At 35.1% G+C, this 72089-nt stretch overlaps 6 protein-coding genes and 1 non-coding gene across 12 annotated transcripts in view; 4 read left to right on the top strand and 3 right to left on the bottom strand.

Moving 5' to 3' along the window:
- Positions 1-554, top strand: part of LOC137810940 (protein MID1-COMPLEMENTING ACTIVITY 1) — a 6162-nt gene extending 5608 nt beyond the window's left edge. For all 5 annotated transcript variants that reach the window (XM_068612446.1, XM_068612445.1, XM_068612448.1 and 2 more), the window contains exon 9: positions 212-554. In XM_068612446.1, the coding sequence (XP_068468547.1) occupies positions 212-264 (53 nt within the window). In that variant the 3' untranslated portion in view covers positions 265-554. The remainder of the gene's footprint in view (positions 1-211) is intronic.
- A 33929-nt stretch (positions 555-34483) lies between these two features.
- Positions 34484-35917, bottom strand: LOC137809204 (uncharacterized). Its single transcript, XM_068610340.2, has 2 exons — positions 35654-35917; positions 34484-35560 (listed from the first exon to the last, which is right to left on the bottom strand). Exons 1-2 carry the CDS (start codon positions 35915-35917, stop codon positions 34484-34486), a joined length of 1341 nt encoding a protein of 446 aa, XP_068466441.2.
- Positions 35918-40729: 4812 nt separating this feature from the next.
- LOC137810939 (SKP1-like protein 1B) lies at positions 40730-43505 on the top strand. 2 transcript variants are annotated; one of them, XM_068612444.2, is made up of 3 exons: positions 40751-41243; positions 42952-43135; positions 43252-43505. In XM_068612444.2, exons 1-2 carry the CDS (start codon positions 40950-40952, stop codon positions 43123-43125), a joined length of 468 nt encoding a protein of 155 aa, XP_068468545.1. In that variant the 5' UTR covers positions 40751-40949; the 3' UTR covers positions 43126-43135; positions 43252-43505. The 2 variants fall into 2 exon arrangements, with proteins under 2 accessions (XP_068468544.1, XP_068468545.1); XM_068612443.2 differs by having other exon boundaries at positions 40730-41243; positions 42952-43505.
- Positions 43506-44950: 1445 nt separating this feature from the next.
- LOC137810938 (Pentatricopeptide repeat (PPR) superfamily protein) lies at positions 44951-47210 on the bottom strand. The gene has a single exon (XM_068612442.2). It carries the CDS (start codon positions 46994-46996, stop codon positions 45248-45250), a length of 1749 nt encoding a protein of 582 aa, XP_068468543.2. The 5' UTR covers positions 46997-47210; the 3' UTR covers positions 44951-45247.
- A 3281-nt stretch (positions 47211-50491) lies between these two features.
- Positions 50492-51489, top strand: LOC137810937 (Trm112p-like protein). The gene is made up of 3 exons (XM_068612441.1): positions 50492-50725; positions 50806-50860; positions 51207-51489. The coding sequence occupies exons 1-3, from the start codon at positions 50637-50639 to the stop codon at positions 51294-51296; spliced, it is 234 nt and encodes a 77-aa protein (XP_068468542.1). The 5' UTR covers positions 50492-50636; the 3' UTR covers positions 51297-51489.
- A 5385-nt stretch (positions 51490-56874) lies between these two features.
- Positions 56875-57584, top strand: LOC137809651 (uncharacterized). The gene has a single exon (XM_068610750.2). It carries the CDS (start codon positions 57013-57015, stop codon positions 57415-57417), a length of 405 nt encoding a protein of 134 aa, XP_068466851.1. The 5' UTR covers positions 56875-57012; the 3' UTR covers positions 57418-57584.
- Positions 57585-59922: 2338 nt separating this feature from the next.
- TRNAE-UUC (transfer RNA glutamic acid (anticodon UUC)) lies at positions 59923-59994 on the bottom strand. Its single transcript has one exon. It is a non-coding gene; the product is annotated as a tRNA-Glu (tRNA).
- Between the last annotated feature and the right edge of the window lie 12095 nt (positions 59995-72089).

The following is a 72089-nucleotide window of genomic DNA, read 5'->3' as shown; positions in this document are numbered from 1 at the left end:
TTAATATAATATTGGGAACTTCATCTTGTTCGAAGTGCTAATTCACTTTGTAGGTGTCATGATCGTCTTTCATTTTCTCAGCAAAACCTGTTGAATTTGGATGTAGCTTATTATCAATTTCTCTTTTCTCTCTCATTTTCTTTTTAGCTCCATATTATTCTTGCTGACCACTGCATGCATGTGAAATGTTTGATGTTAAACCATTTTGCAGCTCCTGAGAAGACCAAAACAAGCCCTCCACCATCTCAGTACATGGAATCTTAACTAAGAAATGAAATCATCATTTGGTTGTTAGGAATTCAAGGTTACTTGAAGACCATAGTAAAGTAGAGGCTATCTCTGTCTAATAGAATTCTCACAGGAAGGCAGGAATTATGTATTTTTATTCTCACCGTACCTGGCCTCGTTTTAACTATGTATAGTGACTTTATTTCATTGTTCTTGAAAAAAAGTTGCTTTTAGATATAGTTGATGCTGTATCATAAACCTACCTACCCCCCCCTGGTTTAATATAGTCTGAGTTAATTTCTTGGCATGTTTTGTCATGCACACAACTGAAATCTTTCATTTATTTATGTCATAACTCATTGATTAGCTAACCCTTGATATCGATTATTATTTACTTGATACATTAACAAAAGTTAAAGTTAAAGCAGGGGAGCTAGAATCACAGGCATTGCCCACAATCAACCTGCAGAATCACATATTTATTTGTTTGGTTCTGTTTTAACCAAGTCATTTTTGTTTAGTTCGGTTCCATATTCCGGCAAATGCTTTTTGTACTCCGATAAATTTTTTCTGTATCTATCTGGATTTGTTTATGATGGCTAATCCAAAAGTTACTAATTTTTATTTGGTCAATATGAAAAGTTTTACATTCTGGTCAATCCTTAAGGTAGAAGGGTGTAGGAGGAGATTAGTGACGTGGAGGAACTACTTGCCCTCGTACATCTCAAATATCGAACTCGTCGAAACCAAACTGACCAAAACGCCCACCCAGAAACTGTTAGTTAGTATACGACAGTGGTAACTGACCCAAGAAAACGAAACAGTACAGCATCATGGTACTTTAACTCAAGTCTTAGACTAGTATTGAAATTCAACAGCTTTCAATGAACTCTCACCACTCAAGCCATTTTTTCCACACTTTCCATTTTGCGCTTTTGTGACCCCTTTTCAGTGACTCGCATTTTTTTTATTTCTTCAGATTTTTTAATGTTTCTTATTTCCCCATATTTTGTTATTGTTTTGTTGTGTGACCTAACTGATATTCAGTTGGCCTAGTCATGGTTGTCCATCCAAAAAATATGAATCAACCCAATCCAAACACACTGAATGTTTTACTGGTTGTTTGTATACATATTCCTGGGCACCAAACTTGGATTTGCTAATTCCAATGCACTAATTGGAAAAAAACAGCAAAGACTAGTGAATTTTTGAAGAATGTGGGTTAGGTTGATTTGAATGGTAATCCAAAAACACATCTCTAATTGGTTTGACTTTTCAACATTCTAAACCCTAAATATTATTATTAGGCTTTCTAAAATTAGATTTTTCAAAATATAATTTGACACCGAGAAAGTGTAGAAAAAAAATTATTTTGAATAAATAAGTTGTAGAAAAAATAACCATCGTATCGAGGTATAGGAAAAATAAAATTGCACCAGTAGGTGTTTTATTGACTTATTAGATTATATTTTTCTGAATTTAAGAGACTATACATCGTGTAACTAAAGAAATCACATAATTAAGGAAATAAAAGAGAAATAGGGAATGACAAAACTCGTGATGATAAACCTCTAATTGCAAACCCTACAGAGGAAACTTAACTATATATAAAGAAGAAGAAAATCCTAGAAATTCAAGACACAAATACTGAATACTCTATCTAAATTAAAGTGTCTATTAATCTCTTGATTAGGACAAAAACCAATAGGAAGAAGAATAAGAAGTCTCAATACATTCCAACAGCAAAAATTCCTAACAACAACCAATATAAAAATAACCAAAACTTCATCAGATCATCATCCTTCTACACATAATTTCTTAACTTCTCCTAGTACTTATTGTTATTATCATGTCTCAATCTTGTTTGTTGTATCTCTAAACTCGATCACAATTAGTTTAATTATTAATATTACTATAATTTGCAAAACCAATCACCCGTATCAAATGATGATAATTCTCAATTCCAAAATTATACACATCCACCACTTTAATGTCTCCACCACCATATATGTTATGTAGTTAAAAGGGCTTTAAAACGAACAAAAATAGTTTCCCGAGGCGTGAGTAATCACTGTCCGTAAGGACTTATCCGCGGTGTATTCCGCAAGTCCCCCAGGATACAACAGGAACTTCCCGGTAATTTTCGAGGATCAGAACTAGCAAGCAACTCTTTAAAAGGAGTATGAACCCAATATCTCAGAAAAATGAATAAAATATTATAATAAATGAAGAAAGAGAAAAATCAAAAGGTGGGAGGAAGAAGAAGTGATTCACGGTGGGTGAAGGAGATGAAGAGAATGGGTGAGAGATGTGTTTTCTGAAGAGGGGAAAGCGGTATTTATAGATGGAGAACCCCCAAGGGTGCCGCCTCTTCAAACCCTAGTGGGTTCAAGGTGGTCGCCGCAGAAGAGGGAAGACCAACATGAAGGAAGGAGTCAACCTCCCACTCCTCTCGTAACGATCTACAACGTTCAAAAATCCAGCAGTGCGGAGGCGCCCAACTTCCGATTCGTGCGGCCACGATCCAAGGTTGAAAGGGCAACGTTTGATTTTCAACTTGGAAACTGTCTCCACTTCACCCATGCTTCCGAGATTTCCTCCAACGACACTATGAATAAGTTAGGGTTTTTCTGCGCATCCTCTATTTCTGTTTCTGCACTTTGTTTTGCAGAAATTCAAGACACAAATACTGAATACTCTATCTAAATTAAAGGGTCTATTAATCTCTTGATTAGGACAAAAACCAATAGGAAGAAGAATAAGAAGTCTCAATACATTCCAACAGCAAAAATTCCTAACAACAACCAATATAAAAATAACCAAAACTTCATCAGATCATCATCCTTCTACACATAATTTCTTAACTTCTCCTAGTACTTATTGTTATTATCATGTCTCAATCTTGTTTGTTGTATCTCTAAACTCGATCACAATTAGTTTAATTATTAATATTACTATAATTTGCAAAACCAATCACCCGTATCAAATGATGATAATTCTCAATTCCAAAATTATACACATCCACCACTTTAATGTCTCCACCACCATATATGTTATGTAGTTAAAAGGGCTTTAAAACGAACAAAAATAGTTTCCCGAGGCGTGAGTAATCACTGTCCGTAAGGACTTATCCGCGGTGTATTCCGCAAGTCCCCCAGGATACAACAGGAACTTCCCGGTAATTTTCGAGGATCAGAACTAGCAAGCAACTCTTTAAAAGGAGTATGAACCCAATATCTCAGAAAAATGAATAAAATATTATAATAAATGAAGAAAGAGAAAAATCAAAAGGTGGGAGGAAGAAGAAGTGATTCACGGTGGGTGAAGGAGATGAAGAGAATGGGTGAGAGATGTGTTTTCTGAAGAGGGGAAAGCGGTATTTATAGATGGAGAACCCCCAAGGGTGCCGCCTCTTCAAACCCTAGTGGGTTCAAGGTGGTCGCCGCAGAAGAGGGAAGACCAACATGAAGGAAGGAGTCAACCTCCCACTCCTCTCGTAACGATCTACAACGTTCAAAAATCCAGCAGTGCGGAGGCGCCCAACTTCCGATTCGTGCGGCCACGATCCAAGGTTGAAAGGGCAACGTTTGATTTTCAACTTGGAAACTGTCTCCACTTCACCCATGCTTCCGAGATTTCCTCCAACGACACTATGAATAAGTTAGGGTTTTTCTGCGCATCCTCTATTTCTGTTTTTGCACTTTGTTTTGCAGAAATTCAAGACACAAATACTGAATACTCTATCTAAATTAAAGGGTCTATTAATCTCTTGATTAGGACAAAAACCAATAGGAAGAAGAATAAGAAGTCTCAATACATTCCAACAGCAAAAATTCCTAACAACAACCAATATAAAAATAACCAAAACTTCATCAGATCATCATCCTTCTACACATAATTTCTTAACTTCTCCTAGTACTTATTGTTATTATCATGTCTCAATCTTGTTTGTTGTATCTCTAAACTCGATCACAATTAGTTTAATTATTAATATTACTATAATTTGCAAAACCAATCACCCGTATCAAATGATGATAATTCTCAATTCCAAAATTATACACATCCACCACTTTAATGTCTCCACCACCATATATGTTATGTAGTTAAAAGGGCTTTAAAACGAACAAAAATAGTTTCCCGAGGCGTGAGTAATCACTGTCCGTAAGGACTTATCCGCGGTGTATTCCGCAAGTCCCCCAGGATACAACAGGAACTTCCCGGTAATTTTCGAGGATCAGAACTAGCAAGCAACTCTTTAAAAGGAGTATGAACCCAATATCTCAGAAAAATGAATAAAATATTATAATAAATGAAGAAAGAGAAAAATCAAAAGGTGGGAGGAAGAAGAAGTGATTCACGGTGGGTGAAGGAGATGAAGAGAATGGGTGAGAGATGTGTTTTCTGAAGAGGGGAAAGCGGTATTTATAGATGGAGAACCCCCAAGGGTGCCGCCTCTTCAAACCCTAGTGGGTTCAAGGTGGTCGCCGCAGAAGAGGGAAGACCAACATGAAGGAAGGAGTCAACCTCCCACTCCTCTCGTAACGATCTACAACGTTCAAAAATCCAGCAGTGCGGAGGCGCCCAACTTCCGATTCGTGCGGCCACGATCCAAGGTTGAAAGGGCAACGTTTGATTTTCAACTTGGAAACTGTCTCCACTTCACCCATGCTTCCGAGATTTCCTCCAACGACACTATGAATAAGTTAGGGTTTTTCTGCGCATCCTCTATTTCTGTTTCTGCACTTTGTTTTGCAGAAATTCAAGACACAAATACTGAATACTCTATCTAAATTAAAGGGTCTATTAATCTCTTGATTAGGACAAAAACCAATAGGAAGAAGAATAAGAAGTCTCAATACATTCCAACAGCAAAAATTCCTAACAACAACCAATATAAAAATAACCAAAACTTCATCAGATCATCATCCTTCTACACATAATTTCTTAACTTCTCCTAGTACTTATTGTTATTATCATGTCTCAATCTTGTTTGTTGTATCTCTAAACTCGATCACAATTAGTTTAATTATTAATATTACTATAATTTGCAAAACCAATCACCCGTATCAAATGATGATAATTCTCAATTCCAAAATTATACACATCCACCACTTTAATGTCTCCACCACCATATATGTTATGTAGTTAAAAGGGCTTTAAAACGAACAAAAATAGTTTCCCGAGGCGTGAGTAATCACTGTCCGTAAGGACTTATCCGCGGTGTATTCCGCAAGTCCCCCAGGATACAACAGGAACTTCCCGGTAATTTTCGAGGATCAGAACTAGCAAGCAACTCTTTAAAAGGAGTATGAACCCAATATCTCAGAAAAATGAATAAAATATTATAATAAATGAAGAAAGAGAAAAATCAAAAGGTGGGAGGAAGAAGAAGTGATTCACGGTGGGTGAAGGAGATGAAGAGAATGGGTGAGAGATGTGTTTTCTGAAGAGGGGAAAGCGGTATTTATAGATGGAGAACCCCCAAGGGTGCCGCCTCTTCAAACCCTAGTGGGTTCAAGGTGGTCGCCGCAGAAGAGGGAAGACCAACATGAAGGAAGGAGTCAACCTCCCACTCCTCTCGTAACGATCTACAACGTTCAAAAATCCAGCAGTGCGGAGGCGCCCAACTTCCGATTCGTGCGGCCACGATCCAAGGTTGAAAGGGCAACGTTTGATTTTCAACTTGGAAACTGTCTCCACTTCACCCATGCTTCCGAGATTTCCTCCAACGACACTATGAATAAGTTAGGGTTTTTCTGCGCATCCTCTATTTCTGTTTCTGCACTTTGTTTTGCAGAAATTCAAGACACAAATACTGAATACTCTATCTAAATTAAAGGGTCTATTAATCTCTTGATTAGGACAAAAACCAATAGGAAGAAGAATAAGAAGTCTCAATACATTCCAACAGCAAAAATTCCTAACAACAACCAATATAAAAATAACCAAAACTTCATCAGATCATCATCCTTCTACACATAATTTCTTAACTTCTCCTAGTACTTATTGTTATTATCATGTCTCAATCTTGTTTGTTGTATCTCTAAACTCGATCACAATTAGTTTAATTATTAATATTACTATAATTTGCAAAACCAATCACCCGTATCAAATGATGATAATTCTCAATTCCAAAATTATACACATCCACCACTTTAATGTCTCCACCACCATATATGTTATGTAGTTAAAAGGGCTTTAAAACGAACAAAAATAGTTTTCCGAGGCGTGAGTAATCACTGTCCGTAAGGACTTATCCGCGGTGTATTCCGCAAGTCCCCCAGGATACAACAGGAACTTCCCGGTAATTTTCGAGGATCAGAACTAGCAAGCAACTCTTTAAAAGGAGTATGAACCCAATATCTCAGAAAAATGAATAAAATATTATAATAAATGAAGAAAGAGAAAAATCAAAAGGTGGGAGGAAGAAGAAGTGATTCACGGTGGGTGAAGGAGATGAAGAGAATGGGTGAGAGATGTGTTTTCTGAAGAGGGGAAAGCGGTATTTATAGATGGAGAACCCCCAAGGGTGCCGCCTCTTCAAACCCTAGTGGGTTCAAGGTGGTCGCCGCAGAAGAGGGAAGACCAACATGAAGGAAGGAGTCAACCTCCCACTCCTCTCGTAACGATCTACAACGTTCAAAAATCCAGCAGTGCGGAGGCGCCCAACTTCCGATTCGTGCGGCCACGATCCAAGGTTGAAAGGGCAACGTTTGATTTTCAACTTGGAAACTGTCTCCACTTCACCCATGCTTCCGAGATTTCCTCCAACGACACTATGAATAAGTTAGGGTTTTTCTGCGCATCCTCTATTTCTGTTTCTGCACTTTGTTTTGCAGAAATTCAAGACACAAATACTGAATACTCTATCTAAATTAAAGGGTCTATTAATCTCTTGATTAGGACAAAAACCAATAGGAAGAAGAATAAGAAGTCTCAATACATTCCAACAGCAAAAATTCCTAACAACAACCAATATAAAAATAACCAAAACTTCATCAGATCATCATCCTTCTACACATAATTTCTTAACTTCTCCTAGTACTTATTGTTATTATCATGTCTCAATCTTGTTTGTTGTATCTCTAAACTCGATCACAATTAGTTTAATTATTAATATTACTATAATTTGCAAAACCAATCACCCGTATCAAATGATGATAATTCTCAATTCCAAAATTATACACATCCACCACTTTAATGTCTCCACCACCATATATGTTATGTAGTTAAAAGGGCTTTAAAACGAACAAAAATAGTTTCCCGAGGCGTGAGTAATCACTGTCCGTAAGGACTTATCCGCGGTGTATTCCGCAAGTCCCCCAGGATACAACAGGAACTTCCCGGTAATTTTCGAGGATCAGAACTAGCAAGCAACTCTTTAAAAGGAGTATGAACCCAATATCTCAGAAAAATGAATAAAATATTATAATAAATGAAGAAAGAGAAAAATCAAAAGGTGGGAGGAAGAAGAAGTGATTCACGGTGGGTGAAGGAGATGAAGAGAATGGGTGAGAGATGTGTTTTCTGAAGAGGGGAAAGCGGTATTTATAGATGGAGAACCCCCAAGGGTGCCGCCTCTTCAAACCCTAGTGGGTTCAAGGTGGTCGCCGCAGAAGAGGGAAGACCAACATGAAGGAAGGAGTCAACCTCCCACTCCTCTCGTAACGATCTACAACGTTCAAAAATCCAGCAGTGCGGAGGCGCCCAACTTCCGATTCGTGCGGCCACGATCCAAGGTTGAAAGGGCAACGTTTGATTTTCAACTTGGAAACTGTCTCCACTTCACCCATGCTTCCGAGATTTCCTCCAACGACACTATGAATAAGTTAGGGTTTTTCTGCGCATCCTCTATTTCTGTTTCTGCACTTTGTTTTGCAGAAATTCAAGACACAAATACTGAATACTCTATCTAAATTAAAGGGTCTATTAATCTCTTGATTAGGACAAAAACCAATAGGAAGAAGAATAAGAAGTCTCAATACATTCCAACAGCAAAAATTCCTAACAACAACCAATATAAAAATAACCAAAACTTCATCAGATCATCATCCTTCTACACATAATTTCTTAACTTCTCCTAGTACTTATTGTTATTATCATGTCTCAATCTTGTTTGTTGTATCTCTAAACTCGATCACAATTAGTTTAATTATTAATATTACTATAATTTGCAAAACCAATCACCCGTATCAAATGATGATAATTCTCAATTCCAAAATTATACACATCCACCACTTTAATGTCTCCACCACCATATATGTTATGTAGTTAAAAGGGCTTTAAAACGAACAAAAATAGTTTCCCGAGGCGTGAGTAATCACTGTCCGTAAGGACTTATCCGCGGTGTATTCCGCAAGTCCCCCAGGATACAACAGGAACTTCCCGGTAATTTTCGAGGATCAGAACTAGCAAGCAACTCTTTAAAAGGAGTATGAACCCAATATCTCAGAAAAATGAATAAAATATTATAATAAATGAAGAAAGAGAAAAATCAAAAGGTGGGAGGAAGAAGAAGTGATTCACGGTGGGTGAAGGAGATGAAGAGAATGGGTGAGAGATGTGTTTTCTGAAGAGGGGAAAGCGGTATTTATAGATGGAGAACCCCCAAGGGTGCCGCCTCTTCAAACCCTAGTGGGTTCAAGGTGGTCGCCGCAGAAGAGGGAAGACCAACATGAAGGAAGGAGTCAACCTCCCACTCCTCTCGTAACGATCTACAACGTTCAAAAATCCAGCAGTGCGGAGGCGCCCAACTTCCGATTCGTGCGGCCACGATCCAAGGTTGAAAGGGCAACGTTTGATTTTCAACTTGGAAACTGTCTCCACTTCACCCATGCTTCCGAGATTTCCTCCAACGACACTATGAATAAGTTAGGGTTTTTCTGCGCATCCTCTATTTCTGTTTCTGCACTTTGTTTTGCAGAAATTCAAGACACAAATACTGAATACTCTATCTAAATTAAAGGGTCTATTAATCTCTTGATTAGGACAAAAACCAATAGGAAGAAGAATAAGAAGTCTCAATACATTCCAACAGCAAAAATTCCTAACAACAACCAATATAAAAATAACCAAAACTTCATCAGATCATCATCCTTCTACACATAATTTCTTAACTTCTCCTAGTACTTATTGTTATTATCATGTCTCAATCTTGTTTGTTGTATCTCTAAACTCGATCACAATTAGTTTAATTATTAATATTACTATAATTTGCAAAACCAATCACCCGTATCAAATGATGATAATTCTCAATTCCAAAATTATACACATCCACCACTTTAATGTCTCCACCACCATATATGTTATAGGTTTTCTTTACCCAATGTAGAGCCTCCAACTATAAACATGAATTATCAATTGGTATAGAAAGTATTCAACTAGGTTAAAAACTAAAAAATTGTTGTAAATTCTTTCCAATGTAATAAGAGGACAAAATTCTCATTCCATTTTGGTTCAATGTGACAAAGGATATCATATAAAAGTTGATAAATCATTAACTTAATATTTGATAATAGTCAAAGAGGCGTATAACTACAACAAAGAGTACAGACAATTTGAAAAAAATAATGTCTTCAAAATCTTGATAGAATATAATTCACTCAGAAGCTTTTATAGGTGGCAACACCAAACAGCTAATCAAACTAAAAAGTGGAAGATAAGAAAAAAAATGTTGTGGATTATACACATAAGATTTACAAACAAATTTCACTAATGTCTTATTTGATGGGAAAAAACATAAAAAAAAAGAGAAAAACAAAACAAACCAATTTCTAACCATCTTGATTTTTCAAAAAGATAAAAGTTATAATCATGAAAATAATATGAAAATAATATGTTGTTTCTTATGAATTATAGGAGACTATGAACGTACACACAAATAAAATTACAAGTGAATTTTGTTATTGAAGATGATTTTAGAAAATATTTTATGAAAATAATGTTATAAGTAAATCAGAAAAAAAGTTAAAACTTACCATGTTCAAAACTTTTTTTATTATCACTATCTAATTTAATTAGAAATTACTTTTCACACATATTAATTCTAAATTATATTATATTCTTGAATTGTATAATTTAATATTGATTAATTATTAAACAGAAATTATTTTATAAACAAAGTTAAATTATTTTTTATAATTAAATTTTAATGTATCCCACAATTTCACAAATTTATACTTGCAAAAGCGTTGTTGGAGTCATTAATGTTTTTTTCTCCAACTACTGTAAATTTTTTTTATATTCCCATGGGCAAATTATTTTTAAATTCCCAGATTTAGATAGAATAAAATCGTTAATCGGATTTTGAAAAAAATTGAAAATCGTACATATAATTTACGATTTCTAACTAAAATGGTATTCCACATATATGATTTTAATATTAAAATATATTTTAACATATTATTTAAAAAAGAAAAATCTATATATGAAATACGATTTCAACATACACGTTTATATATAATAATATATAAAATTAAAAAGAATTGTATAATAAATATGTTTTTAAATATTTTAATATATAATAATTTTAATATATGTTTTTAATATTTAAAATAGAAATAAAAAAATATAAAATTAGATAAATTTAATTTATTATTATAACTTTATTTCATATATAATTAAAGAAAACTAAATTTTAGTATTTAAAATAATAATAATAATAGAAAATTAGATAAATTTAATTTACTATTATAACTTTTTTTATATATAATAAAAGAAAATTATATTTTTATAAAAAAATAACTAAATAAGTTTTCAGAAAATATTTTTTTATTATATATAATTAAAAAATAACTGAACTTTTATTATATTTAATTAAAAAAATAAATATAACTTTTTGGATTTTAATATGTTAAAATTATTTTGAATTTCTAATAAATTAAAAAAAAAATCGGAAAGCTAAAATGAATCGAAAATGAATAAGTTTAAGAAGATCATTAAAGTTTGACATTAAGTGAAAACACACAAGCATGACAATTTAATTTAAAGATTACATAATTTAGCAACCTAAATTGAACAAACTATCTATGAGATCCTGTTCCACATGGGGTCTTCTTCGTTGTCTCGGTGGACATCCAAGCGGAGGTGGACTTTCATCATCATTGTTTTTTTCTTCCTTGTCGTAAGATGAATCTCAGACCTCATTGAAGGCATTGTGGGTCTATAGCAATGCATGATAGGAGTTGGATGAAATGCGGAAGGTGATGTCATTATTGAAGTACCAAACATTTGCGATTGACTCGGAGAAAAAATATTTCCTTGCAAGGGACCCGGAGAAAAAATATTTCCCTGCGATGGAAAATTGATGTAAGTTGATGACACTTACTGGTAGGGAAATTGGGCAAACATGTTGTTGTGGTGGTCCATAAAACTAATATTTGTGGTGCTTGATTTGGGGTGGAGGGGGGATTGAAATTGGACTTGTTGTCCAAATTGTGCAATATTTGATGAAGACCCAACATGATGAGAAGTATATTGCATATGCCACATTGCATCTAACTTCAATAAGAAGTTCAAGAATGCCGATGCGAAGAGACAACTAATAAACATGGGTATTTATCTTAATTTAATTCACTTATATTGATTATTCTTATTGCAACACAATGACTTTAAATCATTTAATTTTTTACATTTCACAGGTTATGAAATGAAACAACCAATTGTTAAGACAAAGTTGTTGGCTCTAAGATCATAATTTCAGCAAGCTTTTGCCTGGATAGATCAAATACCTTTGGAAAAATGGACACAAGCATATGACGGATGAAGGAGGTATGGTCACATGACAACAAATTTAGATGAGTGCATGAACTCTGTATTAAAGGGAGCAGATTGTTACCCATATGTGCTATTGTGAAGACAACTTTTGAAAGAACCAAATCTTGGTTTGTTGAATGAGGGACAAAGATAGAGAGCATGTTATGAGCTGACCATCAATATCCAGAATATATTATTGCTTTGTTACGGAAAATGAACAACAATCGACTATGTGTCATGTCCAAAGCTACAATAGACAAAATTCAGAGTTTGATGTTCAAGAGCTATCCACTGCCCAACTGCGACGCCTACCTATGTCATATACAGTAAAACTTAATGACTGGTGGTGTGATTGTGGAGAGTTTCAAGCTCTCTGACTTCCTTGTGCTCATGTTATCGTTGTTTGTTCAGCATGTCATTTACAACTAACAACATTCGTTGATCCTATCTATAGTTTGCAATATATTTTGAAGGCTTACGAAGTTGAATTTCATCCAGTGCGAAATGAAGATTATTGGTCTACTTATATGGGACCGAATTTCATTCCGGACCCCCACATGCGTTGTAAGGAATCAGGCAGACCAACGACTAATCGTATACATAATGAAATGGATGAACCACTTTCAAATAAGCCAAAAAATGCTCTTATTGTAGGAATGAAAGCCACAATATAGCAAAATTGTCCATATAGACAACTCTTTGATCAATCTCTTTGTCTAAGCAATCTCAACTTTTATTCTTAAGCAAAATCAGTGACAAACTCAAATCTGTTTTTCTGTATATATTCAAAGATGTTGTTTGTTATCAAATCTTAACAAACTATTAATTGCATTTAAAGATTGGTCAAAGCATTAAAAACTGGAGCGTAAACAGTTAGAAAATCATTTAAAGCTTAGTCAAAGCACAAACCATTTTTCTGTTATGGTACCAAAACAAACAATCGGTTGTTTCCACGAATCAATCGGTTGTTTTGGTTTTGACAACAACTCAACCATAAAAACAGTTTTCAACCTTTTCTAAAAACACCTAAGTATAAAACAATCGGTTGTTTCGACAAAACATCAGGTTGTTTTTCACTTAGTTTGAAAAACACTTTTCTTTTAAAAGGATTGAGAATGCCTATGCTTTGGATTAAATCAATAGTGAATTACAAACATAATCTACCCCAGATCCTATCTAAGACAACTTAGCAAAAGCAAGCACAACCTAGCCTTCAACATCCTTCAAAGGGTTTTGGATTCTTCAAAGCTTGAACACCACTTGGTTCAACAATGTTAAGTGGCATGGATTGATAAGCTACAATCGCAAAGGCTCCATCGCCCCACAGTCGAAACAGGATTTTGAAGATACTTCCTTAGAAGCTGCAATCCCAAAGGCTCCATCTCTCAACCATGTTGCAAATCCACCCGTTGAACTTCATAGAAAGAGCAATTGCTAGAATGAAAAATTGAGAGCATTCATTATTGCCATCAGCTTGTCTTAGAAATTTATGCAATTGAGTACGGTGGAAAGTGGTAGCTTTGAGGGAACCTCGAAACCCATAACTCATCAGAGTTTGTTTTCCTGGGAGGATGCCAAATAGAGATGTAGGGTAAAGTTCCATAAACACCACTTCCATTAACAGATTATGACAAACAATAACAACAACATAGAAAACAAAAAACACATAGAAAGAAGATGCATGCCAAAACAGACTCTAAGGTAACAAGCCTCGCCACGTCCTCCCCCACGCGCTCCCCTCCTCGTTGCACTCTCTACTACGTCCAAATTCCTTTCAGGGACTCCCACGACGACGAGAAGATCGTCGCGACATCGTTTCATTCCACCCCTTTCCTAAGTCTCGTTGCCTCCCTTCCCCACTCGCGCCACTCCTCCTCCACGTGCTTCTCCAAGAAGGACCACATCCACAATCTCAAGCCCTAAAAGCAAATTGATATCATTGATGACAGATTTGATGAGGGGAAGTGGAAGAAAGTGCATATCGAAGTTGCAATTCAAAAAACCCTAATCCCAATTTATTTTTCACTAAACTAATCTCTTAATCCACACCACTTGAAACCTCACATCTCTCATTCCCGCCTCTCTATCACATAAGCAACATTTGACGTTGTAAGGTGCGACTTAAAAGAAAAGACCAATTTGTATACATTTTAAAAAACATAGGGACCAAATTGATTTTTTGTAAAACCATTGTACTAAATTGAATATTGACCTTAAATGTATGGACGAATAAGGTAATTATACCTAAATATAAAGATGATATTCATGATGTCTTTCTATGTATTATTCAAAAGAAATTAAATTGTTTGTTAACAAATATCTTCAATAATTAAATTATAACAATAATCAAACTGTATAAAACATATCATTCATATTTTTTTTTAATTTTAAAAATTTAATTTTTTTATTTATTATTTTCTTATTTGGCGTATTCTTATCGTGATTAAAAAAAAGTAGATTAAGTATTATGATTTATTTGATTCTCATAAGAAAATTAAAAATTGAATTACAACGTCAAATAAAAAAAGTAACAAAAAGGCATAATGAAAGTGGGAGAAGATAAAACAAAAAGAAGAAAGTTGCTTGGTTAAGCAGTTTTTAAAACAAAACTATAATATCATTCATAAAGAGGAATATAATAATGAAAAAAAATAAGATGATGAGAAAAGAATAACTTTGTATTTGTGCAAAAATCTAAATGTCTTGTATTCAAGTAACTGTTTGATATATTTTGCTTCTCTATCTTCTTCCTCTTTTGCCTCTACTTGCTGTACGAAAATGAAAAGCAAAGCAAAATAAATAGAAATGAGGAACATTAACAATTAAACAATCAGAATTTATACAACCTGTAAACGATAATGACATTGGTTCAATAAGAAATACCTTTAGATTGACGATAATGAAAAAACAAAGGTATAATTACCTTTTTTGTCCCTACATTTAGGGTTAATATTCAATTTACTACAATGGTTTTTAAAAAAATCAATTTGATCCCAAGTTTTTTTAAAATTATGCAATTTGGTCCTTTCTGTTAAATTTTCAGTAATGTTGTTTACTTCTAATGATGTGGCATACACACTCTCACTAGTATGCACAGGTGGACTATGCACTTAGGGAATAGATTTTTAATATATGTCATTATCTTACATGAAAATTCTATGGTTGATGTTTTAATCTTAAAAAAAACAAATTTGGAAATGAAGATTAATGATTCAATTTATATTTGGAGAATGGGGATTAATGGTTCAATTAATTTTAGTGATTGGGAGATTTTGAATTTAGTGGCTTCAAAATGAACCAGCCCCTCAAGTTTAATATTCCATCATTTCAACTTCAATGGACTTATCGTTTTCCCCAATGACCTAAACGACCAAGAATTTGATTCCCACCAAGAACTTGATCGTTGGATCGTGTTAATTACATACGAATAAATACGGTGAAGCATGTGTCCATCACTCTATCAATGGCACCGAAGATGAAATATGAACGTTTTCCTTTACGCTTTACCGCACTACCCATTCCAACATTGTCTCGTTACTACTGATACTTCACCGGAATCTTTCATCAATGCTTTTATTATTTTTGTCCTCAACCCTCCCTCTCCATCTTTGGCGACCACAATTCGTCGCCCATCAACCCGTCATCATTCTTCGGCTTGGGAACCCACAAAAACCGGTTCCGACGACACTTCGACCACCATTCCCAAAACAAACCTAAGGAGCGATAGAAACCTCAAAACTCCAAAAGAAAATGTGGATTCCCTCGAGAAATGCGATTCAAAACTAAAGAAACTTCCTCTCTCTACATCTCCAAGCATTGCCACCGAAGAGGGTGGCGAGGAACCATTGGCGCCGCTGAGGAATCTCCCTCCCTGTGTTTTTTTTTGGACTCTTTCGGAGTAATTAGAAAGGTAAAGTGTATGTTGGTGGATATTTTGGGTAGAGTGTTTGTGGCTGCAATCAGTAATTACAATTGAACCATTCATCTCCTTTTCCCCAATTTCACATTAAACACAAATTTTCCATGTTAGATATTGACATATTAAAAGTTTGTCTCAGGTGTCCCTAAGAGCATAGTCTACCTATGCATATGATTGATTTACCTGCCCCACGATGGACGCCAAAATGTTTCAACCAAGGAATATATATCCCAAATTAGAGCATTCAGTTTAGTCAGAAAGAGTGGTTTCTAACTAAAGTGTTTTATCTTCTTGACCAGTCTTCTTTTTCTCTTATAACGAGTGTCCCCTCCCTTCTTTTTCTGCATCTGGTCTTGTTTCCAGTTCCATTCCACAGTTCATCTCTATCCCGCATATCTAACACATCTCTATAAATAACATTTTCCCCTCTTTATAAGAAGTAAATGAGATTTTTCTCATTAATTCTAGAGATAACACTACAAGAAAATCATTAAATAGTAACCAAAGTTAGAGACAAAAAATAATTAGTCACTATATTAACTAAATTATATATTATTTTAGACACTAAAAAAAATATTTGTATCTAAAGTGGCTTTTATTATTAATAAAAATTTATAAAATGGTTCCTAAATTGGTATCTAAATTACCTACCAAGGTTTTAGCTACTAATATTTTAGATTCTAAATTAGTCTCTATTGGAGACTAATTTAGAATACAAAGTAGTAAATAGCTAAAACTTTGGTAACTAATAGTTAGATACCAATTTAAAAACTATTTTATAAATTTTTATTAATAATAGAAACTACTTTAGATACCAATAATTTTGTAGTTTATAAAATGGTCTTTAATTTAGTTAAATAGTAAGTAATTAATTTTGTCTCTAAAACTAGTTTCATTTAATGATTTTCTTGTGGTATAGGCATTAAGACCGTTTAGCCACATAAATGCTTGACCCATCACCTCACACCAATATTTTTCATATTCAATTATTTTCTTAAATGATTTATGAATTATTAAAGATAATTACTGTTCCCGCCGGTTGACCTAACGTCTTTGTGCGTTTCTGTTGACTTCGCTTCTAAGAACCCTTCGCTCCCACGTTCCCTTCCTCGATGGAATCACTTGAAAACAGAGAAACAAAGGGCGCCCTCGCGGCCGTTTGCACTCTGACGGTCAAGTCAGTATCTTGGGCAATGAACACCAAACTCTAACTCTGAGATCACTTTGTGTTCTCTCTCACTCTTTTTCTCTCTCAGAAATGCGTAACTTGCACTAATGAAAACGTAGAGTGTTCTGTAGAAATGTCAAAACGTACCTGGTTATGTCTGTTGTCAACCTTATATACCTTTGGCGTCATTGCCCTTCTGTTTAGCTGTGACTTAAGCATTATGTAGGCGCGTCTTAGCGACACTAACACCCAAACTTAGGGTCATCCAGTGTGTAAGACGGCCCTGCCAAAGTGCAACTATCACGGGATGACTGCTTGGATGCCAACACATGCACCCAATCTCTGAGTCATCCGCCCTGAAAGTTCCCTGCCCTACTCACGTGCCATGCATGCAGATCACCCTCTGGGACGTGATCCTTGTGGGTCGTCTCTGTCCCAGTGGCTCTCTAACGATGGTGCGTACTGCTGCATCCCTACACCCCATGCACAGGTCCTTCGTGATCTGGGCCTCTCCCTACTGGTAATTGGGGTGTGGCTTTCTTTGTCCATTTTCACTGTTGAGGTGCCGAGGCTGGAGGCCTCCACGACCTGCCTCGGTTTCGCCCCCTCCACGACCGCCCTTACCCGTGAGCCTAAAGAGACTCCTTCCTTTCCTGTTGTACTTTCCAGGGGTCCCACTTTCGGGGTCCCATCATGTTGACTTTGGTGAACGCTCGAGGTCAGTCAACGCCCGAGGACCGGACAGTACACAAGCCCCCCAGTCTCGAGTTGTCAACTTGTTCAGCGAAGAGACTATGGCCTCGCCCTACCAACCTACGTGGCTTCCTGTGATATGACGTGCATGTTGAACCAAGTGGTGTTCAATGTTTTGAAGAATCCAAATCCTTTGAAGGATGTTGAAGCCTCTGCTTTGCTTGATGTTGTTGTGCTGGTTTAAGCTTTATTCTGGGGTAGTTTATATGTTGTAATCCACCCTTGTATTAAATCTCGAGCAATTAGCATCTCAATCCTTATCAAAGTAAAATGTTTTTCAAACTAAGTTGAAACAACCGATTGTTTATACTTAGGTGTTTTGAGAAAGATTGAAAACTGTTTTTGAAAGGTTGAAACTGTTAAGTACCAAAACAACCGATTGATTTGAGGAGACAACCGATTGTTTGTTTTGGAACCATAACAGAAAAACTGTTTTGTGTTTGACTGAGTTTTAAATGCTTTAACTGAATACGCTTCAGTCATTAAATGCTTTGACCAATCTTTTAAAGCAATTTAAGAGTTTGTTAAGATTTGATAACAAACTATATCTTTGTATAAATTCAGAAAAACAGATTTGAGAAAGAGGAATCTTTTGAAAAAGTTTTTCTAAAGAGTTTTTCAAAGTGTTGAGATTGCTTAAGAGTTTGTGATTGATCAAGGTGCTGGAATAGGATTCTACTTGTATTGATTTCAGATATTCATCTGTAACAAGTGTAATCTTTGTAATCTATTGAACAATTCGTTTCTGTGTTTTGCTGAGATTGGCTGTGTGTTCTTGAGGTGTTCAAGATCAACAATCTTAGTCTTGGCCAAGGAGAGTGTGTTTCTTGAGGTGTTCAAGGTCATTCTCTTGGTTGTTGTGTAAGTGATCAAGTGGTGGTTGCTTAGTGGATATCCTCAGGGTTTCTGAGAAGACTGGATGTAGCTCTGGTTTGGAGTGAACCAGTAGAAAAAATTGTGTACAATCTCTCTATCTCTAACTCTTTAAATTCAGTTTATTTGTTGTTTGCTGGTATAAACAACCGATTGTTTTTCTGGTATTACAGCTTTTGCTTGCTGTTTTGGCTAACTGAATTGCTGAATCAATTGGTTTCTAAGATAAATTCATTCTAGCTTTGAAAATTTTGCGAAAACTCTTTTAAACAATTCACCCCCCTCTAGTTTAAAGCCATATTTTCTAACAGTGCACAGTGCATTGAAGTGACGCCTTCCTGTTCATGCTGTAATCAACGCACACGTGGCTTAATCATGCGGCTGTGACTTAACGTTGCTTGCGCTTCTTAAGTTTACGTTAAGCCTTTAAAAAATGTGTGCTTCATGCACTGTTCCATCACTTGAAACCTTTCTTACACTCTTCATCTTCTTCCTCGAGCTCTCTGATTTCTTCCTCCACAAAAAAAACCGAAACTTTCGCTCATCAATCATCAAAAGTATGATTTTTCACCATTGACTACTCTTCATTTCTGATTTTGCGCATTAATAACTGCATGTGTCTGCTTATATTTCCATGTTTCGAATCTTCTTCTCCATCTTCTTCGTTCCCTTGTTTCTGGGTTTTTCACGAGAATAGCGGTTTCTGAGCTTTTTAGTTTCACACCATAGTTTTCCCCTTGCTGAACCTTTTTTTCTTCCTTTCCCTGTTTTTCTTAGCTTTCTTTCATCATGGCGCGAACAAAAGTCACTGCCAACTCTCCTCCTCCTAGCATCAACTATACGCCCATGTACCCTTGGGCTTCTGACGACCTCCTCGCTGAAACCTCCTCCCTCACATCTCTTGTTGACTGGAGGGCACACTTGGATAGTAAACCCGACTTCAAAGGTAGAGCGTTCGGGAGGGAGTGTGACGCTTACATCTCCGTTCGCCCTTGTGTAGAGGCTGAACCTGTTTTCGTAGATGATCGTGCCAACGACGGGGAGCCATTCTTTTTCTTCTACCAAACAGTCTTCAAGCACATTAGGCAGCGCCTCCCTTTCAACAACTTTGAGAGGGAGCTTTTAACCGAGATAAATGTTGCCCCAGCCCAGCTGCACCCCAGCAGCTGGGATTTCATCATGCCTTTCTCCATCCTTTGCAACTTCTTTGGCCATGCCCCCTCTTTAGACGTCTTCCTACACTTCTTCGAAGCCAAAAACCCTGGGAAGAACCTCTGGGTTAGCTTCAGCGGGATGACTGGGAGAGTCATCCTTACCCTATTCCAGCAATCCTATAAAGGATTCAAAGGGTAATTCCTCAGGGTGTGCTATTCTGAGCACGACTGCACTGCCCTTGATGGATTCCCACTATACTGGGTGGGAAAGTTCAAGCTCAAGAAGGCCAAGACCTTGGATGAGCTCTCCTCAGCTGATCGTGGGGTATGCCAAGTTCTGGCCAACCTGGGGGTGATATTCAACACCGCAGAACTTATCAAAAGCGAATATAACCCAATTAGGCTTGCTAGTTACATTGGTATAGGAGTCCTCTCTTGGTCTTCCTCATATACCACTCTGTTTATTGCTCTTCTATATCTATTAACCTACACTTGTACTGATTTTCTGATTCTTATTGTTTACTTGGTTCTTATCTTTTCTTCTTTGGTGCAGGCATGGTGCTGAACACAGAGAAGCGGGCTAGGCTGGCTGAGGTTTTGTCTACTCGTGATGACGCAACTACTAAGGCAGGTGCCTCGGCACATCCTGCCTCCCAGACTGCTCCTTTCCCACCTTCTGCTCAAACCATCCCCACTCCTACTTCTCCACAAGCTACTCCTGCTCCCACTTCTCCAGTCCCTATTGTTGTAGTTCCTCTAGCAACGGTCAGGGCTTCTCCACCTCCAGCCCCCCTAGAGAAAAACAAAGGGGTGGTGTTCATCGCTTCAGACGATGATGATGACACCATGGAGGGTCCTGCCTTAAAAAGGGGCAAAACCACAACGGTAGCCACCACCCACTCTTCTTTTGCCAGGCGCCCTGCCTTACTCAGGGACAACCCTCCTAGCGCCTCCTCTCCTCCAAACCTTCTTGCACTCGATGATAGGGCCGAGAGTGTACCTGAGCCAACTTCTGCCCCTGCCCCTGAGCTTCCCTAGGTCCTTCAGCAGATCCTGAAAGGTTACCAAAAAGGGGCCATGGGGAGCTCTACTAACGAGGCATTACAGGAGAACATAGGTCTCAGCCTTGGGGAATTCTTTGCTCGTGCCAACTCCTCTTCCCACAAGGCTAAGATGAAGACCAAGGAGCAACAAGCCCTGACAGATGAACTGACGCGGGTGAAAGAGCAACTGGCCAACCAAGCTCAACGCTTCCTCATTCGGGAAACCGCATTGACCGAGGAGTTGGGCGTTCTTCAAAAGGCTGAGTTGGAGGCCAACAAGAGGTTTCACGACGAAGGCCAGAAGTACACCACCTTGCTTAACAAAGTGGTGCCACTATGTGCTGAGGTGGTAGGACTCAAAGAAGAAGTTGTGGCCAACAAAGCCAAAATGGCCAACCTCGAGGAGCGCTCTGTTGATCGGGAGGTGCATCTGAGTAAGGTGGAGGCTGAGCTCACTGAGAAAACTGAGGCCATCGAGAAAACCAAGAGGGAAATTACTAAGAAAGCTGAAACCCTCGAGAAGACCAAGGAGAAACTTACTGAGAAGGCTGAAGCCCTCGTGAAATCCAAAGAGGAGATGACTACACAAGTTGAGGACTTCGAGAAGGCCAAGGCAGAACTCCTCGATGATGTTGTTGACGCCTATGCTGCCAGGTTTGAAGATGCCTTTGCTCAGGTTGTTTGCAAACATCCTGAGATGGACACTTCGCCTTTTGCAACGGCAAACCACATCGTCGATGGACAAATTGTGCCAAGGCGTCCTCAGAAGGACACTGCTTAGACCTTAGGCTTCACAATTGTAATCTTAAGAACATTTATACTCCTGAATGTAATTTGCACCTTAATTTATATGCTTTATTCATCTTTGCTTGCCGCTTTTACTAACAACGCTCTGATGCTAACTTCATACGCCATCCTTGAGATACTTTAAGACTTTGAACTTTAGATAGCACGACTCCTCGCCCTCTTCCTTTAACTTGCTTAACGACTTGCGAAGGAAGTGAGCATGCGTGAACCTTCGATTGCCCTTGCCTCCACTTCTTGCTTTGGACAAGGAACTTCTTTGCTGGACACTTACTTGTACTTTGTGGTCTTGAGGGGTCTACCTTCAAGGCGCGTCTCTGACCTCATATTCGTCCAGAGGCGAAGGAGGACTTAACTGGCTAAAGCCTACTGTTCGTACTTGGTGTACACGCTTAAGGAGGAGGCGTCCCGAAGGAGGCTACCACTCCCCCTCGAGGTGTCTAAACACCTAGACGACCGGTGCACTTGGTGCCCACACTCGAGGAAGAGGCGTCCCAAAGGGAGCTGCCACCCCCCACGAGGTGTCTAAACACCAAGACGACGAGTGCTCTTGGTGCCCACACTCTAGGAGGAGGCGTTTCGAAGGATATTGCCACTCCCTCTCGAGGTGTCTAAACACCAAGGCGACCAGTTCATCACCAGTTGAATTTTGCTAGTCACGCTTGATGCACACACTCGAGGAGAGGCGTACCATAAGGCACTACCGTTCTTCCTCGAGGTGTCTAAACATCAAGGCAACGAGTTCGTTTCTTACTGAACCGTATTGTCCGTGCTTGGCGTCCACGCTCGAGGAGGAGGCGCCCCGAAGGAGGTTGCCACTCCCTCTCGAGGTGTCTAAACACCAGAGCGACGACGTTCTCCCCTACATTGTACAAAAAACTCGAGAATACTTGAAAATGTAATTTTTATTGGGTGACCTCGTTAAAAAACCCTTGTAAGGAAAAAAAAAAAGTGTCCCCTTAAACTGTATACAATGCAAGAGTTTTTAAGTGAAATAAAACTTGAGATTGGTTCATTTCCAAGTGCGAGGAATGGGGCCTCCCTCCAAGGTTTCAAGCCTGTACGCCCCGTTTCCCAGGACTTCGTCACCCTAAGGCCCCGTTTGAATCCAGGGGTGGTACTGTTGTCGACGACGGAAGTCACAACACCACCCCGTTTGGATCCATGCATTGTTGCGGGTGAGGGTGGAAGGAAAGAGAAAGGTGAGTGAATTGTGCTTCTCCTGAAAGATGAAGAGAAAGTTGCACTGTGGAGTGCGAGTGCCAAGTCATCCACACGAACTTACAATGTTGCCCTTGCTTTAGTGCTGGAATCAAGAAGAACAGTGGCCCTGCATGCATGCCACATGAAAGCATGAGATTCCTGACTTGGCTCAGGAATCGTTTGACCATGTGAAAGTTTGAAAGGTCATCAATGAAGTGGGTGAGGTAGGTGTGGAACCTGGTTTCTTTATAAAACGATGAAGTTGCTTCCTCCATTCACAGATAAGCAAAGAAAGCGAAGCATAGAGTGTGTAGTTGGAGAGATTCGTAAGTCATAGTGTGTGGTAGGGGTTTGAGTTACGTATAGGTTGTTTATCTCAAAGTGTTGTGTTCATCTCTGGCTTCATCTGGGTTCATCTCTAGGTTGATCTGAGGTGAATGTATGTGTTTGATTGTTGCTTAATCGATTATGGCTTAAATAGCACAGGTAAAATAATCGATTATGGTGCAGATAATCGATTAAGTTAAGCCAGTAACCGATTATCTGTAAAATTTTCGACCCATAATCGATTATCTGAAGTGTGTAAAAGGGGTCTTAATCGATTATTTATTGTGATAATCGATTATGCTTGTTTTTTGCCTACTAACATAATCGATTATGCGTTGATAATCGATTATCCTGTGTATATAAGTGATGCGATAATCGATTATGTTGTAAAATTTGTGAAATATAAATGTTTCTTAATTTGTTTTATGTTGTTTTCAGGTGTGTTCTTCATCCTATAAGCCATCCCTATTGCTTTTCTTGAGTGCTTATCTTCAGGTTTTTAAATTTTTATGTAAAGTTATTTTTTTTAATTTCTGTTTTATATTTATGTTTGAATGATTATGGTTTTGTAATATAATTTATTTTAAATTAATGTTGGTTGTAATATAATTTGTTTAGAGTGTAGTTTAGTTAATTATGTTAAGGAGTTAGTAGATAGTTAATTAAATATGTTAAGGAGTTTAGTTAATTAAATTAATTCTTTCAGTTGATTTATTGTTTTAATTTTCGTAGATAGTTATTAATTTTTTAACATTTAAGAAAAATATTTATTTGTATGAAATGGATAATTTACATAATGGAAACATAAATTTGTAAAGTTTAGGTTTTTTATTATATTAAACATAAATTATTAATGTTATAATTAAATCAAATAAAAAAATATTGTTGTGATTAAAGAAAACTGAAAAAGTTTAGATAAATATTGTTTATATTTATAATAATAAATATACAAAGCTAATTTTTTTTTAACATTTAATTGTTTATAAGAGAATAGATTTTTTTTTAAATGAATATTTGTATTCTGTATGGTTAATATTTTTTTAGATTGGACAAAAATTATTAAAGTTATTACTTTAAAAGATTAAAAAAAATGTTTTTGTAATTTTTGTTATAACATTTAATTGTTTATAAGAAAAAAATAAATGTATTTAAAATGAATATTTTTACAAGTGGAAATAGAAATTTGTAATTTGTAAGTTTTTTAAAAAGTAATTGATATTTTAGAAGTGCTATTTTTAATTGATATTTTAATTATAAATGTAGAAAGTAATTATTTATTTAAAAATGAATTGTTTATAAAACAGATTTAAAATTTTTTATTTTGACAGAATGGAAATCAAAATTTTAAAAATATTTTTATAGGGTTTTCATTTTTGTAGATTAAACATAATTTATTAATGTTATAATTAAAAACATTATAAAAATGTTGTAGTAATTAAAAAAAAAAGTAAAAGTTTAAAGTAGAAATATGATTTTGACTTAACTTTTTTTAATTTGTATTTCACATAAATTATTGGTGTTAGAATTAAATGTTAAAAAAAAAGTTATAGTAATTTAAAAAGTCAGAAAAAAGTTTACAGAAGAAATTTGAATTTGTAATAATAATGGTAGATAGTTATTAGTGTTTAAAAATTAAATTGTTTATAAGATATAATATTTTATTTGTAAATAATATTTTTACAGAATCCAAATAAAAATTGATAATCTGTAGTTAATATTATTTTAGATTGTACATTAATTATTACAAAGAAAAAAATTATGTATTTAAAATGAATATTTTTAGAAGTAGAAGTAGAAATTTTAGGTTTTTTTATTTATTTATATTTATTTGTTGTTTGATTAAATTATGTTATTGAATGATATAGTAATTTTTATTAATTTTTTTATTAAAATTAATTAAAAGTACGTTTTAGGGTAACTGTATTGGTGTACTTTTACACCGATATGTTAACCGCGTTCGGTATGAATTCGGAAAGAAATTATGACGAGCAGAGATGGTACACTTTGAGGGAACAGTTGCAATTTATGACGATCTTGTTGCGGCGAACATGAATTTAATTTCACAAATCGAAGAACAAATAAATCATGGAGTACTTGATTCACACTGAACAATCTCGTCACATTATTAGCTTTCATTAAATTATGTGAACGAATACGGGAAACTGGACTTGTTAAAGATGCATATCGATCAACCGTGGAAGAACAAGTAGCGAAATTTCTCCACATTATTGGGCATAATGTGAAGAATTGAAGTGTGTCATTCTTTTTCCATCGGTCTGGAGAAACAGTTTCCCGTCACTTTCATAATGTTTTGAGTGCAATTTTAAGGTTGGAGGGGGAATTCTTAATTCAACCAAATGGAACGGTTGTAGAACCACACATCCTTAACAACAGTCGATTTTTCCCCTACTTTAAGGTTTGTTGATAATAACATTACTTGAAATTATGTGTAATGTCTTCTTTAGTTTGTGTTAAATTAAAGTTATGAATTTTTATTTACATTAGGACTGTTTACGGGCCATAGATGGGAGTCATGTACGTGTTAAGGTTGCACGTGCTGATGCGCATCGTTTTCGAGGGAGAAAAGATTGGCCAACCCAAAACATATTTGCAGCCTGTGACTTTGACATGAAGTTCACATATGTCTTAGCCGGTTGGGAAGGAACTGCCTCCGATTCAAGGATATTGAAAGATGCTTTGGTACGAGACGATCCTTTGGTTATTCCAGAAGGTTAGTTATAGGGGATTGGGTGTGCAGAACAATTAAAAGGTTGTAGTAGTATATACTAACCCAGTTTTCCACAATCTTTGTAGCAAAATACTATCTTGGTGATGCAGGTTTTATGTTAAAACGAAATATAATAACACCTTATCGCGGGGTGAGATACCATTTGAAAGAATATTCGCGAAGAGGGCCACAAAATGCAAAAGAGTTGTTTAATCATCGACATTCATCACTTAGGAACGTAATTGAGAGAACCTTTGGGGTGCTTAAAAAACGTTTTCCAATTATAGCTAGTGGGACTGAGCCACATTATGATGTGGATACTATGACAAAAATTGTTTTAGCTTGTTGTATTGTGGATAACTTTCTACGCGGGATCGAGAATGATGAGTCTCTGCTTGAAGAAGTAGATAATGAATTGTTAGAACAAAATGTCCAACCAAGCACCACCCATGCTCGTGAACATGATTACAAGATAGGGTGTGATATTAGGGACACTATAGCAAACCAAATGTGGCAAGATTATGTAAACAATTAATTTCATGAAATAATATATTTTCTACCATTTTTCAATGTTTGTCATCCTAACTTTATTTAAGTTAATTAGATGGATCGCGGAAAAAATGTGGCTTCAAATTCATCAGGTTCTTATAGAGAGTTCACCAAGTGGACGGCGGAGATGGACCTAATTTTGCTCAATGCAATGATTGACGAGGTACGAAAAGGGTGTAGAATTGATGGTAGCTGGACCACTCAAGGATACACTAACATAGTTATGGCTTTAAATGAGGCTGGTTTATCGGGTATTAAGAAAAATAATATGAAGAACCGGCAGAAAAGCCTAAAGGACAGGTGGAGGGAAATCCATGATTTGTTTGGTGGATTGAGTGGTTTCGCATGGAACTAGACCACCAAACTTTTTGAAGCCGAGGACGAAGTTTGGAGTGTGCTGATTAAGGTACAATGATAAGTACTTTTTTACGTAACAATTACATTTAACTTCACATTTCGCATGATATACTAATATGTGAAATGTATGTAGGCCAAACCATCTGCGGCAAAATGGCGTTTCAATCCCATTCGCCATTATGACCTCATGGAGGAGTTGTGCTCTAATGATAGAGCCACGGGAAGTCGGGTCAGGACAGCCCGTGACATGAATTCACCTCCTGACATGACCAATTTCAGTGTCAACCTTGGGGAGAATAATATGGATTATATCCCCGAACAACCAACTTTGAGGAGGCAGATGACTACATCCCACGATCACCTGCTTCGCAATTCCAATCTAGTGACACTCCTTCAGACACACCATCAAACACTCCTTCTATGCCGTTTGCTGGCTCTGCGGGCACATCCTCATCCCGAGGATCAAAGAGAAAAGGCCCCACTATGGACGACATTGATGAACAATTTGCAATGTTGAATACTAATCTTCAACAATGCGTGTCATCAATGAAGGATGGAAATGAAAATGCCTCTCAGTTGGTGAATATTGCTCGTGCACAGGCAACGGCAGCTCAAGATATAGCTGCCGAAATTAGACGAAGAAACGACCTATATGCTGAGCATGTACACCACCATCGACGCCATGCCTCATACCAGTACTCAGAGTCTGATATTTGGGCAATGCTCGTGGAGCTAAACATTCAAGATGAACAACTCATGGATCAATGCTATGAGTTTTTATGTGACCATCCCGGAAGAGTTAAGCAACTATTTGGGATGCCATATGAGCGTCGAATGACGAAATTGTTTGGATTTATGACTAGGCATTGATTTCATATCTCTGCGTGGGGGTTACCTTTAATTATTATTAATCTAATATTCGATTGTCTTTGTTAGTAGTTGGACATGTAATATTTGACTGTCTTTGTTAGTTATTGGACATGTAATATATTGCTTTGTGAACAATGTAATATTTTGCTTTCTGAACTTGCACTATTGCTTTATGATATCATGTTAACTTCTGATATTATGTTAACTTCTGTTTAGTTATTTATTGTAGTAATTGCATTATAGATGGCATCATCATCCCACAAACGTAAGAGAACCCGTAAGGGTAAATCTCCAGCAGAAGATGTTGACGTTCCTCCTCCACCAACGAGGATTCCAGAAGTTCTTGATTATTCAAGATACTTCAGTACCAGACGTCAAATGGTGGTTTTTGAAAAGAACTTTCACGTAAGAGCAGTATTACCACCAAAAGTGATGCATACTCCATTTTTTGCTGGTCCAGGATTTGAATTCCAAAATCTTCTGAATTGGCAAGGTTTACAACCTTTCCTTGGAATTAATCTTCCGTATTATGAGGATTTGGTAAGAGTATTTTATACAAATGCAAAATTCACACCTGTTGGTCACCTTGCCATTAAGATTTGCGGAAAAATGATACACATTAAAGAAATAGATTGGATGACCATTGCTCATCTATAGTATGACGGTCTTAAGTTAACCCCTGGGACGATCCCTGAGGAACTGAATTTTGATCGAGGTCTAGCATTATCGTCCATGATTCGTGAAGATGTTGAAAGTGAAAATCTCAAAAATGTCGGTAGTCTGAAAATGAATGACCGACTGTTGCATTACACATGGGTGCATATCTTGTGCCCTCGAGGAAGCAACTATGCACAACTACTGAATGAAGATATTTTCATGATGTGGTTAATCAAGAATAATGTACGCATTAATTGGCCTCATTACATAATGCAACACATCATCAAATGTCGGGATAACAAGATGCCTCTCCCATACGCAAATTTGATAACGAGGATCTTGCAGGTGTATGGCTTCGACTTGTCGAATGAACAAGCAATAATGCTAGGCTGGAATCATTACTTTGGCAAAAAAAGTATGACAAAATTAAATATATTCCAGGTCAATGGCATATGGCAACTTGGTAGACCTCACCATGCACACGAAGAAGATGATAAAGAGGATGAATTGCCAGCACAAGATGTTGAAGGTGGTCAACCTGAGGAGGCAAACCCTACTCAAAGGGAATTGTTAACTCAAATTTTGTCCAGCATACAAAACATGAATACCCGAATTGACAGGGTTGATCAAAGGATGGACAGAATTGAGGATACTCTGAGTGACATTCAACGTCATCAAGGCCATTGAGTGTTTTATCATTATGTTATTGTCATTGTTTTTTTTTCTTTCTAATTTTCATGTTGAACATTAATGAATTGTTATTGTTATTTTTTACGTTCACATTGTTATTGTTAATGTTATTGTTAAGGTTTTATGCTACTTTTCATGCTACTCATTTACATAATCATATTGTTTTTAATGCAACTTTTTTACCATCTTATTACTTCGACAACATTGGTTAAGTGTCATTAATGTCTGCTTATCACAACACGTCATCATCTAGTTGTACTGGTTGTAGTGTGCAAAAACGTGGTACTTTTACTGATGTGAATGTAACAACAACAATACATGATTCTTTGACATTCTTAGGAGCAACTTGAGCTGGTCATAAATGGCACTTTACTTAGAATTGGAACAATGTTCTAATTCAAGAACTCACAAAGACTTTGCACCAACCAAAACTCATATGGAAGTCCATATATTGTCAAATGGAATCAAACAACAAAGAATGGAAGAACACAAATTGAAAACTGGACAGAATTGAAATACTAAGCTACTGAACCGAACAGAATCAAAGAAACAAAGCTGGAAACACAAAATTAAACGGTAGAAAATGAAGGAAAACACTAGGAATTAAAACTGCCGAATGGAAATTGAAGAAAAGGAAGAAGAAACACTTATAGAAGGAGTGTGCTGGATTTTGAGACTTGGAAGAACACTTCACGCCACTTGGTTCCTTGATCCAAGATAAGTGATGGAGTGCCGCCACTTGAAGCTCACCATTACTCACAAGATAAGGCAAAGGAAGAAGAAGACTCAAGACTCACAATTTCTCTCCAAATTTGAGTATAGTCTCTCTACTATAAAATTCCAATCTCCAAAAATACAAAGAGAAGCACCTTATTTATAGCCTATGAGGTGCTGAAAATGCAAGCTAAATGAAACACAAATGCTGATGGAATTCGACGCCAACTACACAATGAAGGAAGTGTGACTTTCCTTCCTAGTTTGGCACCTCCTAACTCCTATCTACACTCCCCCTAACCTCCCTTACTACTTACACCTATTTATTACATCCGCACCCCTATTCTATAAAAGAAATAAGAAGAGCCATCTTATTATACTCTTGTCCCAAAGCTCTTGCCATGCTCCTAGTAATTCTTTGGGCTTGGACCTCTTGTTGGGCTTGGGCCCCTTGTTGGGCTTGGGCTTCATGGGCTTGAGCATCCTCTACTTGGTTTCCATCATACTCCCTGGGTTGGAGAGAATTCGTCCACGAATTTGGGAAACCTGCAGCAAAAGGAGTGAGATCAGTAATATTGAAAGAATTACTACCAAGATAAGTAGAGGGCATATCTAACTCAGGCATTATTATTAATCCTCTTGATGACTTGGAAAGGGCCATCACCACGAGGCATAAGTTTGGACTTCCTTAGAGAAGGAAATCTATCCTTTCTCAAGTGAAGCCAAACCCAATCACCGGGCTCAAAGATTAATGTCTTTCTCCTTTGGTTGGCAGTGTCAGCATACTTACCAACTTTCTTCTCAATTTGTAACTTGACACCTACTTAATATTTATGTTATATTCTAAATTTCTATTTTCTTTTTAAAATATATTCATTTTGCTATTCATAATGATGAAAATTATTATTAAAATTAATTTTATATATATTTGTGTATATATAACATAACATAATTTATAAAATCATTTATAATATTAAAATTATGTAAATAAATTAACTTAAATAAAAAGTAATTCTTAATTAATAAATGTTAAATAATATAATTATACTTTAATTTTAAATTATAATTAACTAAAATATGAAATAGGATTAATCATTATTTATTCTTTTTTTATATACAAGGGTAAAATTGTAATCTCACAAACTTTACTATTCAAAATAATTTATAATATTCTTACAACTATCACATCACTCACAATTTTCAATAAACTTTCCTCACACATCCACTATAACATACCCCAATCCAAACAACCTCAACTTTCGTCACACTTCTACTCCCACTCACCCTCAACTTTCCACTCCCCCACACCCTCTAATCCAAACACACCCTAAAGGGGCCAGTCCACTTGGGGGACAACTTGTTCTCCAACTGGTATGGGTGAGCCTTCCGCATTACCAGGTCAACGACTTGGAACTGTCGGGGCTTTAACTTGGAACTGTGTTTATGCTCCACCCTTCTTTTTACTGCCTTAGCTTTGATCATCGTCTCCTCTCTTACCTCATCCAGTAGATCCAGGTTCACCATTCTCTATTCATTAGAGTCTTCGGCCACAAAACTTTGAAACTGTGGTGAACTCTCCTGAATCTCTATTGGGATCATCGCATCTAACCCGTACACCAAGCTGAAAGGTGTCTCTCCAGTGGTGGACTGAGGTGTGGTGTGGTAAGCCCACACTATTCTAGGAACCTCTTCCGCCCAGGTCCCTTTAGCTTTCTCGAGCCTTCTCTTCAGACCCCTAAGCGGGACTCTGTTGGCGAACTCTACCTGCCCATTCGTCTGGGGGTGCTCAACTAACGCAAACACCTGCTTTATCCCGACCTCTGTATACAGCTTGCCCAGCTGCTGGCTTGCAAACTGTGTACCGTTGTCAGAGACCAGGCGCCTCGGCACGCCAAAACGACATATTATATTCTTCCATACGAAGTGTTGCACCTTGTGGGCTGTAATCTGCACCACCGGCTCAACCTCGATCCATTTCATGAAGTATTCGATGGCCACTACCAGATACTTCATCTGCCTTATCGCTAAAGGGAAGGGCCCCAGAATGTTGATTCCCCATGTGTGAAAAGGCCACGGGCTGTAAATCGACCTCAGCTCTTTTGGAGGCGCCTTATGCCAATCGGCGTGCTGTTGACACTAGTTGCACCGTTGGGTGTGCCTTACGCAAATCCCCACGGACTATCTTCTCTCATTATGGGCCAATAATAACCCGCACATACTACCTTTGATGCCAAAGAGCGTCCTCCCACATGGCTATCGCAAATCCCCTCATGGAGCTCTACCATTATACGTGTACACTGCTCTCCACTCACGCACACCAGGAATGGGTGAGTGAAACCGTGCCTGAACAGCTCCCCATCTAGAAGGGTGTACTTCGCATAATTTATTTTTATCTTCTTGCCCTCCTCAGGCTCCAATGGGAGTATCCCATCAGCCCGGTAACGCCTGTAGGGCGTCATCCATGTGTCCATTTTTTGAACTACACATACCTGCATAGGATCCCCCTCTCCCACCGAGACCGGATAGGCACTTACATTGGGCATCCTTAGCGTTTCCTGAGTCAACGACCGGTGACTCCTCGCCTTTTCCCTATCCGTATTGATCTGATGGACGCCCACCATATTATCAGCGACAAACGTTCGTGGTGTTTTGAGGGTATCCTGTATCACCGTCCTCTGCCTTCCCCCTTGCCCGAACTGGCCAACTTGGCGAGTAGGTCAGCACGGGCATTCTGCTCCCTTGGGACATGCACCAGCTCAAACACCGTGAACGCCTTTCTCAAGACTTGGACGTACCCCAGGTACGCGACCATTTGTGGGTCCTTAGCCTAGTACTCCCCGGTGACTTGACCCGTAACTAGTTGGGAATCACTCTTTACCAGCAGACTGCGTGCCCCCATCTCCTTGGCTAAGAGCATTCCAGCTATGAAGGTTTCATACTTCGCCTGGTTGTTGCTTGCCTTGAAAGCAAACCTCAGGGCCTGCTCAATCAACAGCCCGTTCGGCCCTTCCAAGATTACACCAGCTCCACTCCCCTACTGATTGGATGACCCATCTACTGAGAGTACCCATCTAAAGGTGACCTCCTCTTCCGGTCATGCATCTCCTGAGGAGAGTTCTACGACAAAATCCGCGTACACATGGCCTTTGATGGGGCCTCGGGGCTCATACTGAACGTCGAACTCTAAGAGCTCCACCGCCCAACACACCATTCTTCCTGCCACGTCTGGCTTCTGCAGCACCTTCTGGATAGGTAAGTCCACCATTACCACCACCGTAAAGCTCTGAAAGTAATGACAAAGCCTCCTGGCCGCGAACACCACGACCAAGGCTGCCTTCTCTAGGGCCTGGTACCTCACCTTTAGCCCTTGCAGTACCTTGCCCACAAAGTATATTGGTCTTTGCGTCTAGTCCTGCTCTTGAACAAGAACTTAGCTGATTGCCCGCTCCGTCACGACAAAATACAACCGGAGCGGCACGCCTAGCTGTGGCTTGCACATCACAGGAGGAGCGGCCAGATACTCCTTTAGTTTGAGGAATGCCTCCTCACACTCTACGGTCCACACTGTTGAACCAAGTGGTGTTCATGTTTTGAAGAATCCAAATCCTTTGAAGGATGTTGAAGCCTCTGCTATGCTTGATGTTGTTGTGCTGGTTTAAGCTTTGTTCTGGGGTAGTTTATTTGTTGTAATCCATCCTGTGATTAAATCTAAAGCATTAGCATTCTCAATCTTTGTGAAAGTAAAATGATTTCAAACTAAGTTAAAACAACCGATTGTTTTGTCGAAACAACCGATTGTTTATACTTAGGTGTTTTGAGAAAAAGATTGAAAACTGTTTTGAATGGTTGAACTGTTAAAGTACCAAAACAACCGATTGATTCGAGGAAACAACTGATTGTTTGTTTTGGGACCATAACAGAAAAACTGTTTTCTTGTTGATTGAGCTTTAAATGTTTTAACTGCTTACGCTCCAGTCATTAAATGCTTTGACCAATCTTTTAATGCAATTTAAGAGTTTGTTAAGATTTGATAACAAACTACATCTTTGAATAAATTAAAAAAAAACAGATTTGACAATTAAGAATTTTTGACAAAGTTTTTCTAAAGAGTTTTTCAAAGTGCTGAGATTGCCAAGAGTTTGTGATTGATCAAAGTGTTGGAATAGGATTCTGCTTGTATTGATTTCAGATTATCTTCTGTAACAAGTGTAATCCGTGTACTCTGTTGAACAATTTTGTTTCTGTGTTTGCTGAGATTGGCTGTGTGTTCTTGAGGTGTTCAAGATCAGTAATCTTAGTGTTGGCCAAGGAGAGTGTGTTTCTTGAGGTGTTCAAGGTCATTCTCTTGGTTGTGGTGTAAGTGATCAAGTAGTGATTGCTTAGTGGATTTCCTCAGGGTTCTGAGAAGACTGGATGTAGCTCTGGATTTGGAGTGAACCAGTATAAACCACTGTGTACAATTTCTCTATCCCTATCTCTTTAAATTCAGTTTTGTCAATTAATAACTGGTATAAAAAACCGATTGTTTCGGTAAAACAACTGATTGTTTTTCCAGTATTGTGCTTTTGCTTTATGTTTTGAAAAACTGAATCCTTAATCAAGGTTTTCTTGAAGTATTTTTCATTCCAAGCTTAAAAGTTTACTAAAATCTTTCTTAAACAATTCACCCCCTCTCGTTTAAGGCCATATATTCTAACACACACGAACAGGCTGTTTCTCCTCAAACATTGGAAGTAAGGGTGGCCCTTGTCCCCTCCAGCGGATACGAATCTGGACAGGGCGATCATCCGCCCTGTCAATCATCCTCTGGTAGGTGGCTCCTGCATTCTTTAGACCGAACGACATCACTGTATAACAGTAACAGGATGTCTCGGTCATAAACGTCGTTTTGCACTCGTCTCTGGGGTGCATCTTGATCTGATTATACCCTGAGAACGCGTCCAGGAAACTGAGCATCCTACAACCTGAGGTGTTGTCCACCAAAGCGTCAATACTGGGTAGGGGGTACGAGTCCTTAGGGCACGCCTTGTTGAGGTCACTGAAGTCTGCGCACATCCTCCATTTCCCATTGGCCTTATTTACTAAGACCACGTTCGCCAACCACTCAGGGTATTGAATTTCCCTGATGTGGCCAGCGTTCAACAACTTCTTCGTCTCTTCCTGGACGACCAGACGTCTCTCTTCGTTGAACTTCCTTCTTCTCTGGCGGACGGGCCTGACCTTAGGATCCATAGTGAGGCGATGGCACAAGAAGTCCAGGTCTATTCCTGGCATGTCCGAGGCAAACCATGCGAAAGCATCTAGGTGACGTGCTATCACCTCAGCCACTCGATCTTGCTCTGCTTGGTCCAATGACTTACCCAGTTTAAACGTCTTGCCGCCAATCGGCCTTTCCACCACGTTCCCAACTGGCTCGGATTTCCTTTCCCGAGCGTTTTCTGCACGAGCAACTCCTGCGCGATCATCTTTGATAAGCGGGCGCTCCACCACCATGAACACCCCCCTCTTGGCTTTGAGACTGTTCTCATAGCATCTCTTAGCCTCCTGTTGGTCGGACTTAATCACTATCACCTTCCCACTCAAGTCTGACAACTTCATCTTCATGTGGCGTGTCGACGCCACCGCCCTTAACTTGTTCAAAGCTGGTCTTCCCAACAAGACATTATAGGCTGAGTGTGCATTAACCACTAGATACCTTATATTCTCTATGCGGGATGTGAAGCCATCTGTAAAGGTGGTCCTCAGCTCCAAATACCCCCGCAGTTCCACCTGATCTCCCGCAAATCCGTACAAACACCCTGTATAAGGACTGAGCTAGTCAGGAGACAGTTGCAACTTGTTAAAGGTGGACCAGAACATTACATCAGCTGAACTGCCCTGGTCCATTAACACCCTGTTCACCTTCCTCCCTGCGGTTACCACCGAAATCACCACAGGGTCGTTATCATGTGGAATGACGTCGCGAAGGTCGGCCTTCGTAAAAGCAAGGTCAATGTCGAGCACGTCATCCACCACCTGCACTTCTACCAACATCACCGAACGTGTATACCTCTTGCGCTGAGAGGCAGTACATCCACCTCTTAAGAATCCATCTGAGATCGTATGGATCTCCCCATGAACAGGCATCTCATGCCCCTGATCTTCTCCTGACGTTGTTGAGGTCCCAGTCCCCTATGACTCTGCCAAATAGTCATTCAGAAACCCACTCTTCACCAACACATCCAACTGATGCCCCAACGCCAAGCAGCTGCGTATGGGGTGACCGAATGCCTAGTGAAACTCGCACCATGCATACTTGTGGGGTCTCAGCACCTTGTCAGTCTTCATTGGGATCTTCATCCTTTCTACTATGTCGGGCATGGCTATGAGATCCTTCGGCTCCACCACGAAACTGTGCCTCACAGGCTTATCCTCCCTCGCTCGTCCCTTAGCCTGGGGCTTTCTAGACTCATAAGGTTGCTTCCTCCCCTGGCTCTTCTTGCCCATTGCAGCTTCATGCACCCTCATGGGCTGCGCACGCGCCGGTGCACGTGGGTACGTGGGGAAAACATACGCGCGCTTTTCATTCACTTCACCTTCTGTTGTGATGTGCACCACCGCACGACGCCTGATCTCAGCAAAGGTCTTGGGGCGACTCCTGATGAGGGATTCACTGAAAGGGCCAGGACAAATCCCTTTCTGAAACACATGAACCATCATTGTCTCATCCTTGGTGGCGACCTTCACCACCTGCGCCCCGAAACAATTCACGAACTTCTTCAACATCTCCCTCTGATACTGCAGGATGTCAAAGAGGTCGTAAGAATTGAGTGGAGAAGCGCGGTTCGCGATATACTGCTCCCTGAACAATTGCGACAGCTGTGCAAATGAAGTCATGTGGTCGTCTGGGAGACTGAAGAATCAGTCCATTGTCGTCCCTACCAACGTGCTCATGAACAGCTTGCACCTCACGGCGTCAAAACTGCCAACCAGCATCATCTGCGTATGAAACACATTGAGATGAGCCTCTGGATCTTCCAAACCAGTAAACGTAGCTTTCAGCCCTACGAACGTGGATGGTATCACCGCATCCATGATCGCCTGCGAGAAGGGCATGGGGAACTCTCTGGGAGGCGTAACGCATTCTTGGTCCTCTGTTTCGCAACTCCCAGCCTGGTTTCGCAACCCACGACGCAACTCCTCATTTCTTTCCTGCGACGCCGCCAGGTCCATCTGGATACGCTCCTGTTCAACCCTTGACGCCGCCATCGCCTCCTGCCCTACATTATCTCCATAACTTGCTACAGAGTCAATCCTTTACTTCCAACTGGTGCAGTGGAGCTTTGCCTTGTATTCCTCATTCTTTGAACGTTTCTTGATGGATCTTGAACTGTTTTGATGATTCTTCGAACTTTCTTGATGAATCTTGAACTTTCTTGTTGAATCTTGAACTTTCTTGATGAATCTTCGAACTTTCTCGATGAATCTTGAACTTTCTTGCGATTGGGACATGTGTTTTAGAACGTGCCCCACGGTGGGTGCCAAATGTTCCCGTCGGTTGACCTAACGTCTTCGTGCGTTTCTGTTGACTTCGCTTCTAAGAACCCTTCGCTCCCACGTTCCCTTCCTCGGTGGAATCACCTGAAAACACAAAAACAAAGGGCACCCTCGCGGCTGTTTGCACTCCAACGATCAAGTCAATATCTTGGGTAATGAACACCAAACTCTAACTCTGAGATCACTGTGTGTTCTCTCTCCCTCTGTTTCTCTCTCAGAAATGCATAACTTGCACTAATGAAAACGTAGAGTATTCTGTAGAAATGTCCAAACGTACCTGGTTATGTCTATTGTCAACCTTATATACCTTTGGTGTCATTGCCCTTTTGTTTAGCTGTGATTTAAGCATTTTGTAGGTGCGTCTTAGCGACACTAACACCCAGACTTAGGGTCATCCAGTGTGTAAGACGGCCCTACCGAAATGCAACTGGCACGGGATGACTGCTTGGATGCCAACTCATGCACCAATCTCTGAGTCATCCGCCCTAGGAGTTCCCTGCCATACTCACGTGCCATGCATGCATATCATCCTCTGGGACGTGACCCTTGCGGGTCGTCTCTGTCCCAGTGGCTCTCTAACGGTGGTGCGTACTGTCGCGTCCCTACACCCCATGCACGGGTCCCTCGTGATCTGGGGCTCTCCCTACTGGTAACTGGGGTGTGGCTTGAAAATCACCTTTCTTTGTCCATCTTCACTGTTGAGGTGTCGAGGCCCGAGGCCTCCACGCCCTGCCTCGGTGTCGCCCCCTCCACGACCGCCCTTACCCGTGTGCCTAAGGAGACTCCTTCCTGTCCGGCTGTACTTTCAAGGGTTCCACCTTCGAGGTCCCATCATGTTGACTTTAGTCAACGCCCGAGGACCGGACGGTACAATTACTATATAAAGTATACTTAATGTGTTATTATGTGTAATAGTCTCTTCTAATAAATTTTCTTTCTTTATATTTTTAATATTTTTTGGGTAATATCTTTAGTTTTTTTAATCCAAATTGTTCTTTATTAAAATGGTAATTATTATGCTTTGTTTAGATTGGGAAGTGGAAAGTTGAATGTGTGAGGAAATGAAAGTGTGAAGATTTGAGAAGAAAGTTGAGGGTGTTTGAATTGGAGTATGTTAAAGTGGATGTGTGAGAAAAGTTTATTGAAATATGTGAGTGATGTGATGGTGATAAAGATATTTTGAATTATGTAAATTGTAGATTACAAATTTACCTTGTGCATAGAAAATAAAAAAATAAATAATAATTAATTTTGTGCACATTTAGTTAATTAAAATAATTTAAAATTTCAATTATAAATAAAATAATAAAATAATGTAGAATTAAAATAAATAAATAAATAAAATTTTAAATTTAAATATAATTATATAATTATATAATTTTTCATTTTATTAACTTAAATTAATTTTGTTAATTAAATTAATGTGTTTAAATAATTTTAATATTAAAAGGTTAATATATTTTAAAAGCAAATCAGTATTTAAAATTTGGCTGACAAAATTTTGGTGTATCTTTAAAATTTAAAAATATTATGATATATAAATTAATAATATTATGAAATTTAATTATCTATTATTTAAAAAATACAATTTAATGTATTCATAAAAACCACATTATCATATTAAATAAAAATATCATTACATAAAGTTACAATTAATAATAATTTTAATGTTAATTGTAGTAGTGAAGTAGTACCCTGACCCTTCCTTATCTTCATTTTGTTTCCTTTCTCTACTTTTTATTATTGATCCCTCTTTCCCAATGAAATATATCATTTCCTAGACAAATAAAACTATTTACATTCTCAACCAGCAAAACTATTCACATTCTCAACCAGCAAAACTATTTGCATTCTCACATGTGGTGTTGCTCCATTTCTTCATTTAATTTGATGCTTCCATTGGTTGGCGTTGCCTCAAACCGATAACCATTTATGTTCTTCTTTACTCTTCCAACGTTGCCTTCCATCTAAAATTATTATTAAAAGATTGTCTGGTTCTTTCATATTTATCTAACAATTTTGGATTTGTTGTGCTGGAAAAAACCGAGGATATAATTAAAAAAGAGTAAAGAAAGATCTTTACGTCAATCGTGTGTAGGAAGCAAACCACACAGGGATGAAGAAGAAGAGTCTTTGAGAGTGGAACCCACAAAACAAAAATCAATTATGTTCCATCTTCTCGACCATCTATAATCGATTATCAACTAAAAAAATATATAACTAATTATTAATTCTATGTATTACGAGTAATTGATTATTATTTACTGATTCCAAATTTCAACATTGTTCGAAGTTTGAATATTTCCATCAATCTTTAATCTTCATTCAAGTAGTGTAAAAAAATAATGAAGCAATAAAGTAAAAAATTATTAATCTATTGACTTTATTCAACTTTTTGCAACAAAAAAATAGTTCTTTCATTTTATTCACAATTTGAACTTTTCTATCAATGTTTAATTCACAACAACTTTAACAAAAAGCAACAATTTTTTTTTTCAAAATATATTTAGATAATAAAATTGATTATATATGATATTTTCAATTATAATTTCATCTGTTTCAGCATTGATGGATGTTGTTGTATTAGCAAATTTGATTAGTCCTTCCTTATGTGAAAAATTATTTTCTCATTAATATAATATTATATTAATTTAATTTTATATACCTTATTCATTTATAGAAAAAGAAGAGAATTCAAAGAAAAGTTATACACATTATCATCATATATGGAAACATCTTTATCTCAGACAAACGACCCAACCAAAACTACATAACATGACGCGAACATAACATTATTTGGTCTCTCGACAAGACAGATCAGTCACTAAGTCAAATGTCTTAATGTTATTTCATTCGTCTCTCGATGTAGTAAGTTATAATTGCAATGAGATTAATTTCAAGTAAAACCCTAAGACATTAGAAAAATATTGGCCTTAAATGAGCTTGAAATATTCTATTCCCATAGAAAATAACTCATGAGAAAATTATAAATAGATGAAAGTTTTTAAGGTAAAAGGTAATGAATGTGTTAACTCTAAACTCATAAGAATATAAAGTAAAAATAAAAATTTATCTCAAAATAATTTATTAAATAAATTTTACTATTATATATTAAGTCTATTGTGTGAGTTAAAAAATAATTTAGTTTTATATAATTCTTATATGAATATAAATTAATACGTGTTCATTTTGATATATTTTTAAATGTTTATCTCTTTTACCAAGGTTTTTTTTTATGAGAAGCAATTTAGAAATACAATTATTTTAATAATTTCAGAAACATAGATTAAAAATCATAATAAATTATTACTAGAAATGTATATTTTTTAAAAAAGTTTAAATACTTTCGATGAATAAATTATTATTACTATAATTATTAATAATTATTTGCGATGAAGAACTGTTGGAGAGACACGAGGGCGTGATGATGATCTTATGGATAAATCAAACCTAACTAACGATAGAGAGAGAGAGTTGGTCTTCTTGCAGTATAAATAAGGCCCGAGCGCGTTAATTGCCTTTTCATCCCAATCAGAGAAAAGTTAGGGTTCGTGACTTTCCCTTTTCTTTCGATTCTTTCGTTCGGAATCAGCAGCATCATCATCATCGTCTACGTATCATCATGTCATCGGCGAGGAAGATCACCCTGAAGAGTTCGGACGGGGAGGCGTTCGAGGTGGACGAGGCGGTGGCGTTGGAGTCGCAGACGATAAAGCATATGATTGAGGACGACTGCGCCGACAGCGGCATCCCTCTCCCCAACGTCACCAGCAAGATCCTCGCCAAAGTTATCGAGTACTGCAAAAAACACGTCGACGCCGCCAATCCCGACGACAAACCCTCTGAGGAAGATCTCAAGGCCTGGGACGCGGATTTCGTCAAGGTCGATCAGGCCACGCTCTTTGATCTCATCCTGGTCAGTTCTTCTCTTTCAAAACCTTTTCAATTTTATGCCTCGAATTTTACTAATTATATTGCAAATGATACTAGATAGTCTCTTCAATGTTGAAAAATCTCGCAAATTAGTCTCTGTATGTTTGTGTGTATGTTACTAAAATATATCACATCTCGCTAATGGTATCTGTATGTATGTTAGCAAAATATATCAATGTAAAGACTAAATTGATTGGTATTTAATACTCGGGAGGCTGTTTATGCAATTTTATTATTTGATTATTTAGGAACTAGGCTAATACTTAGTTAACTAATTGATTATTTATTCTTCTCGTTTATGCGCTATGGTGTTCTGTCATTTACGGAGCTGCTGTTTAATGATTCGGAATGTCTGTGATCCGTGGTGATATTAGTTGGTTCCTCGAGTTGTGTGTAATTGTAAACTGGATATTGTGCCAATCATGTGACCAGATATTTTCAATTGACCGTATCTGAGATTCTAGATGATTTTTGTGGTTGGTTGAGTTTGATGAGCTGTTAGGGTTGCTCTTTTTTTTTTCTTTTTGTGTTGGTTCATTTGAAAAAACATGGTTTATTTACATATAAGCGTGTAAGTTTGTCTAATTCTTTAGTTATCTCTTAAACTCTTGCGAGTTTACTATATTAGGTAGAGAAAACTGAGTTAACTCATTATCAAACCCTTTTCTGATTAAACTTGGGTTGACTTATGTGAACTTGCTTAAACTCTCCCTTCATCAGTCAACGAGATTCTGCATAACATAACTTCAGTAAAGCATTATTAGAGAACCAAATTTGTGTTTGTAATTAAAGTCTGAACTCTTAGAGTCTCATTGCTGGCATTCATTATTCCTTAGGATTGTGTTCTCTACACATTAAATTTTGGGAATTTTCAATGTGATTCATTCAATGTTGTAGTTCGTTGTGCATGACTTCATATTCATCTGTAAATTTTTCATCAATGTCTGAGGTCTCCTGCATTTATGTCTAAAGTGAAGATCACTTTAGAGAAATAAAATCAATTCCTTTTAATGGTTTGGAAATTGCAATGTCATTCACCCAAAACCGTCCTGCTTCACTTTCAACTTTCCTTAAGTGGGCATGTGCTTTTTCAAGCTGCTCAATAACCTCTACCCCTAATTCTTCGGAGTTGAATAGTTCTCCAGATTTCCTGTTTTTTTTGTTTATTTAATAAATCACTTCATGTGGACTCTCTTTCCATTCGTTTCATTCATTTGGCTGTCACTCAATTCCTTTTGGGAAATTTCCCATTTTTATGTGTAATAAGCTTATCCTTTTTTTTCTATCAAAAGTTATTAACTTTCTAATTTAGAATTGCTATTACATTTCCTCATTTTCCATGTTTGGGAAGGATTGCCTTATGTACTCCATTTATTTACATTTGAAGTCTTGGAATTCCTACTACTTTTCCTCATTTTCTATGTTTGGATAATTTGTGCAATGGAAAACTTGTTTGGTCTATATAAGCTCCTAGAAGGGAAGAAAAATTGAAATAAACTTCTTTACAAGTTAAAATTAACATGTGCAGAAGATTACGTGAATAAGTTAATTTTAGCTTTTGGAAAAGTTAGTTTTGTTTTAAAATTTTAATCTCATAGAAGGAGTTTGTGAAGAATCTCATCCCAATTTATAGTCTGTTTATTCAACAGGCTAAGTCTTACGTATTATTAATGAGAGAATTTTGCTTTTAGGCTGCGAACTACCTGAACATCAAGAGCCTGCTGGATCTTACATGCCAGACTGTAGCAGACATGATCAAGGGGAAGACTCCAGAGGAAATTCGCAAGACCTTTAACATTAAGAATGACTTCACCCCTGAGGAAGAAGAGGAAGTTCGTCGGGAAAATCAATGGGCCTTTGAATGATTTTGTTGAGGTCATAAAATCTGAATCAAAGATCTGCCTTGTGGTTTTATGCTATGCTTGTCTGTTTTTCAAAGATCTTCCTTGTAGATTTACCTATGCTATATACTTGTTTGTTTTCTATTTCAGACTATTTTTGTTGACTGCGTTCGCGAGTCAGAATTATCTTCCTTCATGAACGTTAAGAGCGCTTGAATTGTAAGTAATAGTTATGATGAGGGGAAGCGATTATTCTGACACGAAGGTTATTGAGTTCAATAATCTTTGGCTCCTAAATTATCATCCCGTATTGGTAATAAGTGTAAGCACCTAAATGAGTGCTAAGACCACTGTATGCTTACTAATGTAAAGGTGTTGCAGCTAAGCAAGATTTGGAGACACCATTTCATGATCGACTTTTCTAAGAAGGTTCTTAGACTGCTATCACAGAACATTCCGAATATCATGTCGGAATTATATTCTTGATAACTGCATTCAAAATCTAGAGCGTACTGGAGATGAATTTATATATATACACTAACATGGAAGAACTGATATTCACCTTTTTATAGTTCTTTTAGAGGAGGGGTTTAATCGGAGAAAGGAATAAAGTATTCTGCTAAACTGCACTGTTTGTCAAACTAAAAACAGGATTTCAGTTTTTAACTATAGAGAATATGTTTTAGAATATGTTTTGAAAAAAAATACTATGAATTATACAATTAAGAAGATTATTCATTTAGAAGATTCATTTGGATTTGGAGATACGTTTTAGATTAAACAATTTAAAATATATTTTAAAAAACATTAATTAAGAATCACTATACTTATATAACCATTTCATTTGAATTATTTTAATTTTGCTGAATAGGTTATATATACTAAAGTGTTAAAATAAAATATCTATCACATTTTTCCATAAAATTGGAGTATAAGGTATTCTTCCTCGTGATCTCTGTAGAGATTATGGATTTTATAGAGGATCTATATTTCTTAAGAGTGTCTATGATAAGGACTACGTTTATAAAAATAACATAATTCAAAAGATTTTTTTAATCCAAAGATACATTATCTCTGTACAATTCAAATATGTATCTATTGCATGTTTCTCCATAAAAACATCTCAAGATTATAGAGGTACCACGTGAGATCAAGTGTAACTTGTTATGTTTGTTGGTTTGGTTGTTTGCTATCAATTCCTATAGATGGGAATTGCAAATATTCTTCCTTCATTATAATTCATGCACGAAATTCATGTTCTTGTAATTTTTGTGTATTGGTTTGACGTCTAAATCATTTTTTCCTCTTTCCTCTGTTTAGGGTTTAACTAAAAGATTATATTAGTCACTTATCTTTACCATAGACACTTGTATTAAATAAATTTTTTTTTATCTTTTAGACTATCACGTGACACGGTAGTACTAGATGATCCCTTTTCTAGACACTCTTTCATAACAACCATAAAATTATTCTAGGATCCCCATCGTATCAAGGTCGTGCACAACTTGATGGTAAGCATCCACAATCGGAACCTGGATAAAAGCACTCCCTACTAGATGAGTTTCGCGTTTGACCCTAAATCACGGTGTTGGATTTGCTATTAACATGAAGAGGAAGAAGATGAAGAGTGTTGTGAATTTATTTATTTGTTTATTAAACATAAAATGAAAATTTCATTATTTCTATGGAGGTGTGAAAAAAACTATGGAGATGCAAGAAAAATAAGTCTTTACAGTGCAGCTTTTTTCAGTAAATCAGGCCCGGTATTAACAGCGTAAAACGAATGTAATTGTTAACAAACACACCCAACTGCCTTTGGCGTAAATTTAAAAATTCAAATAAATTCATATTTCTAACATCCCTTGGGGAATCATTTCGAAAAATCCATAATGTATGTTCAGCACAAGCGACCGTAAACTTCGACAAGATTATAAGCTTAATCATAAATCCAAAACCTCAATACAAAATTGGGATTTCTGTGAGTAACCGTATGCATGCCCCAAGTGACACTTGCATCTATATGAAACTGGGATACTACATGATTGTTGAGTGAGTAGATCTCTCGACCGACAAAATTCCCAACAGCTTATATAAAAGAATGTGAATTGAATTCTCACAATACTTGTTCAAGGGTTTCTCTGATAATCTAGCTAGTACTTTCTTTGTGATCTACTGACCGGCTTAAATCTCCACTTGGCAACCTGAATCTATGAGCTAGTTCATCCATCATCGTATTTACTTCTTCAATTCCCTCTTGGTCTTTATTGGACACTCTGAAATTGTGAACTATATTTTTCAAGTCCAAAAGAGTGCTTCCAGGTATTATCCCTAACCTTCTTTCTTTCATCAGTTTTTGCACTCCAGAAACATTCTCCCATTGAGCAGAAACGGCATAAATGATCAGTAGAAACTGGTAACAAACCAGGTTCTTAGGATCCATGTTAACAAGAAGCTTAGCAATTCGTTCCCCCAAGTACACATCCCTCTTGAAACGACACAAACCAAGCAAACTTGCCCATAACAATGTCTCACATGACATATGCCCATCAAATTTTGCCATGCTTCGCAGAAACTCTTCTGCCTCATCAACAAGCCCCACATTTGCAAGAAGGTTTGCCATGCACCAAAAATGAGCATAATTTGGCTTCACACCAAACACTTCAGTCATCTTTTTGAAGTAAGACCTGCCCTCAGCCAACAGCTCCGCCCGAGCACAGGCACAGAGAATGCCAATGAAGGTTACTTCATCCGGGAGCAACCTCAAACTCTCTTCCCTGTCATTTCCATCTATCCCAACCATCTCGCCAAACAGGCTCAGTCCATCTTCAGGACTCCCCTGAATGCAGCTCCCTAAGATCATTGCATTCCATGAAATCAAATTTCTTTCGGTCATCCTGTCAAACACTGTCCGCGCAACCTCCACCCTCCTGCACTTAGAGTACATATCAATCAAAGCCGTATCTAGAATCAAACTTGACCTCACGAACATCTTGACAATGCTCCCATGAACTGATCTCCCTTCCTTGAGTCTACCCGACCGACCACACGCTGTAGCCAGACAGACCATAGTCCTAGCATTACCCCTCATTCCCAACCTACCCATTGTGCGAAACAACTTCATTGCATAACCAGGGTTTCTACCCTTCAAATACCCACTAATCATTACGTTCCAGGTAACCAAATTCCTGTCAGGCATTTGATCAAACAGTCGGTGTGCAGCATTCAACTCCCCAACCATCATATGGCCATCGATGATCGAGTTCCACGAGACCAAATCCCTTGTCAGCATTCCATCAAACAACACCCTAGCAAGCTGAACACCCCCACAACAAGCATACATGTGAATCAAAGAGTTCTGGACAGGCAACACAGAGTCAACACCATTCTTGGTGGCCTGCGCATGGCACTCTTTCCCAGAATCAACGCAACCCGTCCTCGCACAAGAGCCAACGAGTGGAACAAAGGTATAACTATTCGGAAAGAACCCACGCATCAAAGAGCGGAAGTAAAATATAACAGTTTGATGAGGTGCATCGCTATCACAATAGGCGTGGATCACGGTGTTGACGCAGAAGGTGTCGGAGGAGTTAATGTGGCGAAAGATCAAAAGGGTGTAAGCGACGTCGCATAAGCGGGAGGCACGGCTCAAAACGGTGCGTGCCAAGAAGGGGTTGCGGAAGAGGCTTGAAGTGACGAGGAGGGCTTGGATTTGAAGGAGGTGACGGGCACTTCGGCACGAGTTTCGAAGAAGCGTTTCGAATTGTGAGAAGAGGGAAAATCTTGGGTTTTGTGCTTCAGTGAGCGAAGAAGATGAAGTGCGAGTGGTGGTGGTGATGGGGCGCGTGAGCAAGGTGCTTCGGAATGGGAACCGTTGGCGCGTGGAGACTCTGGCCATTCATTTGGAGGTTGGGTTTCACAGTTATTCTCTGATGCGGAGAGCTTAATCGCCATTGACGGCGAACATGCCTCTCTTCTCAGCTCGCGCTCTTCTGTGGCGAGACCACTGCGTGCCTTGTGTTGTGTTCACGATGCAAACACTAAACGGTGCGTTTCACCCACCATACCACACACACTGTTCTTAGGTATCACATTAACCTTTCCCTGCTTTCTTGTTAAATTAAACATGTTATGACACATTTTGTAACTTTTAAAATATTTCTCATTACAAAAAACTTTAAAGTAATTAGTGTAAAAAATTATATAGTATAAGAAGTATGGAAATAATTTAGAAAAAATATATACAAAAGCTTTTAAAAATGAACTTATTATATATGAAGATGTGAAAACACTAATTTCATTTTTTCTTCTTATTTTTATGAATAAATTTGTGAAAAATATTTAATGATGGTATAAAATTATTTATAATCTTGATATATTTTTTACTAATTGAAAAAAAATAAGAAAAAGTAATATTTAGTTGATTTTATCAGTTTAGGTCAAATCTAAATGTTTTGAAAAGTATTTTTGGTTTAAAGAAGAATCAAAAGCTTTGAGGAGTTAGAAAATAATATGTAAAAGTGATATATTTTAAATGACATCTAAATATTTTATTATTAAAACGAAAGATTATTAAATAGAAAATTCAATGTTCATGTTTCATTTTAAAAGAATCACCATCTTTGTAGAAGTTTTTTTTTCTTTCTTTGTTTTTTCTGTAAGATTTTAACCTTTCCACTCATCAAATCAATGATTGGAGTTTGTCATTGGACTCTTGGCAACGAACTTTATGCCAGATCAAAATCTCAGATAGAGTAAGTTTATTTTATTCTTTTTTCTTTGAGTTAGTTTTGATCTCATTAGGTTTGTCTTTAGTAGGCTTGTATGTGATGTTTTTATCTTCATAAACAATTTTAGGATTTAGAGCTCTTAGTGAGCATCTGCTGAAGTTTAGGTAAGCGAAGCCAATTTTATTCTTTTCAATAGAACCTTAGATTAGAAGATTCGAATGTGGGGGTGACGTGGTCACCAATTTTAATTTTTTTTGCATGATTGTTTATTTTTTTGTATATTAGAATTTGATTGAGATTATAATGTGAAATTGTAAATGTGGCATATGTTGGAGAATTACATTAGTTTTTATTTGAATAGGTAAATAAATGTATTTGAATAGTTTGATAAATCACGTAAAGGATAATGTGAAAATGTGAAATAGATATGATTTTACAAAATATTTTCTACATATATTGTACATGCGAGAATTTTCTCGCTCAAGTAAGAATATAATGAAAATATGAAGTGCTCTTTGGTCTATTTTTGCTTAAGCGGGAGAGGTTCTTGCTCAAGTGGAAATGGGGTGAATTTTGGGGTGTTTCCGGTCAATATCGCTCAAGTGAGCAAATTCTCACTCAAGCCAGTTAAAAAAAATTATTCTTTTTTTTTTCTTTTAAGAGACTAATTTATTATTTTTAAGTGTAAATTTTAATTTTTATTTAAAAATATGATTAAAAGTAATTGCTTATGAGTTTAAGTAAATTTTGGTGATATATTTGGATTTGTGTGAAAGTTCATGTCATGATTGAATGGTGTATTAATGTGTTGCATGAAGTATGGAATGATGTGAATGTGTGATCAAGACACATTATTTTCAGGAAAGAAAATATTGTGTCGATATTGTTATCAAGATGTATTGATTGGTGACTATCTGTGAATAAGACGATCCTGTGACTCTAATGATGTAATGAAATCACATAAATGAGGTTATTTATTCAGTTTGTGAGAGTCGAAGGAGGTTCACACGATTTTGTCTGCAATCTGAAATATAATTTGATCTTCCATGTCATATAAATTCACCCTGTCATATGAGATGACGAGATATTGAAATGATTATGCGCATGATTGAGACAATGAGTAGTATGACAAGACAAGCATCTGGATGTTAATTTCAATATACGAGTGTTCCGGAAGTAGAGTAAAGTGCCTATAGTTATGAGTCAATAAAAGTCTGACATGAGAAAGATAAATTATAAATTATGATAGACGCTGATAAAAAAATAAAAAAAAATAAAAAAATAAATTATGATAGACACTTTATGTTTTTGTGTGAAAATACATTAGAATTTATGGCTTTATATGGATATTTAGAGTTATATTTATATTAAAAGTCTTAAAAATAATTAATTTACCTGTTGTTTGCATTATGTTTATTTGTTTTAATATGTGATGATCATATATTTACACAAGAGCTTATACATGATGAAGCTCCTCTGTTGAAAAATAGAAATAATTTTTTTAAATATTTTATTTTAATTTTATATAAATATTTAAAATTTCTATAAAAAAAAATATATTTTGATTACAAAATATATATATATATATATATATAAATTATGAATATTAGATATAATATAATAAGAATATTAAAAAACACGTCTACTCAATCGAGTAGAAAACATTTTTTCTTAATAAAAAAACATTAGTTTTATATACTTAAAATTAACAATCTACTTCATATTATAAATTTGATTATTTATTTTGAAAAATAGCCTATAAGTCACGCTTTCTCAAAAATTAAAAAAAAAAACATTATTCTTTTTCCTCCATTGTATCATGGTTTTCAAACAGTTTTTTAAAGATTTCATGTTTTTCTAAATTATTATTATTATTTTGAGAAAAATTAATATTAGTGCTACAATTGAGCTGAGATTTCTTTGACCAAGCATAAATTTCATGTTTTTTTTTAAAAGAATGGCCTAAAAAATTAGAGAAATTTAATAAAGAAAATAGACTTAATTATAATCCTAAACTCTATATTTTGAAAAATTCACAATTTTGATCTCTATTTCTTTTATAATTTTAGTCTCTTAAGTTTTTGTTATCAATAATTTGTTTACTGTATTTTCTTCCATGCAATTCTGATTTCTTAATTTTTAATTATTTATAACTTTATTTAATTTGTATTTATATTAAACCACTATCAAATTGCTGTTGATGACAAGTCTTTACCACTGTTACCTCACATAATCCCTCGATTCATGTAAAAAATAATAAATGACTATGAAAAATGAAATAAAAAATCGAACAAACTGACGAATTATAAAAATATTAAGGAATTAAATTCGGGAAAAAAAGGTTTTAGACGCTAAAACTATTAATTTGACGAAAATTCCAATAAAGTAAATAATATTTTTGAAACGTTGATTTTTCATCGTGGATTATAGTAGTATGATCGTATAGTATAGTCAACCTTATCAAAGGAATAAAACTTTGGAATTGTTATAAGGAAACTTTAATGAATATAAATTAAATAATAACATTTTTTTATTTCATCTGATATAATTCAATCTCAACACAATTTAAAAAAGTTATTTCTTAACATGGTTATTGCCGAATAAAAGGGAAAAAAAGAGCGTTTTTGTTATTTTTAAGGAAAGTTATTTCTAAGCATTATGTCAGAAAAACAAAAAAATATTTCTTTTGTTGGCGTGATGGAGCCTGAGATCTAGAATAACAAAAATGATTAGAGGGCCATTTGGTAATTTAAGAAAATTGTTTGAGAGGGGTAGCAGTGCAACGTGAAAGAGCGAAGTTGAGAAGAAATGGTGAGAGGAAGTAAAGAGGTTCTGCAAAAAGCAGCCAAAACCCTATCCGACATCCTCGTTTGCCCTCTCTCTAAGCAACCTTTAAGGTTTCCTCTCTGAATTTCCTTATAAACTTTTTATATTTTCTTCAGTTTTTTTTACTAATAATCTCTCTTTGGTTTTGCAGGTATTGTGAGGAATCAAATTCCCTGATCAGTGATGCTATTGGCGTTGCCTTTCCCGTCGGTTCTAATTCCCTTCTTCTCTTTCCTTTCAATTTTCACTTTCTGTTCCTTTTTTTTCATCCTTTTGGGAATTTTAAGGTTCCTTGTCTGCTAACCATGTTGTTGTGTTGCTGAAATCCTAATTGTCTCCTTAAGGGTTACTGCATAAGCCCCATTTTCCAGCAATTATCAATCTGTTGTTTGTTCTATCTGTAAATTTATGAATCTTGAAAAATTATAAAATGTTTGTATTGAAAAGTTTATTACAGGGTAAAGTTACCCCTCTCTCCAATAATAATGAGCATTTTGTTTAATGGTGAGTAGACTCATGTAATTATGTTTCTGTGTTCTTTTTACTTGTTAGATAAAAAATGGGGTACCGTGCTTGGTTCCGAGAGATGGGAAGATACTTGAGGAAGAAGATGCTTCAAAACCCGATAATGATGCCAATTGATCAGCTGTGAATGAAGAGAATCAAGGAAGAAGTGTCTGAGATTGTAAGATTTTTTTTATGATATGATAAACTATCTGTGACCCTTCTGTCAGTGTAACGTTTCGTGAGAGAAAGAACTTACGCTGTTTCCACTTGGAGGGAAGAATCGTGTTTTTCTTCTTTTCCTTCAATGAAAAGAATTTGAACAAATAAATCTCAATTTTCTCCTTCCCTTTCATTGTTTGAATTAACAGCTGATTTGTATCTCTGAGAGTTCTCTAATTGAATGATCGAGGTTTATCATCACTCATGTGAAATTTAGTAGTTTACTAGTAGTTAGTCTCATTTCCAATTAAGAGACAATGTAATCCTATTAAGAGACAATGTAATGTAGCTAGTCTGTTAGCTTGATCTTCTATCAGTTGAGAAAGATATAAATTTTCTATATTAGATAATATTAGTTAAGATTTAGAGGATAACAAACAATTGGTTAAGGTTTAAATACATCTCTTACCATAAATAATGAAACCTAACTGAAATCTTCTAGTTGGAAGTCATTTAAACTTTGAACCAAAACAATGGTGTCCATTGTGTGGCTAGAATTTTTCTACCTCCACACAATGACTTGCAACATCATGAGGAATCAAAGACAAGTTCAACCTGAAGACGATGGTCATGTTCCTACTCTTTGTAAGATTTGGATACCATAGATGAACTACAATGTGAAAATGGGCCAAACGACGAGCAGAAGAAGCTTAGGCTGAACGAGAACGACTACGGGAAGAAGCCTACGTTGAGTAAGAGAGTCAAAGAGAAGAGGCTCGCGTCGAGCATAAACGGATATGGGAATAAGCGTAAATGTTGCGCTATTTAATGGAGGAAGCCATGTGATGAAGAACTATTGAAGGTCATGCCTAGACAAATGTCTGTCGAAGGTCGTGCACAGGCAATATATACAAAAACAAACCTTATCAGGTAGTATCTAAAAAAAACTTTGTCTTGTGGTATCTAAAAAAGTTGACATTATCATGTGGTATCCACAAAAGTTGATATTGTTAGGTATCTACAAAAGTTGACCTTGTCAGGGGGTATCTACAAAAGTTGACCTTGTCAGGGGTATCTACAAAAATTGATCTCATCATGTGGTATCTACAAAAATCGATCTCATTAGGCGGTATCTGCAAAAATCGATCTCATCAGGCGGTATCAGCAAAAATCGATCTCATCAGGCGATATATACAAACATCAATCTCATCAGTCGATATCTACAACAATCGATCTCCTCAGTTGGTATCTACAAAAATCGATCTCATCATGCAATATCTGAAAAAATCAATCTTATCAGGTGGTATATGAAAAAATCGATCTCATTAGGCGGTATCTGAAATAATCGATCTCATCAAGCGGAATCTGAAAAAATTGATCACATGAGGTGGTATTTGTAAAAATCGATTTCATCAGGAGATAACTGCAAAAATCGATCTCACCAGGCGGTATCTGCAAAAAACAATCTCATTAGGAAGTATCTGCAAAAATCAATCATATCAGGCGGTATCTGCAAAATTCAATCTCATCAGGCGGTATCTACAAAAAGCGATCTCATCAGGCGATATCTACAAACATCAATCTCATCAGGCAGTATCTACAAACATCGATCTCACCAGTCGGTATTTACAAAAATCAATCTCATCAGGTGGTATCTACCTCATCAGATTGTATCTACAAATATTGACATAATCAGACGGTAATCGACCTGACCTTATTAGGTGCATTTACAAAAATTGACTTTATTAGGTGGTATGTACCAAAAATTGATGTTATCATATAATATATACTAAAATTGACCTTATCAGGTGGTATTTACGAAAATCAACCTTATCAAGCAGTCGACCTTATCAGAAAGTCGACTTTATCAAGTGGTATCTAATAAAATTGACCTTATTAGACGATATTTATGAAAATAAACCTTATCAGACGTTAGAACTTACCAGGTGGTATCTACAAAGATTGACCTTATCAGGCAATGTCAACCTAGTTCTATAACTTTTGCTTAAAGTTTAACCCTCTGTGACACAAGTAAGTTCATTTTTCATAACTTAAGCAATTGTCTAGCCTTAGCCTGTATGGTAATTTGAATATGGACAATCAATAAAACGATGAAAGCGAGCACAACCACAAACTTATTAAGCAACTTATGTCATATTGGGTGATCTAATATTTTCATTACACGACCATAAATTGATTAGGCACATGTTATGATGGGTTGATACCAAATGATGGGTTGTTCTTCAAGAGCTTTGGTTCTTCAAGAGATAAGTGTTCTCTTCATTTTATTTTTGAGTTTTCTTCAAATCCGTGTTGTTCATCTTGCCTTGATTGTCTTGATGTTTTTTTATGTCATTTTAATTGTGTTACTGTTTTTAAATTGCTGTACGGTTTTATTTTGGTTCAAATTGTTCTTGAGCTTCCAAACTGTTTTTAGGTTCCATTGAGTATTTTGTGTTGGCTGTTTTTTTTTTTAATTTTATGAGTCTTATTGATGTTTTAATCGGTGCAAAGTGTTTGTGGTTGAGTCTTTTTTGATTTTTGAATCCATACAAGTTTTGTCAAAGTCATGTTGATCCTACAATGTCATAAATTCCTAGTGATGCCTTTTATTGTTGATTTGGTTGCTTGATTTTGATTTTGAGTGCAGTTTATATTTCTATTTTTTAAGCTTTGGTGCATTTTATATTTTCATATTTGAGTTCATACTTGTGTGTTAGTTCCATACAAGTTCTTTTTCCAATCATTTTCATTGTGGTTTTTGAAGTTTCCTTACTGTTTTCTAATTCCAGTTTAGGGTTTCTCTGCCATCACTGTTACTATGATGGCTGGAATCTTTCCCAGAAATTAATTATGTGGGTAAAAAATTCTGAAATTTTGGATTTGAGTAGTTTTATGTGTTGAGAAAAAGTGAAAAAAAGAATTACATCAAAATTCAAAATACAAAAGAAATGATAAATGAAAAATGAACAGATTGCAAAAATTCTAACTCTGAAAAAACGATGATGTGTCAGTGATCTTGAAAAAAATATTAAAATTATTTGGCTCACTGTTTTGGTGAAATTCCGACGCCTATTTTGAGCTAAAACATTGAAGTTTCTGTGGTTAAAATTTCAAGCTCAATTTTGAAGTATTCTGTCCAGCATAAATTTGGGAAGTTGTGAAAAATTTACACAAAAAAATTTTGTAGTGTTGTTTTGGTTTTATTCATCTATTCTAGTTCCATTAACTAGGATTCCACTTTGTGTGCCTTAATTTTTTGCTTGTCAATTCTTTTGAATACTCTTTCAAGTCTTGTCAAATATCAACTCCATTTGCAGTAGTCTTTGATTTTTAAATTTGAGTTTTGTTGCTTTAAAACTTGTCTGACCTCTCTTTGGTGAAATTTACATAAAAAAGTGTTTTGGTGAGTAGTGGAGCTAAAATTTTGTTTTGGTGAAAGCTATATCACTAAAAGGGAGCTGGATTAAAGACTCAAGGTTGAATAACCTAAGGAGACAAAGCAAGGGACAACAACAACCTCACTTGAAAAATACACAAAGGAACTACAAGTGAAGGAGTGCATATAATAGGACTTTAATTTTTGTGCATAAAAAAAAATTGTTGACATAATTTCATTGTATTTCTTTGAGTTGTAATTTGCAAGAACTTTGATTAATTAGTGGATTAATACGCTTTAGTCTGTGAGTGTGTCTTCAAGGTTCTAAAGTGCTAAGAAGCCTCACCTTAGGATTCAACTAGTTTTAGTTTTTCTGCTATCAGTAGCAGAGTCCCAATCTTCTTGAATCCTCTTTGCCATGAACCTAGTTGTTGGGCTTGAACTAGGACTTAAGCTTAGAACTCTTCCATTAGGTTATGTCATTTATTTATGGGATAGTTAGTTTGATCTTCTGTTAGGTGAGAATATAACTTACTAAAGTCGTTTATAAGATTGATTAATCATTAACAGAGAGATTTAATAAAATGATTCAAAATTTAAACAATAAACCAATACCCATTTGTGATACTTGAAATAAGTTGATAACCGTACAAGTTTTTTAAAAATATTAGATAAAAATTAGTTAGGATTCAAATGACAATAAAGAACTAATTAAAGCTTATAAAATACATTTCTCATCACCAATAACACCATCAACAAAGGACTTACCGATTTAAAGTAATTTTAACTTTGGAAAAAAAAACAAGTAATGGTACAAAACTTTGTAAAATTATAGTTTTTTTTTGTTTCTATTAGAGTTGTTGAGGATACTAAGTGATCTAAGGATTTTTTTATTTGATATGGAGATGTATAATATCAATAAATTTACATAAATATGAACTTGGTCCAATGTGTTGGTTTGCTAATCACAATCAAGCTAAGTAATCTCTTGAGGCATGGAAATCGAAACTAATTTCAATTTTTTTCTTGGACGTCTTCTCCCTCTACATTCTTTTAACTGTTTGATTTTTAAAGTTTTTTTATCTTCCGTCATTTTCAAATTTCAAGTGAATATTAATTATCTGTTTATTTTTCATGTAATATTTAGTTATATATATATATGTATATATAAAAATAAAAAAAGAGTAAAATAGAAAATATTATAACATTTTGTCAAGAGTAAGACAAATGATGGAGTATTAGGTATAAATTCATGGTGATGTATAGATCGAAAACAATTGAATTGAAAGGCCTGGTTGCTTGACTTGTCTCCATTGTAAATATATACAACATTGTAATAATTTTTTGCAATAACAAAATTAGAAACTTCTAAATCGAATGGATCTTTGGTGATGCACCTCTAATGTGGCAGTCTATAAATCTTTGCTATGTTGGTTTGGTTATAACTTAGTAATTCACATTTTATGTAGGTACAAGAAGAGTAAGAAATAAAGATGAAAGTTTGCAGACATTTTTTTATACAAACTAATAAAATGGTTTTTCCTTTTTTTCTTAAAGAAAAAAGTATTTTCAATTTTTGTCATAAAAAGTTACTTAAATTTTTATGAAATAAAATGATCTCACTTTTCACCACATTGGTTTTTCAATCATAAAATTAATATTTTTTTATCTTGTTACAGAAAATGCAATTTTTTTTTAAAATTTTTTTTAAGAAGATACTTCTAGGTATTATTAATAAGCATAAAAACTTGTAATTTCTACTTTGATTCATTCCTTTGAAAGCATTTGCAATGAATGTGCATGTTGATGCCAAACGTGGGGTGGGCACTGTAGAGAGTATGAGTTTTCATTGACTAAGACAAGTATAAGATTTGGTGAAAATACTGAGCATGACAACCTAATGATGCCTTCCCTGAACGCCATCCCAAATGTATGAAAAGAGCAACAAAAAAACCAGAAAAAAAAGTAATAAATAAAGTAAGAAACAGTGAGGAATGAGAAAAAAAACGTTGAAAAAGCATAATCAAGCACATAGTGCAAGACAGTAGGTGTTACACTGGAGTTAGGAATCCTGTAATTTATAGTATTATCGTACCTCAAAGGAATGAGGTATCTAGGTCAGGTGTAACACTCTTATGTTGGTGTAACCGCTTCTGTGTTTGGACGATAGAAACTGTCACACAAACCACCCTTTCAAACCAAGCAAAACATCTAAGACTAAATGAGAACTATAATTGTGACAGTGTGACCATTAGTTGCAACTCCTTTTCTTCTTAAGGCTCTAATTGACATGCTTCTCCAACAGTAAATCTGATGACTCTCAAAGGCTTAGTCTCACTTGTCACCAATTTAATTGGCCTAGCTGAGGGACAAAGGAACAATGATGCCCCTTTACCTTCTTACATGATTCTCCTTCAAAGTAACAAGCAGCAACCATCTGAATCTGCAGCAGCAGCAGCAGCAGCAGCATCCAACTTCAATGAAGATTGCTGGTGTTGTGTGTGCTTGTCAAGGTTAAAGGCCAGAGATGAAATTCGTGTTCTTCCTTGCTCTCACAAATTCCATAAGATTTGTGTAAATAGATGGCTTAAGGGTCACCACAAAACCTGTCCACTCTGCCGTTTCTCTTTGGGAGCCGAGGACAAGTCTCATCGTGCTGAAATGTTCACTGAAGAGATGTTGATGTGGTTTTCTTCTTTCCATATAGCTGGTATGTAATGGTCTAAATTTTTCACATATGATGTTTTCCACAACAAGATCCTTGCTTTGCTTTCAAGTTTTGTTGATGCAAGGCTTGTGAATCTGATATAAACCAAGCTCAAACAAATTGGTTTTGTTGTCTCATATATATGAATTCAAAATGACCAAGTTCACAAGGGAAATCATTCACTTTGCCACTTCCTTTTACTTTATTGGGGGATATATGCCAATATTTGATAATGAATTACATAATAGGGATTATGATATTCATTCTCATCACACTTATGAACCTAACAAGGGTTTTACAGAAATCTTTGTTCATGTGTGGTGTTGGGTAAATGCCTCTTGAGGCCATTTCATTCAGCATATGATGCTTTCTGTTTTCTTTAAGAAAACATCATCATCTTCAAAAGATTCATCCTGAATCTCTCTCACCCAACATGTGAGAGATCTTTAGAATAATTGTCACACACTTCAATTCCTCAAACTTCTCAAAAGTTTCATCTAACATACCAAGATGGTCCTCCCCATGGTCACACTCTCTGACTAGAAATCTGCAGGAACAAAAACCATCCAATTTAATAAATAATTCACACCATTGAGGCATCCATCAATTTTCTTCATAGGAGGTAAGGGCGATTTACAGATCTACTTAAAGCCTAGAATTATCCAATAATTTGTTATAAAAAATATAGTACCACTTTCATTATCATTAGTTCAAATTATCAAAATGAATTAAAAATTAATATAAACTAAACTCTATTCTTACACGCTAATTAGAACAATACACAATTCATTCACTATGATTTCTTCCTGCACCCTCATGATTTATTTCTGCACCCCCATACTTTAAAAAATGCTTAAAATAATTATTTCAGATTCTACACTCCATAATATAAGTTTTTGTATTTCACATCCTACAAACAAAATTTGCATTCTAAAATTACAATCCGAAATACCAATTTGTATTTCAGATTCTGATAAGTCTTTAAATTTCACATTTTAAAATTAAAAAAAGATATTTTATAAACGATATCAAAGAATAATTTAAATATTTTTTAAAGTATGGAGTACGGGAAGAAATATATGGACGTGCAAGCAGAAATCACATTCATTCACCAAAACATGGGACATCATGGCTCAATAGGTGAATGAAATAGCTATCCAGCCCAATATTAATAAGTGAGCCTTTTTTTCAACTCCTTTTTATTTGTACATCTTTTTTCTGTTTTTTTATTCAATTTTTTGTTATATTTCGGAAATTACTTCCTTAATGAGTACATGTTTCAAAAATTAATTTTAAAAAACTAACTTCTGAAATTTTCTTACTATAAAAACCAACATATCATGCTTCAATCTGATGAGTACATGAGGGAATACCACCTTCAATAGCATGAAAAATACAAGAAAATGATCCCACTATTGAGATTCACAATTGCTACTACAATTGATGGAATCCCATATTCGCTTAGAAAATGAATTTTAATGATTTCATTTTGTTTATGTGCCTTTTTCTTCCTAAATCACAAATTTAAGGAGGAAATAATGAAAAGAAAATATATAACTCTCCTAAAAGAAATATGCAACTCATACATGCGCAACATGTGAGGTTCTTTAAAGCAAGTTCTCGAAAATTAGTTTCTCAAATACATTTATCTATTTCAGAAATTAATTTTCAAGACATTAACTCGCTATTAAATTTATTATAAGGGATTATTTAAAAGAGTAAAAAAAAAGACACAAAAGCTATATATATGAATAAAAAGAACCACAAACAGCAATTGCCAAAAGTGAGAGACAAATACCAAATTGTCTAAGGCTTTTTCTTCCTACATTTTATTGTGATATTTCTATACTTCTTAAAATACTAAAAATATCCTTTAAGCTAGATTATACTATTTGAAAGGTATTGAAATATCTTCTAAATTTTATAATTTATAATATATTTTTTTAAAGAAAAAGAAAATATTTCAAATTATAAACTACTTGACATTCTCTTTGTTCTTTCTACCCATTTTTTATACCTTTTGTGACCCTCCCAATTGTTATATCCTTTGTCTTAGTTTTTGCAGTCTCTTTCATGTTTCTCTCCTTTTCCATCCTAGTATTTCATTTTCTTGTGGAACCTAACTCCATTTCTATTTGCCCCATTTTGCAGATATTCCATTGCATAGTTTTTGGAATATATACCTCATCATACTTTCAACGATTCACTTTTGAAAGCCCAACTCTGGGTTTCTTAAAGAGCATCTTGGAAAACTAGTTCTAAAATGTTTGGAATGCATTTTGAAACTACTTTATGAAATACACCCCATATTTTCCTCCTTTTACCTCTCAATTGAACGCAAGAACATCATTCTAGGTATCATGTTCAAAAATATTAATTAAATAAAACTAAGAAAAAATATAAATAAAATGAATCCAAATATTTTAGTATAATAAGTTAGAGGCTACAGCTCTTTAAAATCAAATGCAAGGTGAGAATACAATTTAAGAAGAAAAAAGAAAAGTGATGAAAAAAATTTCCGTTGCCGGGAATCGAACCCGGGTCTCCTGGGTGAAAGCCAGATATCCTAACCGCTGGACGACAACGGAATTTTGTTTATATTTCATAATATGTTTTATAAATTTATGTAAATCGTTTTTTGAAATCACTATAACATGAAACTTACAATTTGTAACGTGACTTACGAAAGACCTTTTTGTTTCCTCATTTTCACTTTGCAAATGGTGTTAATTATGATTTTAAAACAAACCATACAAGTTATAGATCATATTTTGAAATACATAAAAAAAAAACCATAACGTCTACAAGTGTAAGTCAACCTAAAGTTTCTTATACAAACTTATATTAGTTAATGGAGTTTATATTTTTGTTAATGAACTAAGTATGTTAACACGAGAATATTTTAAATATTTAATATTTAAATAATTATATTATAATAATAAATATATACGTTAAAATTAAGAATGATGGTAGAGTCAATTAAAATTATAAATCAAAATTATATCACTTGTTCAATTATTAGTAAACAATTAAGAATACATCAAATAGATCAATTATTCAATTATTAGTAAACAATTAAAAATACATAAAATAACAAAAATAAAAATTTATGACTCAAATTATAAATAACATCTTGTATTATATTTATTGTCATAACAAAGTACAAATATATTGAGATTGATATTTTCTCAAATTTAAAAGGCAGGCCTGATCCATAAATAGTAAATTTTTGTTGTGAAACACTGAGCTTGAGCATCTTCTTGTTCATCAAATTGGCAAAGGGTGTTTTGTAACTGCAAAAAATAAAGCATACAGAATCTTTTAGATACAATATCCATGAGGTAGTAATAAAGAAAATAATTTTATAAATCATATATTCATGTAGCTACCTTATACATGTTAACCACACATAGAAAATGGTAAACACTTTGTTCAAAAAACATATACACCTACATGTATGAATAATATTGTAAATGACTGTATTCTGTTTTCATATTATTAAATAAAGACTTTTGACATGGTAATTGTCACCTAATGCTATATCTCATGAATTATAGGAAATACTATTATAGAATAAATATCAACTTCATTACCTGTGACCAAGTCTATTTAAGGCTCAATTCATACAACAATTTTTCAACAATTTCATGGAAAATGTAAAATAAATTCCATAACAAAAGAAGTAAGATGTATTGTTAAATTCAAAGCTTTATAACAGAAAATATACTCAGTAAAAGAACAAAACATACTAAAAACAATACAAAATGGACTACATAGTTGTTTTCCTTTAAGTGCTATAATATGAGTGTTGATCAATATTGTTTTTAATGTCAACACATCTCAATTCGCATCTCACGTTAATTGCATCATTGCAAAAAAAAAAATATAAAAGAGAAATGTCAATATAAGAATGGACAATTAATAGAATCATAGAAATATTGAAAATTATTAAGAATGATTGAGTACTTGTCATAGGTTTTGTCTCAATAGTTTAAAGAAATGTACTGTTGAAGTTAATAGTTATGAAATAAATAAGATAGAATAATATGATACAATAAATTTAATTAGCAAAAGTTCTATTGATTTTTGGTGACTATGCTGCTTGTTTTTTATTACTTTATTTAGGAAACATTATGTAACAACACATGTGTAAAGTATAATAGCTTCCTATTTTTTGTACTGAATATCCCCTTCTTTCTCACTAAGTACAATGGAGTTCCTGTATTAAAACCCTCCCAAAGAAACAAATTTATCAAAACAAAATTATACACAATTTAAATTATGAAATTTATTAAGAAGTTATAGATGAATACCTTTCTTTGTAATGCATTATAGTCATGTTGAAAGATTTACTATGGAAATTAAGAGGAAACCTGTAAATACAAAAAAAAATATTGGTTTCCTTTTGCTATATTAGAAGAAAGATATGAGAAATATAAATAGTTTTGGATTAAAGAATTTTCATACCTGATAAGTATGACTCTAACAATATATTTCAAACATTTTCAAATATTTCTTTGTAAACCACATTAGTATTTGAATTAGTGGTATTTTCATTATCATCCAAAATCAATATTTTCAACCATTTCTTGGATTTTACTCTGAAAACAACAACATATAATTGTTCATGTGTAAATACTAGACGTGGTAGATATAGACCAACTTTATTAAGTGTTTGACCTTGACTTTTGTTTATTGTCATGACAAAGCACAAAGATATAGAAATAAATAGATTCTTATGAATATAAATGTTAAAAAATACGTGTATATGTGCGTGTGAATAATTTAAAAGATATACATTGGTTAGAATTGAAATAAAATTTATGGTTACAAAGGTTTACTTTTACATAATAACTTTTAACGAATATTAGTCGAGGAAAAAGATGCATGCAAATAAGCAAAAGTAACAAAGAAATGAAAAAGAAAAGTTGGTAAATCCAAGAAAAATATAATCACCCAGAAAAGAATGTCTGGAGAATGATGTCATATGTTAGAATAATCAACTATTCATTACACCAAGGCTTAAAATGTGTTTGTTGAATATTTTTTTTTATGTATATTACTAATTGTTTTTATCTAGACTCTAGTGCTGAAGTTTCATAATCATGATAGATTGTGTTTATAATTTGAGGTTTTTTTTTTATATTGACACAAGATAAGAAAGAGAGAAGATCCATCTATGATGTTAGATAAATAAAAGTATTAAGATACATAAATATTTGAATTCAAACAATTAAAAAGATATTAAAAAATATATATTATGAAACATTATGAGAAGAGGTTACAAGGTATCCAATGATAACATTAAAATTTAATTTATATTATTTAATTATCACTTTTAATTAGTGGTTATTGACTTAAACGTTTTATTGTAATCCAAACACGTACACTAATAATAACTATTAAATCAAAGTCTTTTTAAGAAAAGAAAAATAATTAATTAGAAAACATTAATTTACTTTTAATAAAACTAGAAAACTTGAGATATGAGACTATAAAAATAAAAATATACATAATAATTTGACACATGAGGTAAAAAAAAAAGGGTAGAATAAGAGTATTTGGTATGAGAAGTGTGTAATAAAAAATAATAAAAAAAGCTTAAAATCCGAAAGGAAAAAAGTGAATTAAGTGAAAAGTTGTAATTTTTGTGATGGGAAAGGCTAGAAGAATATGATAAGAGTAGAGTTGGCGTGTTAGGAGGAAAAGGAAGAAAAAGCAATCCTTTGGTTTTGGTCCAGTGAAGGAAGGTAGTGGGCCTATTCAGTTGAAACATCGAGAACAGTATTCCCCATTACCTTTTCAAAAAGCTCTTACGTTATTTTCTCAGAGAGACAGACATTCATAATTCATACCCTTCTTCTATCTACGTTATTCATACGACATTCCCACATGAGGAAGTGGAGAAAAGTATTCTTGGGCCCTGCACACAAAACATATGAACAAAGAACCTGAATCTCATCATTCTCTGGGACCAAGCACCAACTTATCCCTTGTTTTATATCTTGCATTTTGCAACAACCCAGATTCACAATACACAGTGGTCCAATTACACACCGTACTTACCTTCATATTTTGTTTCTTATTTCCACTTCTGCATTCTGCAATCAACACTCTTATTCCACATCAGGATTTCAATTGGGAATTTCTCCCAGGAATGTCTCTGAATATTAATATATAAAAAAATCACATATTTAATGTCTTTAAGACTTTTTTTCCAACAAAAAAATCTAACACTGGAAACGTTCAAGATATAACATAAATATCTTCTAAACCAGATCAAATTATAATGGAATCCTCTTCTTTATTCAAGTTTCTGGCCTCCAGTACAGAGACAACAATTTTATTTTTCATTTTTTTTAACATCTATCAAAATTATGAAAAATGGTTTATCCATAAATAGTATATTTTTTTTAATCATAAATTTATTGAAATCAAAGTGTAATAATAGTTATTTTTTGATTAATTTTTTTTAATTGAATTTCTATAATATTAGTTGAGGAAATATTTTTAATTACAAAAGATTCAACTATCTTATAGAATAAATTAAAATATGTCAAGTGATTTCAAACACTGCGTTCAGACAAAAATAAAGTGTTACGTGAGGTATATAGATACAAAAGTGTAGTTGAAATTATTTCAAAAGTAAGGATTATTTAATAAGTTTAAAAAAATTTAAATTAATTTTTTATAATTAATATTGAGGTAGGGAGAAGATATGGAGGTTGAAGATTTTTTTTTCTTATTTTACAAACATATTAAACTAATTGTAGAGTTTTCATTTAAATGTCAATGTAGTTAATGGTCTTGCACTAATCATGCAAAAACATTTCATACAAATAATTGTTGTTAAAGTCAATAAACTAAGTGTAGTAGGGATTTGTGATTACATGATAATATAAAATCATTTTATGATGTCATCGTACATTTTTTCTTTAAGTATTGAATCATTAAAATCTATATTAAGAGTTTAATGGTTATGCACTTCCTGTCTTCATAAGTGATTATGAGATTAAGTGTTAGTTTAAACTATTTTCGCTACAAATGCACAAATATATTTTTAAAACAAACTGCTATAAAAAGCTTCTCGTATATATATGACAACCATAGTTTAAATGAGAATGCAAAAATATTACCCTGTGATGACTACATTCTATTTAAACTTTTTATTCATATTTTTGTAATAAATTATTTAATTTTAATTGTATTTAATCATTTAAATTAGTTTATTAAAATTAACTCCCTTAGTTCAAAGGTATATTAGTCATCCCCCATATTAAGAGTCACTTTATACATTAGGCATAATTTATTCGTTTTATTTTAAAAATAGATATATTCTAAAAGAATCATGAAAATGGATTAGTACAACTTCGAAATCACGATTTTATTATAAAAAATAATGATTTCTTCTTTTAAATAACAAAAAAGATGTACCTTTTGTTTAATTAATTAATTTATACATATACACACATATAAAAGAAGCTATATTCTCAAATACAATTTCAATTATTTTGTTAGAAGCACCTCATTTCCAACCTTTTTGGTTTGGAGATTTTTGAATCTCTTCCCTTCTTTTTTTTGCTCTTTTATTGATATATTATCATTTTTTACCACTAAAATTTTAACTGGGTAACTATATCTTTTTGCTTTTAAAATCCCATAACGGTGATACTTGTTTTCAATGTTCGTTTGAGCTTTAATTTTATAGTATGTTGGTTATATGCTTTTATTTATTTTATTTATGAGATGAATTTTAAATTTAACTTAATCTCAAAAAAATGATTCAGTATCAACTTATATAATATAAAATATTTTTATATCTGATTGATGTGAAATCTTCAACACATCTTCCGCACATTGAAACTGCAAACTCGAACGTGATAGTATATATGTATTTGTAGTCTGTAAGACTAACTTAACCTTATAAAACTGGAGTTGTGGTATAAACTTTATTACAAGAAAATCATTAAATAAAAATCAAATCTAGAGACAAAAAATAATTAGTTGCTATATTGACAAAATTATATACTATTTTAGAGACTAAAAATATTATTGGTATCTAAATTAGTTTCTATTATTGATAAATAGTTTATAAATTGGTATCTAATTAGATACATAAGGTTTTAGATACCAACTTTAAAATTTAATTTAAATATTTGGTAGTTAAAACTTAGGTAGGTAATTAGATACCAACTTAGAAACTATTTATCAATAATATAAACTAATTTAGATACTAATAATTTTTCTAATCTCTAAAATAGTATCTAATTTTGTCAATATAGCAACTAATTATTTTTTGTCTCTAAAATTGATTTCTATTTAATGATTTTCTTGTAGTATCTGCTTATATATTATGAAATATGTTCTTATTGATCTGAAATCTTCAACCAATTTTATGTTAATCTTCGGGACTTGCAAAAGGTATCATGAAGGTTAGTATTGGTGTAATTTATAAATAGGTTTTGATGTATATTTCTATTTTGTTTGAAAGTGGTGACTATCCTTTTGAAGCTTAGACAAGTTTCATATAGCTTTTGTTTTGTTTTGATCTTAAACATTTTGAAAAATGTAAAAAATTTATGGAATAAGATATCAGGTGGCGTGATTGTGACAGTTGTATAAGGATTGGAATGCCTTCAAAGTATTCCCTTTAATTATTATTTTATTTTTTATTGAAAAAAATGTTAATAATAATATCGTGGAAAATAATTATATTAAATAATAATTTTTACATATAAAAAAAAGACTTTTACGATTAAGAAAAAATCTTGAAAATATAACTTCCTGGTAAATAAGAAACAAAAGTTATGGTTGAATTTATTCTTTATAATAAAATTGTGTTTTGGAGTATCACTTATTTACTTTTATATTTTTCTAAAATATAATCTGTTTTACAAATAAAAAATAAAAAAATTGAAAGAACAAAAGTACGTGGCAATAATATAACGATGGACCTTGTCACCATAGACATGAACTGGAGTCTAGAATGTGTTTGGCATTGAATTGGGTTTCAACTAAGGAAACATCAGTTTTTAATGTGGCAAAAAGGTTTCAAAATTTGTTTCATGAAACAAATATGCGCATTTTGTTTGTGATAAACTAACATATGGGAAATATCTATGATCAAACAAAGAGAGTGCTGAGATAAACAAACAAATGTCAACATAACATAAATACTGTTGTGGTCAAAAGATAATTGACACTGTTTTTCTTAGTGGAACACTACACGTGGATTGTGCACTGTTAATGAAATGAATTGTTTGTGCATTGTATCAAATTTGTTGTGTAGGATGGTTGAATCTTACTGTTGTGTTTGTTTTAGGAAACCATAGAAAAGTAAAATATGAAATAATTTTGTATATTATATGATAGGGATGAGGAAAAGAAAAGAAGTGTTAGAAACTATGAATAAAATTGGATAAGATGATAAATATCATGAATAAAGAATATAATATGGGATCAATAAAAGCAATTTTATCTTTGAGTTTAAAAAGAGAATTCTCTTTTTTTTAAAAAAAAAAAAAAAAATTGGATTGAAGAACTATTACCCAAGTTTAAAACAACTATCCATTATTTAATGCAGTTTTAGAGTTAAACGCTATCTTTCAAAATATGGTAACATTTTTTAAATTAACTAGGTTTAAGAAGGCGGTTATTTGTAATAGCCGATTCCTTATATCAAAAGCGCTTGATTTAAGAATGCGGTTATTACAAATAGTCGCCTTCTTAAATAATTTTTTATCCTAATTCTGAAGCGCGCCACTTACGCTTTCATAATTTCATTCTTCTTGGCGCTTCACATTTTCTCTTTGTTTCTCCTATGGTGTTCCTATCTTCTTCTGCAGGCTTGATTGTATTCTCATGCCATTGTAAGTTCGTTTCGATCAACTATTTTTTTTTTCTTCACCAATGGTTTTAAAAAAAACATTGTTTCATTTATTTGTTTGTTTTCTTGCATTGATGAAGGGTACTCTGGTGCTTCGTTTTCTCTTATGTTTTTGGTCTCGTGCTTCCTCTCGTGACCCTTCATTGTCTTCTTCTTGCCAATGTAAGTTCATTTTGAGCTCTCTTTCTTTTTCACCATTGATTTATATATTTGTTTTGTTTCTCTTATTGATTTGTTTTCTTGTATTGGTAAAGGTCACCATCGCTCTGTCACTGCTTCCTTAGGGTTTAGGGTTTAAAGTTTTTTTTTAAAATTAAATAAGAATGTGGCTATTTACCATAGCTGTTGTGGGTTATGACTCACCTTTAACCGTTTTCTTGTCATAATTGGGAGGTTACTTGCCACAATCGATTGCAATCAATGGGAGGTTAATTGTCACAATCAATTGCAATCAATGGGAGCTTAATTGCCACAATCAATTGTCATCAAAGGGAGGTTAATTACCATTAATTGTATTTATTATTGTTGTCTCATAGAACCACTATATATAGTGGCTTCCTTCAAGCAGCAAACACACAACAAACAACAACACACACTGCTTCCTCTCTCTTCTCCTATACTCTCTATTTCTTCTCTTGGGTGTAAGTGTTTAACCCATATAGAGAGAATTTGTTTTGGGGCTATTTATCTATTAGTCTAAGAGGAATTCATTGTACTCCCAGTACCATTATAGTAGAAGTTTTTGGCTCTCTCGCTGGTGGTTTTTTTACCTCTATTTAAAGGGGTTTTCCACCTAAAAATTCTGGTATCATTCTCACTTTAGTTGTTACTTTAATTTCTCATAATCTTTGGTTGAAATTATTACGCTTCCGCATACGATATCCCTACAAATTGGCATCAGAGCTTTTTCGATAATTCAACCAGGATCTGTTGTTCAATAATGTCAAAATTGGATATTGAGAAATTTGATGGTAAAATCAGCTTTGCTATCTGGAGAGTCCAGATGCTAGCTGTTCTCACCCAGAATGGTTTAAAGAAAGTTTTGACAGGTAAAATGATGAGACCAACCACTATGACGGAGGAGCAGTGGGATGAGATGGATGAAAAGGCATTGTCTACAATCCAGTTATGCTTGTCCCGTGAGGTGTTGCGTGAGGTCATCAACGAGAAAACTACAACAGGCATATGGAGTAAATTGGAGTCTCTATACATGACCAAAAGTCTTGCAAACAAACTCCGGTTAAAGGAGCGACTCTTTACACTCCGAATGTCCGAAGGTACTCCCATCTAGGGGTGGCAAAGTGGGCCAGCCCGCCCTGCGTTTGGCCCGCAAAAATGCGGGCCGGGTTGGCCCGCCCCGCAAAGTTATTGTGGGCTAGAATTCCTAACCCGTCCCGCATAAGAGCTGGCCCGCGGGTTTGCGGGCCAACCTGCGTTTTTTTTTAAAATTAAATATATATTTTTTTTTTACATTTTGTTCTTAAAAAATTGTCAAATTAAACCTATATATTTGTTACTATCAAACCTAAATTTTTTTTTCTTCCTCTTCAAACATAGTCAAACATCAAAACATTAAACATTAAGATAAATATCAAATATCATTATTCTTCCACTTCCAAAACATTAAAGATAAACATAAACATTAATTCAAAAACATTAAACATAAACATTATTGACATTCTTCCATTTCAATAACATTGGATGCCGCCTTAGAAGAACTTTCATTCATTTTTAAAACATAAACCTAATTACGTTGTCCTGCTGCTGCTAAGTGCCAATTTTTTTTTCTTGCGGGTTAGCGGGTCAGCCCACCCCGCCTAGCTGCTGGCTCGCGGGCTAATGCGGGGCGGACTAATGCGGGTTAGCAGGTTGAAAAGGTCAGCCCGCCCCGCGGTTTTTACCAGCGGACTGCGGGCCGGCCCGCATAACCCGCCCCACTTTGCCATCCTTACTCCCATCCAACCTCACCTTGATGAATTTAATTCCATCATAATTGATTTGGAAAATTTGGATGTTAAAATTGATGATGAGGATAAAGTCGTTCTACTTATTGTTTCTCTATCACCCTCGCATCGACAATTCAAAGAAATTATGTTATACGGTAATTATCTTACCTTAAGCTTTGATGATGTCAAGACTAATTTACTAGCCAAAGAAAAATTTGATACTCACTTTCATTCTGAAAGTTCTGGTGAAGGATTAGTAGTTAGAGGGAGAAACCAAGAGAAAGGTAGGAACAATAAGTATAAATCTAGGTCAAAATCTAGAGGCAAGAACTCCAAATATTGTCGTTATTGCAAGAAAAAGGAACACAAGATCTCTGAATGCTATAAATTGAAAAATAAGCAAGATAGAGAAGATAAGGGAAATGGTAAACAACCATAAAAATTTGCTAAAGCTAGTATTGTTGAAACTGAATCTGATGGGGATTGTTTTGTAGCTTCCAACACTGAACAAAGGTCTAAAAATGAATGGATTCTTGATTCTGGTTGTACTTTTCACATGTCTCACAATAGAGACTGGTTTACCACATTTGAACCAGTTTATAATGGTCTTGTTTTGATGGGAAATGATGCTCAATGCAAAGTTGTTGGTGAAGGAACAACCAAAATCAAGACACATGATGGAATTGTTAGAACTTCAACAGGTGTCAGATATGTCCCTAAGTTGAAATGGAATCTCATTTCCTTAGGCACCTTTGAATCTCATGGGTGTAGATACTCAGCTGAAGGTGGAGTTTTAAAAGTGTCTAAAGGAGCTCTTGTGTTACTAAAGGCATTTCGATGTGATAGTTTGTATGTGCTGCAGGGTTCAACAGTTACAGGTTTTGCAGCTGTTGCCTCACCCAACAAAGATAACACCAAGTTGTGGCATATGAGATTAGGTCACCTGAGTGAGAAGGGAATTATAATCCTCAAGAAGAAGGGTCACCTTGGTAACCACTGTACTGGAAAGGTTGATTTCTGTGAACATTGCATTTTTGGTAAGCAGAAAAAGGTTAGTTTTTCTTAAGTCATACACAGAACCAAAGGTACTTTGGATTATATTCATTCGGATCTTTGGGGTCCGTCAAAAGTTCCCTCCAGAGGTAAATGTCATTATATGATAACAATTATTGATGATTTCTCATGAAAACTGTGGGTGTATTTTCTCAAACATAAGAATGAAGCATTTTCCACTTTTAAAGAGTGGAAATTATTGATTGAGAATCAGACTGGCAAGAAGATAAAGAGGTTATGGACAGACAATGGCATTGAGTTCTGTTCGAATGAATTCAATGACTTCTGCAAGAAAGAAGGCATTTCCAAACACCTCACCATCCCAGGTACTCCACAACAGAACGGGGTTGTAGAAAGAATGAATAGAACTATCCTAGAGAGAGTTCGTTGCATGCTCTCTCATTCTGGTTTGAGCAAATCTTTTTGGGCTGAAGCGGCTTCAACGACATGTTATCTGATAAATCGCTCTCCTAACAGATCAATTGATTGCAACATTCCAGAAGAAGTTTGGTCAGGTAACCCTATTGATTATTCTAATCTTAAAATATTTGGTTGCCCTGCTTATTCTCATGTAAACGAGGGAAAATTAGAACCTCGTGCTAAGAAGTGCATTTTCTTGGGTTATGGCTTAGGGGTTAAAGGCTATCGTTTGTATGACCCAGAATCTCACAAAATAATTCACAGTCGGGATGTGACCTTTAATGAAAATGCTATGCTCTCTTCTGTAAAAGATACTATCATTTCCTCAATTGATACATGTGGTCAGGAAGAGGCTCGAGAGAAGGTGGAGTTTGAGATTAAAACACCCGCTCATGAGGAAAACGTTCCCAATTCCTCCAGTACTCAATATGATCAAGTCATTGTTATTGATTGTACAAATGAACATTTGAGTCCACATGAGCAATGTCCACCTCAACGACGAGGGTTACCACAACCGTGGTCTATGGTTCAAGAACTTCCACAACAAAGACCAAGAAATCCGACTCAAAGATTAATTGCAGAATCTGCCAACATTGCTTATGCTTTAACTATTGCACAAAAGATGGGTGAAGAAGGCGAACCCAAGAATTACTCTGAAGCTATCTCTAATGATGACTCAGCAAAGTGGATTGCTGCTATGCAAGAAGAAGTTGAGAGTCTTCTAAAAAACGAAACATGGTGAAGTTACCAAAAGGAAAACGAGTCATTAGTTGCAAGTGGATCTTTAAGAGAAAAGAAGGGATCCCTGGTGTTGAGAGTACAAGGAATAAAACAAGATTTGTTGTAAGAGGTTTTGACCAAGAGAAAGGTATTGACTTTAATGAAGTATTTTCTCCTGTTGTTCGTCATACTTCAATACGTATATTACTTGCTTTAGTTGCCTTGTATGATTTGGAGCTGGAAAAATTAGATGTGAAAACTGCTTTTCTTCATGGTAATCTTGAGGAAGAGATTTACATCCAGCAGCCTGAGGGGTTCGTTGTTCCTAGAAAGCAGGACCATGTATGTCGTTTGAAGAAATCTCTCTACGGCTTGAAGCAATCACCAAGACAATGGTATAAGAGGTTTTATTCTTTCATGGTTGGACATGGCTACTCCAGAAGTAGCTATGATAATTGTGTCTATTTTCAAAAGACATCTGATGGGTCATTTATATACTTATTGTTATATGTTGATGACATGTTGATTGCTGCAAGAGATAAATCTTTAGTTAACAAGTTAAAGGCCCAGCTTAGCAGTGAATTTGATATGAAGGACTTAGGTCCTGCCAAGAAAATTTTAGGAATGGAGATCAATAGAGATTGTCAAGCTGGAAAAT

The sequence above is a fragment of the Phaseolus vulgaris genome, chromosome 2, assembly GCF_051622355.1.
Source record: "Phaseolus vulgaris cultivar YP4 chromosome 2, ASM5162235v1, whole genome shotgun sequence".
Taxonomy (NCBI): Eukaryota; Viridiplantae; Streptophyta; class Magnoliopsida; order Fabales; family Fabaceae; genus Phaseolus; species Phaseolus vulgaris.
This window is presented reverse-complemented; position numbering and strand designations above follow the sequence as displayed.

Bases quoted from the DNA above. Each gene is read 5' to 3' on its own strand.
- LOC137809204 (XM_068610340.2), bottom strand. From the start codon at position 35,917: ATGCCTGTTCATGGGGAGATCCATACGATCTCAGATGGATTCTTAAGA. The intron at 35,561-35,653 runs GTAATGTTCTGG...GCGGGAGATCAG, and splicing joins ACCAGGGCAGTTCAGCTGAT to GTGGAACTGCGGGGGTATTT.
- LOC137810939 (XM_068612443.2), top strand. From the start codon at position 40,950: ATGTCATCGGCGAGGAAGATCACCCTGAAGAGTTCGGACGGGGAGGCG. The intron at 41,244-42,951 runs GTCAGTTCTTCT...TTTTGCTTTTAG, and splicing joins CGCTCTTTGATCTCATCCTG to GCTGCGAACTACCTGAACAT.
- LOC137810938 (XM_068612442.2), bottom strand. From the start codon at position 46,996: ATGGCCAGAGTCTCCACGCGCCAACGGTTCCCATTCCGAAGCACCTTG.
- LOC137810937 (XM_068612441.1), top strand. From the start codon at position 50,637: ATGGTGAGAGGAAGTAAAGAGGTTCTGCAAAAAGCAGCCAAAACCCTA. The intron at 50,726-50,805 runs GTTTCCTCTCTG...TTGGTTTTGCAG, and splicing joins CTCTCTAAGCAACCTTTAAG to GTATTGTGAGGAATCAAATT. The intron at 50,861-51,206 runs GTCGGTTCTAAT...TTTACTTGTTAG, and splicing joins CTATTGGCGTTGCCTTTCCC to ATAAAAAATGGGGTACCGTG.
- LOC137809651 (XM_068610750.2), top strand. From the start codon at position 57,013: ATGACTCTCAAAGGCTTAGTCTCACTTGTCACCAATTTAATTGGCCTA.